Consider the following 72,089-nt stretch of genomic DNA (forward strand, 5'->3'; position numbering starts at 1 on the left):
AAATCGTCAATACTGTTCAAGATGTCATTGCAGAACTCGTTAGGTGGGAGCTGAGGTTTCCTTGTCAAGCTGAGCTTTTTGGCACTTGGGGGCTCCTGCCAGTCAGTGGGGCTGCCTGGGGTCCTGATGTGGAGGGGGAAGCCATCTTTGAGGGCTCCCCTCAGATGCATCCCCTGCCCTTCCCTCTGTGAGAAGTCCCCACAGGGCAGAATGTTGGGGAGCCTACACGTTCCTCTTTGATGATATGTTACTAAATAGGCAAGAGCTCTCCACTGTGGAGTGATAAGGGAACACAACAGCCAGAAAGCTTTTGTCTCAGCATGTCTGTCTGCTGCTCTGAGATGCCAGGTGCATATTTTCCAGGACACGAGACCTTAGGGAAACATTTCCTTTCCTTCTTCTTGCTCCCTATCATCTACCTCAAGTGAACTAAATTTGTGGGAGTGATGCTCCCAGACCAAGTGGGGGTTAGGCAGGGGAGAAGGCTATGTTGGGAGACCTTGTTGGGAGATCCTGAAGGATGTTTCCTGATAGACAATGAGCAGATAGAGGATGCTAGGAGAGTAGATAATGTTTACACTGGGAAAATGCCTTTGTTATTCTTTTGGAATCTGTAGCACTGTTGGAACATACTTATATGGGCCTGCAGCAAAAGCAGCTGTTAATGTGAGTATTGTCTATAGAGAACAGAATGGACCTAGGCAACAGCTGGGCTTTCAAATTCATTAACGCCTTAAAGGCTTCAGGGTGAGCTTGCCTACGACTTGGATGGGAGAGCAGGCAGCTAGCCAGGGGTGTCTCAGTCAAGTTCTCATCTCCAGAATGGAGGCAAAGGCTTTCTGTTCCCATGAATCAGGAGAGGATAATCCATAGTTTTAGCCACTCATTCAATTCAATTCAGTTCAACTCAACTCAAGTTACATTCAGCAAGCAATTATTAAGCACCTACTGTCTACTATCCTAAATTCTAGGAATGCAAAAACAAAATAAAAAAAAATTTCTGCCCCAAAGAGCCTACATTTTGTTGGACATTTATTAAGATAGTTCAGTGAAAAATTGTTGTTGTGTTTACCCTTCATTTTTGAAGAGGACCATGACATTAGGGAATGGAATATGATATGACTTGAAGCCAACTTTGATTTGAGTGAGGGGGGGCTGTGCAATGTCACCAGGAAGAGAACATTAATAATTAGAATGATCAGGAAAGGCACCTGAGGTGCCACCTATATTGAGCCTTAAAGGATGTCAAGGATTCTGATGGAAAAGTGATCGTTTTCCAGGCATACAAGAGGTGGGAGATGGAAGCCTGTCTAGGAAAAACAGTCTCCAGTTTGGCTGGAATATAGAATATGTGAAGTGGAGTAATAAGAAATAAATCTGGGAAGGTAGGCTGGAGCTGGACTGTGAAGAGCTTTAAAAGACAGGTTCAACAATTTGGAACAATGCTCAAAGGGCCAGAAAACTATGTATAACCTTTGACCCAGCAATAGCACTGGTAGATCTGTAACACAAAGAGATTTAACAGAAAGAAAGAGAAAGGAAGGAAAGAAGAGAAAGAAAGAAAGGGAAGGAGGGAGGGAGAAAGGAAGGAAGGAAGGAAGAAAAAAGGGAAAAGAACCTGTTTGTACAAAAATATTTATAACAGCTCTTTATGGTGGCAAAGAATTGGAAAGCAAAGGAATGCTCATCAACTGGGGAATGGCTGAACAAGTTGTGGTATATGATTGTGGTGGAATATTATTGTGCTGTAAGAAATGACAAGGAGGATGATTTCAGAAAAACCTGGAAAGGTTTACTTGAACTGATGCAAAGAGAAGTGAGCAGAACCAGGGGAACACTGTACACAGTAACAGCAATATTGTACACTGAACAACTGTGAAAGACTTAGCTATTCTCAGGAATACAATGATCTGAGGCAATTCCAAAGGACACACGATGAAAAATGCTATCCACCTCCAGAGAAAGAGCTGATATTGTCTGAATACAGACTGAAGCATACTATTTTCACTTCCTTCCTTCCTTCCTTCCTTCCTTCCTTCCTTCCTTCCTTCCTTCCTTCCTTCCTTCCTTCCTTCCTTCTTTCCTTCCTTCCTTCCTCTTCTTCTTTCTTTTTCTTTCATTCTTTCTTTCCTTCTTTCTTTTTTTCTTTCTCTCTCTCTCTCTCTTTCTCTCTTTCTTTCATTCTCTCCTTTTTCTTTCTTTCTTTTCTTCTTGTACAAAATTACTAATATGGAAATATTTTACATGGCTGCACATGTATAACTTACATTGGATTGCTTACCATCTTAGGGAGGGAAAGAGGGAAGGATAGAATTTGGAAATCAAAACTTTTTAAAAAATAAATATAAAAATTGTTTTTACATGTAGTTGGGGAAAAATAAAATATTATTTTAAAAAGGTCAGGCTCATGAGTCTGCTTTATCTAGAGGCAATCAGAGAGTAGCTTGAATTGTTTCCTTCTCTGCTAGCTGCCTGTGGAAAGGGCATTAAGGTCTCCACGATGTCAAGGCCCTCAGTCTGGTTATTTTAACTATCTTAAGCAAACTAAATCAATAGTACAGCAATTCAGTTTGTGTAAGGCACAGAGCCTTACATGTTGTAGACTCTTTGCTTGTGTATGATTAAAATGACCAACCGTTCTAATGGCCAGAAACCCCAAACCTATTGTCTTAAAATCTCTTCTATACAATATGGAGAGATAGAGAGATAATGTGATAGCATGGAAAAATTAGTGGTCTTGGACTCATAAGATATGAATTTGAGTCATGACTCTGATGCTTATTAGCTTTGTGACCTTGGGCAATTCACAACCTCTCTGTACCTCAATTTTCTCATATATAAAATGAGAATAATTATATTACATCACTTACATCACAGGGCTGATGTGAGAAAAGCACTTTGTAAGCCTTAATGTGCCATAGAAATGTGAGTTGTTATAAACAGTCAGCCTTCTATTTTTCCTAACTCTTCTCTGATAGCTCCATACCTGCTCTGATAGCTCTGTACCTGTATTTGAAGAAGGGCTTATAGAGACCCAGGAACACTCCCACAGAGGCTGCTGTGACTGAGTGGATAGAGAGAAGGCTTCAGAATCAGGTGGACCTCGGTTCACAGTCCCACCTTAGACATAGACTGGCTGTGTGACCTGGCTGAAGTACTTAACATTTTTGTCCCAAACAATTCTCTAAGATTATGAATTGCTCAGTAGGTGCTGATTTCTATTGGCTTAAGTCCCTATATCAAAGAACTTGCAGGTCCAGTCTAAGCAAAATGGACCTCCAGACAGCCCATTTGGGGTTTTCTTAGCAAAGATACTGTAGTGACTTGCCATTTTCTTCTCTAGCTCATTTTACAGATAAGAAAACTGAGGCAAACAGGGTTAAGTGGGTTGCCCAGGGTCACACAGCTAGTAAGTCCCTGAGGCTGGATTCATGTCAGGTCTTCCTAACTCCGAGTGGCATGCTCTATCCATTGCCACCCTGCCTAGCTGCCCAGTTATTTTCTAGGGATCTTTAAGAGACGGAAGAGACGTTGCATGGGTGGGGAACCTGCAGCCTCGAGGCCACATGTGGCCTTCTAGGTCCTCAGGTGCGGCCTTTTGACTGAGTCCAAGTTTTACAGAACAAATCCTTTTATTAAGGGGATTTGTTCTGTGAAGTTTGGATTCAGTCAAAGGGCCGCACTCCAGGACCTAGAGGACCACATGTGGCCTTGAGGCCGCAGGTTCCCCATCCCTGCTTTAGAGGTTTACCCAAGGTCATGAAGCTAATTAATAGCAGAATCTGAGCATTGTTTAGTATTTTCTTACTCAGAGAAACAATAATAATTAATAGACATTTATATGGTGCTTTAAGGTTCGCAAAGCATTTTACAGGTTACCTTCGTATGATTCTCACAACTCTGAAATAGTTGCTATTTTTATCCCTGTTTTATAGAAAGGAAATTGAACCTCAGAGACATCAAGTGACTTGCCCAGGATCACACAGAGAATATGTGTATGCAACTGAGTCAAGATTTGAACTCACGTCTTCCTGATTCTAAATCCGACATTTATCCACCATATTACCTAGTAGTTGCTCACGGGAAAGCCGAATCTCCCAGTTCTTTTACTGTCTTATATTTTAAAGAGTATATAATCCCCACCATCATCCCCTGAGCTCTTTGAGGGCAAGAACCACCTTGTTTGCTTGTATTTGTTTCCCTAGGGCTTAACACTGTCAGATTTAATAAATGCTTTTTCATTCATTCATTCATTCATATAGCATTTTATAGAACTAGTTTGGGATAATGGATAGAGCATTGGTGTAACATAGTAGATAAAGCACTGGGCCTGGAGTCAGGAAGTCCTGGGTTCAAATGTGGCCTCAGACACTTACTAGCTGTGTGACCCTGGGCAAGTCACTTAACTCTGTTTGACTCAGTCTTTCATCTGTAAAATGAGCTGGAGTAGGAAATGGCAAACCACTCCAGTGTCTTTGCCCAGAAAACCCCAAATGGGGTCACAGAGAGTCTGACATGACTGAAACAACTGAACAACATAGAGTCTTGGACTAAGATCAGGACTATCTGGTCCAAATACTGTTTTTGACACTTAAAAGATGTGTGACCTTGGGCAAGACAACTTGAAATCAGGAAAACTCAAGATTGAATCCTGACTCAAATCCTTACTAGCTGTGTGAGCCTAGGCAAGTCACTTAATAGCACCCAGCCTCACTTTTTCCTTCTATAAAATGGGGATAATAACAGCACTTGACTCCCAGGATTGTTGCTAGGATCCAATGAGATAATACATGCAGTGACTGTGCAAATTCGAAAGTGCTAATTAAAGGTTAGCAATTATTTCACCTCTGTGTGCCCCAGGTAAGTAGGTGGAAATTTTCAAGTTCTGTTCTGCTTTGGTAGAAGAAATTCCCACACTGGGAGAGCTCCCATGGTAAACCAGTCTTAGATCCTTCTTCATCCATAGGATTTAAGGTTTGCAAAATGTTTTACGCTTATAACTTCCTCTCAAAGCTGGTACCGCTTGTAATCTCATTTCCATCTTGCAGATGGAGAAAAGGAGGTCCGTAAATGTTTAGTGATTTGGCCCCCGTCACACAGTTAGAAAATGTAAGAGTTAAGATCTGAACCCAGTTTTTTTGGCTCTGTGTCCAGAACTTTTCTCAGTCTGCCTCTCAACATGAAGCCTTGGGGCTTTGGGTCTCAGCTGAGCCCCAGATATACAACCACATGTGATTTTTTTACTGCTCCAACAGCTCTAACTGTTAAAACTTGCCGGCAGTAAGGCAAAACAATAGAAATCTGCTAGTGGGAAATGACTTAGTTTTAAAACCAGCAAAGGGGTTCTTTTCAACAGCTGCAGAAAATGAGATCCTAGCTGGAAAATGTTTTTAAGACCTATATTGGTTTTATGCCATAAAATCTCAAGTTATTGCTTTTAAGTTGGGAAACAAAAAAAATACTTTTGTTATCAGGTATATTCTGGTGAATAGTGGGAGTCAGGAGAATTGGAGTTTCAGCTCTGCCCCTAAGTTGCTCTTAGACATACCGTGTAACTGTTCTGGTCCTTGATGTACCCATTTTACTTATTTTTTGGTCTAGGCTTCTGATGTCGTTAGTGTAGGAACCTTATCAATGTAGTTCCTTCCAACATAGAAAGTGGCAACTGCTTATAATTTAACCTCTTCAGCTGAGAGGTTGAATGACTTGTCCATTGCCACATAGATAGTATGTGTCAGAGGTTAGACTTGAATGCAGGTCTTTCTGACCCTACCCTACCCTACTCTGCCCATTTTAGAAAGAGGTAAATACCACCTCCCTACCTCACAGGGACAGGGTGAAGTGCTCTTCTAGAGATGAAAGACACAAGATATAGTCCTACCTTGGGTGACATAGTAAATGAACCCTGAAGACTTGCTGGTCCATTAAATCACTTAAAATGCACTAGGGATGCCACTCATTAAAGGGCAGCCACAGTACACCTTTTTTAGAAAAGCAAAGAAACTTTCTGTAGTGTGAACAATCAGCCTGTAATTTATGAATTTGGTTCATTTTTTCCATGTATCTTTAAAGCATGCTATACATACTATAATAAGAATGCACATTTATATGTAATTAAAGTGCTATATTAATGCTCACTGAGTAGTTCAACATCCCTATGAGACAATTATTTCATGGATTGTTATTGTTTTTCAGACGAGGATATTAAGGTTAAAGGAATTTCATAGATCATAGATACAGAATTGGAAGGGGCCGTTGAAAGCCATGTATCCCAGCCCCCTCATTTGACAGATGAGGAAAGTTCATTTCAGGGCATTTAAGTGACTTGCCCAGGGGACCCACAGGTGATATATAGCAGAACTGTGTCCGCCATCAAATAACGAGAAATGACACAGCTAGGATTCAGACCCAGGTCTCTTGATTCCATGTCAAATATTTTTTTTTTCACTATCACGCTGTCTCTATTTTGTGTTGTTGTCATTGAGTCGTTTTCAGTCATGTCTGACTCTTCATGACCCCATTTGGGGTTTTCTAGGCAAAGATACCAGAGTGGTCTGCCATTTTCTCCTCCAGTTCATTTTACAGATGAGGAAAATAAGGCAAACAGGGTTAAAGTGACTTGCATAGAGTCACCCAGCTAGTAAGTTGTCAGAGGCCAGATTTGAATTCAGGAACGTGAGTCTTCCTGACTTCAAGCCCAGCACTCTGTCTGCTGAGCCACATAGCTTCCCCAGGTTTCTGTCGAAAGAGTTCTACAATAATACTGTTTTTTCAAAATATGATATAAAATTCTAAGAAACACTAGACCCCAAAGTGAATGCTGCCAGGTGTAACTTTTATGTAAATGGCACTTCCCTGCCATTGTTTTATAGCATGTATTTAGCTTTAAAAAAACAAATGAACAACTAGAAATCAAGATAGCTGTGAAGAGTGCTATAATTTTGGGCCCAAGACTCAGTGGCTCAGTGATGGCTATAGTGGAGACTAGGACTTTAGCACACAAGTTTTCTATCCTTGGAACATGCTAGATCCAGAGACAGAATGAAACAAGTGGTATAGATGTTTTGTTACTTGGGAGTAAATGCTTCCATTTTTATTAACTTTCGTGTAATGTGATTAAATTATTTTTAGTGACTGTCCTTGGGAAGGTGACTTATTGAGTCACACAGCAAGTGGCGTAATGAATAGAATGCCTAGTAGGTGGGGATGATGATCTCACTATATGGCTGGGGACCATCACAAGACTCTTAAATCTCAACTCTCTTATTTTACTTTGGTCTTCCATCTTGATTCTTTTAGACCTAGAATAGCCATACTTGGCCCTGGTTTGGGTTTTGTTGATGGTGACAGTCACATCTTAACCATAAAGAATAGAAGCAAGATGAAAGATTTTTATTTCATTGGTTGGTTGCGGGGAGAGGGTGTGGTGGTTATTAAACCATCTCTGTTGCATGGGGAAGTTCCAAGGGATGACTCTGCTTTCTACTATATGATCATGAACAAAACTGACCATAAAAGCTAACAAGGAGCAACTGTTTTTGAAAGCAGATACGAGTGCTAATCTTGGAATCAGGAAGGCCTGGATTCAAATCGTACCTCAGGTTATTTGTTGTTGTCCCGTCGTGTTTGACTCTCTGTGACCTCATTTGGAGTTATCTTGGCAAAGATACTGGAGTAGTTTGCCATTTCCCTCTCTGGTTCATTTTACAGATGGGGAAACTGAGGAAGAGTAAAATGACTTGCCCAGAGTCACCCAGCTAGTAAGTGTCTGAAGCCAGATTTGAACTCACAAGGATGAGCTTTCCTGACTTCAGGCCTGGCACTCTATCCATTCTACCACCTAGCTGCCCTCAGGTTCTAATTGGTTTTGTGAATCTGGGTAAGTCACTGAACTCTGTTTCCTCTTCTGTTAAAAGAAGAAAGCAATAGCACCTACCTAATAGGGTAGTTGTGAGAACTAAACAGAATAATATCCAGGCCTTGCAAACTTTAAAGCTTAATAAAAATGAGTTATTATTATTCTTGATCATGACAAGCATGTTCTAGGGAAAACCAATTGTGGGTTTAATTTTAAAACCATCTGTTTCAAATAGCCCACAAATTCTTTGTCCTTTGAATTTCTGAAATTCATTGTTTGTGTGGCTTATTCGACACATATACCGGCATTGTTAGCTGTCTTTTTATGTGCCTGTTTTTTTATCTCCCTAACCAAAGGCTAGGCTTCTGAAGACAGGGACTTTCTGGAGCCTTCATTGTATTCTCTTTAATGCCCAGAGAAGAGTATTGCACAAAGTAGGCACTCAACACATAATTGACAACTGCTTGCTTGATGTATTTGTACGTGAGAGTTGAAATGCACTTAAAATCTTTATTTCATCCATTTACAAAATGTACAGTATTTACAAAATTTAGATATCCATCACATTCATTTTAAAATGAGAATGTTGTGGAGAATCTAAAAATAAATATATGGCATATAGGGATTAAATACACATGACTGCTCTTTGTACTTCATGCAGCTGCTGATGGTTGCATTTTCTAGGAGAATTAATGTGGTGGAAAGGCCAGACTAGCAATGTGCCTTTCATGTGGATGACCTGTCCCTTGGTTGGCTACTCTAGGTTGTAGGGAAGGCCTGGAATGTATAGCTTACTGCATTCTTTTGTACAGGGTAAAAAAAGCAACCCACAATCCATCCCAATAGATGCATGCAATATCAGGTTTTCAGATCTGTCAATAAACCCTGGCTTAAAGATTTTGTTGAAGCCTGTGGATTTGGCCACCCAGACTAATGCATTTTGTACAATACACAGCCAGGTAGGCCTTTGTGTAATCACTTTGGTGGGGACCAACATTTGTGTTTTGTCTCTTACTCAAAGAGCCATGCATTACTTTAAAAGCAATCAATGGAGAGAGACCTATGCATGCAAATCTATTTGTAGACATGAAGGACATCAACACCTCCATTATATTTTATAGCATCTTTAGTAGCAACATCAAAATGTCACCTCTTTCAGCAAGAGGAATGAGGCAGATGTACAGAAAGAAGCAAATGGTCAGGCCACAGTTCTGGATTAATGGCTGCCTGCCTGAGCAGGGTTAGAAGACTTCCACAAAGCAGGTTGGCAAAAGTCCATGATGTCAGGCCACCGGGCAGAATTTCCAAGAGCTGGATAGTTCATCCCTGTTTCCTTCCACATCCTTATACATCAACAGGATCTGTGATTTCATTAGTACCCCCTCTACCAATGTAGATCACACCCCCTCCAAGACTTAATAGATAGTCTTATCCCAAACATACACACCTAAAACTTCAAAGAATATAGGTTGCCCCATAGCCTGCTGGGCAAATGCTTAATTATACTCTGAGGTAGTTTGATGTTGTGAATAAACTTCTGTGACCTTTAGAGATGAGTTCCAGGAGCCGTCCCCATTGCTCTGATGGGGGCTCCATTGGAAGCTGGATTAAATCAAACCACATTTAATGTGAACAGGAGAGACCTTGCTGTAGGTCCCTATAGCAAATCCACTAACACTGAACATGAAGTGCTCTATTTCTCCAGTATCCATCACGATCTTTAGGGTACTTTTCATTGTAAACATGCTATGGTTCTTTTCCATAATTCATCTGAATGACTTGCTCACTTGCCTCAACTATATGTTAAGATACACAAGCAGTGTCTCTCTTAAAGAGAATGTTGAGAGGCAGTGTCCAAAAGCCTTATGTTTTGAATAGTCAGCCCCATGTTAGATCACATCATAGGATTATAGAGCTAGAGCTAGGAGGAATTTCAGAGGCCATCAAGTTCAACTTCTTAATTTTACAGATGAGGAGATTGAGGTCTAGGGAAGTTATGTGACTTGCCCAAGGTCACGCAGGTAAAAATCACTAAAGGCAGGTTTTGAACCCAGGTCCTCTGACTCCAAAGTCAATGTTCTTTCCACTGTACCATATTGCCTCCTTATCCTTGATTAAGATTCCATGTGATACTGTTTGGGACTTCACAGCCAAGAAATTCCCACTGTGCAGACTTGGATGCAGCACTTTTAAGTTATTTTCAGAGACACCTCCCTGACTGTGGCACTTGGACCCCAGTGCCATTTTCCTCTTTATTGGCAATGGTTCCATTCTGTTTCATCGTGTACTCTCAGTGGGAATCTACGCAGAAACTCAGGACAATAATGATTATCATGTGCAAATGCTCCTAGAGCAATCCTGCTGAGGAAACCATACTGCAATTATCTTTTGAGATAAAACACGTTTAGCTCATGCAACACAAGGCAACTTTTTTCTCAGCATTGGTGCAAAGGATAATTGATGACTTTCAACAAAAATATATTACAAGTTTTACTGCTCTTTAAAAATAACTTCTCTCTGAACATGGTCTGAACAATGGATTTTTTTATAATACATTATCATTTTTAGTTATGTCATAGAAAAATAAATATTGTATAAATGATTTACAAGAAAAAAGAAAAATAGCAACATAGAATGTCCAAAATATAGCTAACGATGGTGAAAACTTCACCCTCTACCTCAGTAGCAAACATCCCCCCAAAATGAGAGTTTGCGATTGCTAAGGCCCCTTTACCTACTCTCACATAGCACCATTTTTTCCTACCCATACCCAATATTTCTTCCCCGCCTCCCAGTGCCCAGATATCAACCAATGATTCTTTCCCAATGCTACAATCATTTTACTTAGAAATTCTCTGTAAGGATAATGGGAATTCAGTGGTAGAAGAACTACAGGTGGAAGAGTGACTCCACTGATATTTAATTGGCTCTAGTCTCCCCTGGAGACTAGAGGAGGAGAGGGATGACTGAGCCCCTCCCTAGGCTCAGAGGGAATGGTGCTATCCCCCAAGCTCTTCCTTCCATCAGCCTCTGCTCTACTGGGATCAGGAACAGGGAAAAATTTCAGTGGCTTTTCATTCCTGTTGAGGGGAACCCTACATGGGGACTTCAATTGAAGTATAGCTTATAAGCTCATTACAAGTAGGGATTGTTTCATTATTTGTATCCCCAGTGCCTGTCTAGTGCCTGGCACATAGTAGGCATTTAATAAATACTTGATTGATCCTGATGTGATAAAAACGAACAGAAGCTAGAATTCCCATCAATTCTAGAAAGAGCCCTATACATCGGGTCAAGCGTAGTCATAACATAAATATTTGACCCAGATATACTGGGGCAGAGCTTTTCTCTCAAATCCTCTTCATATACACCAATATCTTTTTAATTTTTGCTACCTCTCACAAGGCTGGGCAAGAGAATTAAAAATTAACAGAGAGATAAATCATCTCTGTGGAGTTTGCGTTTGTTTTTATATAATTCTCACTTGTATAAGGTAACTTAACTCTTCCAGACACCCAATCAAAAGGCTTCTAGGAAAACCAAATCCTTTCCATTAAGACTAAAAAGAAAATTCTAAACATGAACTTGTGGTTTCAGTTAAACAAACATAGAGCCAGATCAGAGAGTAAAAAAGCTTTTGTGATAACAGAAATCATATGTGCATGCTGGGAGCAGTCTGGTTTGGAAGAGGGCTTGGTGTATTCAAGGTGATCACAATGGAGTAATTTTTGTTTACTAACTTGAAGCAGTAATACTTGGCTGGCATGTCCCCAGATACCTAAAGGTCTTAGTAATGGGAACATCCTTAAATATTATAATTTTAAATATGTGCTATAGTTAGGCCAATAGCATGTGTAGGGAAATATCTTCTTTCCATATTTTCCTGGTTCACTAAACAAATGGCACCTCAGAGTCATTAGGAGGTTAATCCCAATAACACACACAAACATGACATCATTACTGACACATGATGGTAGTGGCCACTTGTCTGATTGATGGGGGATGTTGTGGCAAATATTGCATCTGTTTCATTTCGGGGCAGCGGCAAGTTACATATATTTCCTTCACAGCAAGAAGTACAGACCTAAAAGAAAGAAAGAAGACTAGTGGTGAGAAGACATCAGGATGAAGTGAGAGGCAGAGATTTCTAGGGAGAACAGTCCGACTCACAGAAAGGATCATTTAAATCCAAAAATGAGCAAGGGAAAAGTTCTGGGAGGAAAGTGGCCAGCCCTCCTCTGGTTGCATATAACATCATCAAAGAGAAAGAACTTTAGCTATAGACTTTGTGGGATCCAGGTTCTAGCATGGATTATGATATAGCTTTTATGTTGTTTGTTATAAGCTCATTGTCTCTATCAGTACAATGGAGATGTATAAGCTTTGACTTTACTTCCCTCAGAGAGGTGTTACACAAACTAGTTACTCTCAAATTGTCTTGAGAAGTTATAGGGTGAAATGCTATTGGCCAAAGAACAATTTTGCCCAGATTTTTCAGGCCTCCAAATTAAACCCTTATTAGAATTAACCAGCTAATTACCTCCATCCCATTCTCTGGGTTCAAGTTGGAAGGAAAGATGTCACTTGACTATTGCTTAATTCCTGCTTTGTTTTATTTTCTCTTTGTCCAGGCATGAGGAATCACCCTCATTGAAGGATGTATTAGGGATGTGCCTGAGATTTTGAATGTCAGACTCAGTTAATGTGTTGGTTAATTTTTATTGAACTTCTTCCTTCCTTCCTTCCTTCCTTCCTTCCTTCCTTCCTTCCTTCCTTCCTTCCTTCCTTCTTTCCTTTTTCCTTTCTCTTTCTCTCTCTCTTTCTTTCTTTCTTTCTTTCTTTCTTTCTTTCTTTCTTTCTTTCTTCCTTTCTTTCAGTCAGCCTTAGAGCCTGGAAGATGAGTTTCAGTCTAGTCTCTGATATGTACAGATTGTGTGACCCTAAGCAAGTCACTCAACCTCTGAGTGCTCTAGGCAACTCTTTGCCTGAATTGGTAGAAGGAGTTTCCTCCTCTGGGAGTTCCCTATAGTAATAAAAGCACAAGTCTAATCCCTATGCCTATTACAAAGGGAGAGAGAAATATTTGGTCATGATGATAAAAACCAAAACAAAATATCTCGATAATATTTTCAAAGGCTTTCCTTAAAATGGCCCTGTGAGATGTAAGACTATATTATTAGTTCCACTTTACAAATAAAAAAGTTGCAGCTCATAAAACCCAAGTGACTTGTCTACAATTACAATGTAGGAGTCAGGATTAGGGTTGATCAGAGACTTAGAAAAGTAATTGTTAGAGGGAGAAGTATGTGATTGCTTTTTTTTTAAGATCTGAGGCTTCTTTGCATATGGATAACAAATCCAGACACCCTACTACCAAGACTGCCCCTTCACCTTCTTTAAATACCCACAAAACTGTGACTTTTCCACCTTCCTCTTGCCTTCAAGGCTACATTGGATGTTGATTTTAACTTAAATTTGAGTAAAAAAGTAGTGGTCGGAGACTTGGCTAAGTAGAAATAGTGTGATATGTCCTGGACCCCATTACCTTCCTTAGGGATAGCTCCAACTACAAACCTATCTACCCAGGATGAATCCATGCAGCAGCACTAACCAAACTCAAGAGGTAGTGGGTACCTTCTCAAATGAACATTTCAAAGAGAAAAATGGGCCTCTCTTTTATCCAAAGCAACCAAGGTCAAATAGAGTCTGTACTGACTGTAAAGCCATCATAAGTTACACTGGCCAGGAATTTTTGCGAAGTTTTCCCTTTGCTCTTTTTTACTCCCTGGAAACTTAATTATATTCCTCCTCAGAAAGAAGAGCTGCCAACCTAATAAGCATATTTATTTACTAGGTCAGTATTTTCAAGAATCTGAAGACACTGTTTGACAGCCCCTTGGCTTCCCTGGCTTTCTTCAAATCCCAACTAAAGTCTCACCTTCTGTAGGAAGGCTTTCTAATGCTAGTGCCTTCCCTCTGTTAATCATTTCCTATTTATCCTGTATATAGCTTGTTTGTACAAATTTATTTACTTGGTGTCTTCCCCATTTGATTGTAAGCACCTTGAGGACAGGGGACAGCCTTTTGCCTCTTTTTGTATTCCCAGTGCCTATCACAGTTCCTGGAACATATTAGGTGATTAATTAATGTTTACTGACTGCCTGACTGACGTTAGTGCTCATCCTGGGCTCCCTTTTAGTATATGAGGGTAAAGCTAGAGAAGCAAATGGCAAATCACTCCAGTATCTTTGCCGAGAAAACCCCAAAATGGTGTCACAAGGAGTCAGATAAGATTGGGGAAAAAAAAGAAAAAGACTGGCCATATGAGGGTAAACAGGAGAATATATTTCCTTGAAGAGGGAGAATAAAGATAGCTTAAGAAAGCAGTAACTCAGTGGGTTCTAGGGAGTGAACTGTGGCCAAAGGCAGATGTATGACTTATTAGCATTCCATCCGATTTGTACCAATCATGTTCATTTAGTCCCTGACCTTGTATCCTTCTTGTTCTACGTCTACACAGCCAGTAGACAAGCATTCTTCCAGAGGCACGCAACGTTTGGTGACTGATATGCTGTTTCCAGTGGTTTCCATGATGTGTTGAGTGTAGCAGTATCTGGTCTCTGTCAAACAAAGAAGACATTTTTTATTTGAGAGAGGAAAAGCCAGCTCAACATACCTGAGTCAAAAGTCTTATGCACACAAGACAATGTGGAGTCATACTTCCACCTCAATGAAAAGGACATTAATCACAATATGCATTTACCGATACAAATATTATTTTATCTTTTAATTTTCAACATCCCAAAATTTTTATTCAATCCCACTCACTTTCTACTTTTGTCAGCTTCCCCTTGGGTACATGATGATACTCTAAACAACATGGATCTGGGTCTCTTTCATAACCATAATCGAAGAAAGGTATTATTCTCCCTCTGTCAGGAGTAGCAACATCCTTCCTCTATTTTTTTTTTACTTTCAGTGGAGAGATAAAGTAAGAGTGTCTAGGGATATGGATTTTCAAGGGAGTTGAAAATTCAGTTCAAACAAACATTTATTAAGAGCTTACTATGTTCAAGGTATGAGTCAGCTCTGTATAACAGATAAAGAAACTTACAGATTCATAGAGACCTGGATTTAAATCCCACTTTTAACACATACTGGCTGCACAACTTTGTTACATAGCCTTTGTTATATAGCCAACAATCTAAGATAGGGGCTCTTAATTTTGTGTCATGGACACAGTTAGCAGTTTGGTGAATTCCATGAACCCCTTCTCAAAGCAATGTATGTTAATGCATAAAATAAAATACATATTATTACAAAGGAAACCAATAATATTGAATTATAGTGGTCAATATGCTAAAAAAAATTCATGGCCCCCTCGAAATCTATCCACAGACTCCTTGAGGAGGTATTGGTAAATCTGTATTGGTAAAAAGGAGTTTCTTCCTTCGAGGAGTTTGCTATACCAATGAAATCATAGGACCAGTCCCCACTGAAATGTTCAAGGCATTCTTTGAGAGCTAGGGAGTTCCAGTCGTGTAATTTCATCAGGATAAAAATGAGCAGTCTGCAAGCTCCTAGCACTGAGGAGTCTTTGACTATCATCTTAAGAGAAGTGCCTGGAGCACTGAAAGGTTAATAGCAAAGCATTACAGGCAGGATGGCAGGATAGATAACTCTCCTAAGTGGATAGTTATCCTCTATACCAGGCTGGGGACACATAGACAAAAACGAGATATAGCCCCTAGCCTCAAGAAGCTGATGTTCTACTGGGAGATATGGAAAAAAGTCAGCAGATAAACAAATACAAGATAATTTAAGAAGGGAGACAATTCTAATAACTAGTATTTTGACACATATTTGAGAAATACAGGGCTAATGGAACAGGAATAACAGCCTGGGAAACTAAGTAACTATTGTCTTCCAGTACATGGAGTTCATAGAAGTTGGAGACAGACTAAATTAACACTGTATTAGGAGGAATTTTCCTTAGGTACAAGGAAAACTTTCTTAACAATAAAATTGCCCAGATAGAAAACTGAAAAAAAAATCAGTTTAGGTGTTTATTAAAAGATAAGGGAACATCTCAGTCTAAGATGGGTCCAGTTCCATGATGCATAGCTCCCACTCAGACCTTGGCAGGTTAAACTGTGTTTTGTATCAGTTCCTCTGGTCCTCCTCTAACCCTAAGAAAGATGTATATTTTTTTCCATTTTCCAGATAAACAAAATGAAACTGAGAGATACTAACTCAATTGCCCCAGTCCCCAGAGCTAATATGTGCTAGAGACAGGACTAGACCTCAAGTCTTCCGGATCCAGCAGACCTTCCTTTTAAACCATGGGCCTCTCTGCATGAAGGCAGCAAGATAAATTAGATAATCTTTTAATGTCCCTCCTGGGCCTGCAAGTCTGAGAAAACTCCAGGCATTGTGAAACATCATGGAGATGTTTAAAAGTATTTTAAAAACTAAAGATGACTGTTTCCTGGTATAATTCTAGAAGGCCTCCAGGCAGCATGCAACATTCTAGGTCTCAGTCTTCAATTCTAAAAAATAGTAAATAATTCTTAAGAGGTGTTGTGCCATTTCTCCACTCTACCTTGGATACACCTATGCATACTTTATACACTTTAGGCATTCAATGGCTAATACAGGATTATGACCTACTATGATGTTATTTATTGGGCAATAAAAAATCCCACCAGACTTTGTCATCATTTTGGCATCCTGTAACTCAAGAAGTAATAATATCTAGGGCAAAAGGGCTTGAGAATTTCAGATGCTGGTTAGGAGCCAACATAGACCATTTCTATGCATTTTTTTGAAACCATGAAAATATAGGGATCTTAATAAACTTTCTAGACATTATCAGTGAAGAAGTTCATGAAAGTTCTCTGGCTGAGTCAAACTGCTGATAGGCATTTGTCAAAATATACCACAATGCACATTTATAGTTACTCTGTATCTAGGGTAACCCCATTTTTCAGAAACAGTTTAATGAGAACCAGTTCTAAGTAGCCTTATTTTCCCAGGCTTACTGTATCATGGGCTAAGAGCTAGAAGGGGTCATCTAGTAATGACAACACAATAATAATAGCTTTGTTAATATAATACTATAAATGCAAAAATATATCATAAATAGTGCTTGTGATATATTATGATTAAATGTGTAAATTTATATGTGAATAATAAAATAATTTATAATAATAATAATTGGTAGTAGTAGTAGTAATAACTAACATTTATATAGTACTGTAATTTACAGAAGAGGACCTGAAACCTAAAGAGCTAAAGTGACTTGCTTAAGTGGCAGAGCCGGGATTCAAACTGAGGTCCTCTGACTTAAAATCCCAGACCGTTTTCCACTACACAAATGAAGTTTTTTTTTGAAGGAAGATGAATGAACAGAGTTGCTACCAAAAGAAACTGGAAATTTAGTGACTGAATATTCTTGGCCCAAAGCCTTTGCAGTACTTTATAAACACTTCCATGACCTGATCCCTTTCTGAAGAGGAGGGAAGCATCAGTTCCCTTTGAGACAGGGGGAGGGCATTCTTTCTCTTAAGCTATTATTTAGTGCACTGGGAATGATTTTATTGAACAGGCCCCACTGACCTGTAAGCATTAATATGTCTGCCAGAGGGGTCTGTGGACTATTCACTAGGACGGGTCCAAATCAAGGTACTCCTCACAGAAGCTCTTGGCAATGACATAAACCTCCCATTCCTTTACTTTCAAATGCTCCATCAAGCCAATAAAAAAGGAATGCTCTTATCTCCTATGCTCACCTCATCAGGCCAAGTAAGGGGCCAGAAAACTAAAAGCAGCTGCCTAGGGTTTTACTCCTCCAAAGGTAAATATAAACTACTGTGATAAGATCTCATTCAGCATGCAGGTAAAACACTTTATGACTTTAAATTTATAAATCAGATATGTTCTCCAAACAATGAATTATCTCAGTTTTAAAGCAGCTTTATGGTGACAATGATTTGTTCAATCCAGCCGTAACTTTCCCCTTACGCCTTTCCCCTCAGCAATAAGCTATTTAATTATCTTCTTGGTAAAATTATTCTATTGAATAAGATTCAAGGAGGAATAAAAATGCCTGCCGAGTTTACCCTTTGTAAAAGCAAAGACCCTGTTCAAAGAATAAAAAGGAACAGGTAGGTCTCTGTTGTTCAAATCCCCATCTGGGGAGGTTCACTTATGAGTTTTGCAAGGATATATATTTTTTAGTCAGGCTGTGCAAATTCAATCAGCACAAATATGATGAAAAACAAACCAACAAAAATCTACATTGGTACTGCTATTATCAGAGCATTAGAGAGTGCTCACTCTTATAGCATCAGAGCCCCTGTGTTCATTCCACTTCTTCTCTCACCCAAATACTAGGCTTGGAAACACATTCCTTCCTGCTATGTTCCCAGTGTGAAAGGAATTAACCAACCCTAACTCTGTGACAAAATGATTTCCTTGCAAAACTCATTCAGACGCTTGGTCTCAAAATTGTAGGTGGACTCTAATGTTGGTGAATGCTGAACATTGGCTGCAGAACATGATTAACTATGTATTTTGATAGCCCTTGAGTTAGTCTTGAGGTTATGTAAGAAATGGGCTCCCTGATAACTCCAGGTAAAAGGATTTCAAAGGCTTTGTTCTAAAGATAACAGGTGGATTTGAATTTCTACTTGGTTAGTTTTTGGCCACTAAAATCCCATATTCTTGTAAATACATACTATTCCCACAGGTTGTGAAACAAAAATCGTTTGCTATGAGCTTCACAGAAATTGTACCAAAAGCAAATCCAGGAAAGATTGTTCAATGAATTATTTATGGAGAAAAACAGAAACGTGATTTTCATCGAGCCTCTACACACATGTACAGAGACATCATATCCTTGTTAATGTTCATATCCAAGTTCTGAAATGGAAAACCATTTAAGGCCATGATGTAGAGTCATTATCTGGCAGGGTAGTGATATAGGTTTCTTTTGACCATTAACATTCAGCTCCTCATAATGAGTATCTTTGTTTTTATGCTACTTCGCTTATGCAGTATGGACAACATTATTCTAAAAAATGAACAAATCACATTCAAAAAGGTTTCTTGAGAATCGGTTGAGTATGTAGATTGCTTTTCCTCACAGAACTGTGGTATTTGAATTCTTTAGGAATATATTCATTAACTGAAGAGATGTTGGGGGGAAAATGGCATTTGAAAGATAAGAGATAAAAGGGAGATATGTTTTGAAAGTGTTACAGTGAGTGACAAAAAAAAATAAATGAACAATGAAACAGTCTTTCCTTGGTACATCTACAATCAATTTATGTAGCACAAAGTGGAAAATAAATAATACATTTTACATTACTATTTGTTCTTCCTCTCCCTTCTCCTCCTTCTATATACGATTTCTTTCATTTATGGGACACAGCCATGTTAGGTGACTTGCCTGATGGTCACATAGCATGTACGTATCACAAATGGAATTAAAGCCAGTCTTCCTGACTTCCAAGCTAGTCCTCTATCTGTTACCTCATACAATCTCCCCTCTTTTGTTATTTTAAATGGTCTCATTATCACATTTTAAAAGCAAAGAGAAGTTCAAGGTAACAGAAAACTGATTTAGGAAAAGGAGGAACCTAAATCAGCTGTCAGATGAACTGCTTCATTTGAAAACTACTAAGTACACTGTCTTGCATACAATAGGTGCTTAATAAATACCCCTTGATTATTTGTTTCTGGGAATTATCACAAATTCTCTCATCACATACTCTCTTGTTCTTTGAAAGGCAAGAATTTGTTCTTCTCCTTTCTTGACCTCAGGTCCTTCTTACTGTCACTTTTTGAGCTTTGTCCAGAGCCCAACCTCTCTACTCCTTTCCCCCTCCAAGCCACAGCTAAGCACCCCCCACACCCACACACTATGCTGGAAATGCTCTTGCTCCCTGAGAACCCTCCAGTGGCTATTACCTTCAGTTCTCCCCTCTGGCCTAGAACCAAGTCCAAGATCTCAGCTCTCCTGTAAGTGCCTATGGCCAGCAGCAGCCCCACCCCATAGCTTCTGCACTCACTGGGCCTATGCTGGTTCCTTCTCACCCAGGACCACATCTCAGCAGCACAGCTGGGCCTGGCATCCCTTATCAGCAGAGGCTTCCACAATCTTCTCTAGCTAAGACCCCCAACTCCTCCCTTTTTCTGGGAGGTGAAGATTTCTGTGGCTGAGGTTAAGGGCCCCAGGGCTCACCGCTTGCTACTTCAGCTGAGCCAGCCTGGAGGTGTTTATACTTCATTCTGGATGAACCTCCATCCAGGGATCTTTCTTGGGACCTTCTCCAGTTGTCCAAGGAGAACCTCTGTTCTACCCCAACTCTAGTTTATTTTTGACGCTCTACATTCATTCCGAGGTGCTACTGTGTCTTGTTTGTGGAGGAAATCTGGAGAGCTTGGAATTTTCTGACCTACTCCGCCATCTTCTCAGAATCCGCTCTCTACTAGTTGTAATCTTATCTCATCCAATGAAATAATCTTACCAAGAAGTTAATTAAGTAGTTTACTTAAGTAATTCAGCAATCTGAATTCTTGGTAATTTCAGTTACTAATGAGGAAACGTCTAGCAAGACACCTTTCCATCTCTTTCTTCATAGTTGATTTCTTTTTTTAAAAATAATCTAAAATAGGTATCTTTTAAAATCCTATTTTAAATCCTCTCACAAAGGCTAACAGAAGATGAATCTAAAGGGTTTCCCCCCCCACCACTGGTGCATGGGTTCCCAAAGAAATTGTTAAAAATTTGACTTTCAAATCAATAAGATTAACTTGCTGAGGCAGTCATAGATTGCTCACTCATGTAAGTAAGAAATTCTCCATGGCAGATATTAAAAAGTAAAAATTAACCGTTATGGGACTTGACTAAATAACAACTGCTTTATTATTTATTGCTATTCTCAGCCTCTCCTAAGAGAGCTGCAAAATAGACATTTTATTTTTTCACTGACTTGTAAAAAAAAAAAACACAACCCACAAACTTCAATCAAGGAAAGAGTCTACAAGCATTTACTAAGCACTTGCTATGTGCTGGGTGCTGTGCTAAGACTTTGACATACAAAGAAAGAAAATTACCACCCCAGCCCTTAAGAAGTAATCATTCTAAAGGGCAGACAGTGTGCAAAAAACTATATACATATACAATATATGCAATGCAAATGGGATGTAATCTCAGAGGGAAGGAACTGTAAGTAGAGGATGGGAAGAGAGACTGGGAAAGACCTTCTCACTTAAGGAAATTATTTTGAAAATAAAAGGATTAAAATCATAAAGCAAAAATAGGCTTGTCACTAAGAACTCTGTGTGTGTGTGTGTGTGTGCGCGTGTGCGTGCGTGCGTGCGTGTGTGTGTGTGTGTGTGTGTGTGTGTGTGTGTGTGTGAGACCTGGGTTAAGTTGGCAAAAGAGGCATTGTGAGGTGGTGAGTGGAAAGCACACAGGCCTGGTAGTCATGAGACTGGGTTTCTACTAGCTGTAGCTTTGATCAAGTCACTTAATCTCTCTAGTTATCTCCAGTTTCCTCATCTATAAAATGTTTGCAGAGAAGAGAAAAGTCCAAACTAGATGAACTCTCCCTTTAAACCTATATAGTCCTAGGGAACGCGGAGGTAGGGGATAGAGTGTGACTCCTATTGAAAAGAATAGACAAGTGTATAATTGGAAAAGCCAGTTCAAGAAAGTGGCATCCAATGGAGATAGTCAAGCTAATGGAAAGTGCAAAACATTTCAGAATAAGTGAGGTGAAGTGAAATGGAATCTAAACCCTGACAGCCTGAAGGTCTATTAGAAAAAATAATACCCCAATTAGTAAAAACTTAAAATTTTAGCCACAAATAAATTGCTGGAAAATGTCTTACTGAAAAGTATTTCCAAGCATGAGATACTTCAGGCCCTGTCTTTTGACCACGACAGATTAAAATGCAGTCCAAAGAATGGGTCACTTTGCATTGCCGCAATCTGTCATCACGTCCCTGAAGTACCAGGTGTGTAGTCACATCCAATTCTTCCATGGCTGCATGAACACACCCACAGTGAAAGCTTTTGTAGTTAATCATTCTGCACTTAGGGTTTGGGGATTTTTCCCCCCTGGAGGTAATTAGCCATTAGACTTACTAAAAGACATTTTTCATGTCAAGGGGTCAATGGCTTCCAGGAAGGGAGGAGGGTGGGGCAGTAAGGGAATGAGAGAAAGAGACTAATTTGGCTCAACAAAGAATGAGAGAAATGGCAGATCTTGGATTATCAGTTATTGAAAACAAGTCAAACATCAGGCCATTTCTGAACTGCAAAATGACTGAATACAGGCCATTTAAATCTGGGAGTCAAGATTACTGTTCTACATGTCTATTTATTCTTGCCTCTCTTACACACAAAATAAGGCAAGAGCAAAAACACTGAATGAGAAAAGAAATTTGTTTATGACAAAAAGAAAAGTTTGTCCCTTTAGAATATATTCTTGTTTGTAATTTTTGGTACTCTAAATTAAACTATATGTAATATAATTTAAAATTTATATTTAAATTATAATATATAGATAAATTATATATAATATATAATATGCATATTATGTATATTATATATTATATAATATTTAAATTAAATTATATTAAAATTTAATATAATTTAAAATTTATATAAACTATATATAATATAATTTAAAATGTAATTTTAAATTATAGATTCTCTTTCTAATGGTATATATGAATTTCATCATAAATAGGGAAACCAATGCCTCTGACAATTTGTCTTCACAGAAGAAGGGACTTTGCATGGTGTTGATGAAGTGTTGGACTTGGAATCTGGAAGACTGGGTTCAAATCCTGTCTCAGGTACTTAATAGCTGCATGACCTTCAGCAGGTCCTTGAACCCCTCTGTGCCCCAGTTTCTTCATCTATAACATGAGCAGATTGATCTGATAGCCTTAAGGTCCCTTCCAGCACTAAATCTATGATGCCACTATTTGTGCTTATATTTTCATTTTTCATTATTTTAAACATATTGTGAAGGCACAGTTCTTGTAAACTTTTCTTAGACAACTGGGGCAAGAAGAGTTAGTTTTGTTTTGTTTTTTTTTAAACCACATTGATTTGGGAGCATGAAACAGAGCTCTGCATTCGCAATCTGGGTCACTAAGTTAAAAAGCAGGAGCAGGACTGATGGCTGCTAGTCCAGCAAACTGGCCAACCACAAATGTAAACAATGAAAGTGAACTATGAGCTGACCGGTTATAACCAGGCTAGGGCCACACTGGGGCATCTGATGGCCAATGAGAGATTCACTAGGGTTCCTGCTGCCACTGCTGGGAGCTTCAGGCTACAAGCTAATTATTCTTATCCACTTACTTCTTTGGAGCTTATTACAATCATACTGAGGCTCTCCAACAAAGATAAGACAGTGAAAGAGGACAATTTCACACCAGAGGGAAATATTCTCTCAAACTTTCAGCACCTATTTAAAAATAAAAGATTACCCTACAACTAAATCTGATAGAATAATTATTGATTAAATCTTAACCACATCCTCCCTACATTAATGAGAATTTGTTCATTAATACGGAACAAAGTCTTATCAGCATGTGAGGGGGTAGAGTGTGTTTAGATGGGAAACAAATGAAAATCTGGCTGCTAAGGATGGTTTTTTTCCTGCTGTCTTTGAATCTTTAGAAAATGTGAGTGCATCTCATGACAAATAGGTATCTGATTCAAGAGCCCACAGGAATACAAAGTAATCCCTGATTATCCAGGTACTAATATACAGTATGTACATCTTCTAGGCTTGAGTTCTTCCTCCCCTTTCTTTGCTCTGTGTGTCTAAATCTCTAACTGAAAGTGAATAGGGGGTATTGAAAGATGGACTTCATTTCATGAATGATGAAATATACATATCTTGTTTTCAGCACTGGTAAAAGATTTGCAGGGGAAAGATAATACAAGTATCCACTAAAATAAGGTTTTGTGGCTTTCCCTTTATTACAATTATCACATTCTCCCTACCTCCACCACTATATGTAATTAAGAATTAATTGACAATTGTGAGGATTTTGGTACTGTCTATGTGACGGAAAATATTAGAATGAAAAACTGGTGGAACTTAGCTCAGTGTAGTGATGCATACCAGTAATCCAGTTACCAGAAAGGCTAAGGTGGGTGGCACTCTTGAGCCTAGGGGGTTCTGAGCTGCAGTGGGTGATGCCCATCAGGTGTCCACCTGATAAAAATAAAGTAAGCCACCAAGATCAGCAGGCCACCAGCTTGCCAAAGGAAAGGGGAGAACAAGCCCAGGTCAAAAACAGACAAGGTCAAAGCTTCTATGATAAGGCTATGCTCGTGCGTAGCCCCTGTATTTCCAAGGAGACCCAGTCTTAAAAAAATAAAAATAAAAAATGGTGGATCTGATATATTTAGTTATTTCAATTACCAAATCCAACCAATAGAAAAGCTAATATAAATAGAATGGGAGTAGACCAATTATTTCATTGGTAGACAGAGCTTCCAATGAGAAAACTCCATCTTCCAATGCAGATCAGCACTTTCTCTGAAACTTAATAGTTTTACAGTTACCTGAAGCAATGAGAGATTAAATACCTTATTCAGGACCACAGTCACAGAGGCAAAACTTGACCCCTGAATTCCTGAATCTAAGGATGACTTCTTATCCACTCTGCCTGAAAAATCAGTCATTAAAATGTCCCTTCCATTATTATTCTTCCACCCCTCTTCTTCTACCCTCCCCAAAAGAATCAACCAATTATTGGCTGAATGGTTTACTCAGTAGCCAGCTGCTTTTTCTAGTTGAAGAAAGGAGATGTAAATGAGGTCATCTTCTTCCCAGTTGGGGTATCTAGGTCAACCCTTAATGTACCAAACTGGCATCTATCCCTCACTCTTTAAAACAGCTTTAAATTTAGAGCTTCAATGCATCAAGCATATTAAAAATCCCAGCATCCTCATGAAATCACAGGACAGAAATGCCCAGCTACATCACTGATGAATGGAACTTTTATATGAACATCAATGCACAATTTGCATGGAGGCATTTGCTACGCAATGATTAATGCTGTAAATATTAGAGTGACAGATAGCAACCAATAGCTAGTCATTCTATTTTTCGCTCTGCCTTAGCCTTGATCTAAAACTTTAGGAACATCATCACTTAACCCCTTCTGTGCCTCACTGGCTATTTGTAAAATGTAGGTAGCCCTGTTTCCAATGCTTGTGGTTCAACTTACGCCTCTGAAAGTCACAGATGAAAGGTACAATAAATGAGTGATGGCATTAAAACTCCTTCTAATAGTTGCAAGAAGGAAGGGCAGATAAGAAGTCTAAGCATATCTCTTTAACATTCTTTCTGTACATACACTGAATACTAGTCAGAGCCCTTGTCTGCAAGAAACCAGCCCTTATGAACCCATTTTCCTGCTGGGAGCTTTACCTTGAGGACAGTAGATATCTGGAGCCCATCGGTTGCATTCATAATTGTCTGCTGCCTTTTCACAGGTGAAGCACTTAAATCCACCGGGATATGGGGTGGCTACAACAAAGACCAAAAAAATAAATTAATGTTTTAGTATGGGTGTGGAATCAAGCTTTATCCAGTTAGTAATGCTTTCTTTTTCAAAGGGCATGTCTAGCTTTTCAGTATTTGCCATTTTTGTGTAAGTTTTTAATGGATTCTTATCTCTAAGTGGGGAAGAACATTCATTGTTGACCAATCCTTGCCCTCACTGGGGAATCTTATTTGTGTGGCCTTCAAAGGCATTCTGGGTATTCAGATTTGGCCTATCCTGGTGAGCATTCAGGAACATACTTAGGGGCCTTTAGGGAGACCTACATTTTTCTGAAGAGTAATAAGAAAGTGAAGCAGAATATGAGACTTGCTAGACCCACCTAATGACCCGCTTTATTCATCCCAAGAGATCACAGAGAACATCACTAATCCCAGGAAGTCTTCTTCAGTCTATGCTGCAGATTTCCTCACCCCATATACCTCCATCTGGCTTCCTGAAGGGAGCTTTTAATTGTATCACATAGCTTTTAAACACAAGCTTCTAGAGGGCAGGTATTATATTGTAGCCTCAGCATTCCAGGGCTTTCAATAATCTTTCATCAGTAAAGTTTTGCAATAGGACTGCCTACCACAAGGTTCCTTTCTTTTTCACAAAAGCACCTTTATTTACTGCTGAGATTGCTAATGGCCACTAGGTCATGACTAAAGAGCTTTGAATTCCATAAAACTGAACTCCACCATTTTTCCCCCTCTTGCAATTTTGGAAGGTATTCTTAACCTTTGTGTGTATAAGTCATAGATCCCTTTGGCAGCCTAGTGAAGCCAATAGACTCCTTAGAATAATGCTTTAAAATGCATAAAATAAAATACATAGGATTGCAAAGGGGGTCAATTATTTTGTAATATAGTTATCTATATCTATCTATGCCTATAACTATACCTCTATATACCTATAGATATAGATTTATCTATCTCTATATGCATATAGGGATAGATATCTATGGATACAGTTTTATATATATATATATACATATATATATACATATATATATATATATATATATATATATATATATATATAGTGTATGTGTGTGTGTGTGTGTGTGTGTGTGTATGTCTATTTGGCTATATACAGATCTATATCTCTCTAAATATGAACAAGTTCCCCTGGTAGTTAGAACTCTACATTTAGTGTCAGAGAGGCCTGATTTCAAGTCTCAACTTCAGTTGTTGGACCTTGGGCGAGATATTTAACTCTCAGGCTCAGCTTCCTCATCTTTCAAATGGAGATGGCATTATTTATACTTCCAAACCCACAGGACTGTTTAGAGATCAAAGGGGATGATGTGAAAATTCTCGGTCATGTTAAAGCACCATATAAATGTAATTTCCCCCACAGATTCCCCAGAGTAATTGAAAGTTGCAAAGTCTAGAAATACTGCAGCTATAGCAACCTATTGTCCTCCTTTGCAGATGGCCGAGTCATACTTCTGAAATAATCAGCCTCCTGTAAATTACTTTGCCCACATGGAACCAATTAAGAACGTTATTGACCATAAATGAAGGAGGAGGCGGGTGCTAAAAGCCAATGTTATGAGCCAGATATAACAGATTTTCACCTTGCCCAGAGTAACTATCCATTCAAGCACAGAATTGACTGTGAAGACATCTGATATGATTAAAAAGCATAGAAAGGAATAACACAACACTCTTGGAAGAGTTTCATGCAAACCTCCTGGCTAGTACTTTGCTCAGTGTACCACTCACCATTTGGTAACTCTCTTACTAATTTTTTTTGATCTAGTGTCCTTCACTGGGCTTTTTCCAAGCACAAGCTGGATATCGCTTGTTGAATTGGTTTTATTCAGATTCATGTTGGACTTGATAGCCTCTGAACTCCAAAATTCTGTGAACTTTGAAAGATCCATGGTTTTATCGCATTCATGCTCCCTCCACAAAGAGAGACTGCAATTTCTCCTTAAGTCAGTTGGCCTTCTGGCTGTAGTTGAAAAATTCATCACCTGGAGGCCAAGCTTCTGGTGATGTGCACCTCTGAACTCTGAGGTGGGTTCTCAGACAACAGACATAGATTTCATTGCCAGGCCTGAACTTGAAGCCTTGCCAGCTTGGGAGGACAGGTCAGAGCTTGTGATGCATTTGCATAGTCTTCAAGAACTCCCTGTTACCTGGAGCCATGATGAAGCCTTAGAGGGGGATATTAGGACTTTGAAAACTACAGTTTCAAGGTGATGATAGTAAGAAAAGATAGTAACTCTCCACAAGGGCAGGTGATTTCAACTAATTTGATAAAGAAAAGACTATTTTGTGTATCTGTGCATATACAATTTATATTTTTTCTATCAGTCTCTTATTTAAGAGGTGGATAACGCCTTAAAAATAGAAGAAACCATTCCATGTGGACAAGTCCACACCGGAAAAATTTACAACATACAGGTTTTCAAATTCACATAATACATAGGCTTTTGAAATTCACAGAGGACCTTCTGTTTTATGTACTATCTGAAAAGTGCAAAGCACAGCACCTCTTACAGAATAATCATTCTATAAATATGCGTTGGGTTTAATTGAATCAAAAGAAAAATGAAACAAAGAATCTCAGGAATGTGCCCTAATTTTAGAAACTTAAAAAAATAGTTCTGCTGTCCAAGCTTAAATAACAACCACAAAATATAAATGATCCTAAAGGACATAGGATCTTTAACATTCTGCTTATGTAATCTAAAGAGGAACTAAGAAAGAATTTTGAAAAATACGTAAATGACATGTCAAGGGACAGGATTCCTCTCCAAGTGATCATCATGTCTGGCAAGCTTTATGACTGCAACCTAGCCATACCACTTCAATCGACATGATAAATTCACTGGGGCATCCAATTTTATCTGTCTGTCACTGCAGCCAGTGAAAGGCTGGCTACAATGTTGGATTAGGTGCTCCTGGACCCTTTCCCACTCAAGAGATAAATTGAGAACTTTGAATGAAGATTGAAGATCCAAGTGCACTGAGAATAAACGTATTGAATACCTGGCCATTAATAAAGCGCAGTACTTGTGCATGTGGGTTATTTAATGGAATCTTAACCTCTAGATTCTCTCAGCAAAACTCTGGTAACACATTAGATTAAATTAAATGGATTTTTCCAGATGCTGTCATCTTTTGCCTCAGCAGGCATAAGCTCTGAAAGTAATACAACCTCAGCAGAAATTCAAAGATGAAAGTGAACTGAGAAACTCTATAGGGGAAGGGATCTATGCACCGAGCTCTTATCTCTGATTGTATTAAATTAAGCCATAGATGTGTATATCATGAATATGACATGGCGATTGACCAGATGAGCTCTTTTCAGATATTTTTATATTATAGCTTTACATTATAATATTATAAATTTCCACGAGTCACATTGGATTTTCCATAGCTATAATTCAAAACCTACTTGTTGGTACAATTGCTTGTGATAGTACCAATTATCAAAATAAAGAGATAATTAAGCCTTTATGACTACTTCATCCTCTCCAGTAACCTCTCTCCTATGCTTCGTGATGGATTTGTAGGCATCATAAGTCACCAATTCTAGCCCAGTACAGAGAAAATGGCTAAATCCTTCCCTTAGAAAGGATTTTGATGAAAACAAATTCTACCTTTGGTCCTGTATGTGAACAACTGTCTCCTGTAATGTGCTAACTGATACTACATCTGATAAAGAAGGGAAAAAAGGAGAGGGAAAGAGGCTGCTAAGAGATATACCCTATTTTCTCTTTTGTTACTTCAAAGCAACAGCAGAGCAAGGAGAGTTTCAAATCATTGTTACCACAGCTGTGAATGAATCTAATTTGGCTCTTGATCACAGAGTTCATAAGCTTAGTACTCAGTATTTCAGGGCAGGAGTCCTTGGTCCCTCAAGAGAAGGTGATTATAAAGCAAGAAAAGAAACTCCAGAGTGCCCAGTTACTTCCTGTAACATTATCTTCCCATTAACTCCTGTGGTCAGCAATGGTTCAACCTGCCATAATTCATTTGTAAAGCTTTGGAAAAGATTCAGGCTTTGTTTTGAATCTCTTGGAATTTCTAACTGGGCAGTGGACAAAGGACTTTAGTTACTGAAAACTGCTGAAAAAAGGAAACCTCATTTTTAAACATGCTGATGTGGAAAGCATATACACTCCAAAAAAATTCTTACAAAAATTCATTTCCATATTTCTCAGAACCAGGATGTAAACATCAAAATGGAAGAAATCTAATCTCTGCCTCTTCATATACTTGCCAAAAGGAAAAGAAATATTCAACCTAATTTTAACAATATCCACGTGTCTGATAGAATGAAGGCTACTGATAACTTTAGTAAAAAACCTTCACTCTAGAAGCCTTATATAGGTTTGTGAATACATTCCATTGGCCCTGTGCCTAGTGATGATGATGACATAAAAGTAAGTATCATGCTAGAGCCAATTCTGTTATGTGCATTCTCAAAAGAGAGGTTTTCAACATTCATCCAGAGAAAAATTAGGCATTCTGAAAAAAAGATTTCTCTTCCAAGGAAAGAAACAGCACCACAGAAATAGCTATGGTCATTTAACATATCAAAATCATCTATCCTTTATTCAATCAATCAATAAACATATATTAAGTGCCTATGATGTGCCGGGCACTATACTAAGTGCCATTGAATTTGACAACCAAGTAAGTAGTTTCTTGGGCCGCTAGGTGGCACAGTAGATAGAGTGCTGGGCCTGGTGTCAGGAAGCTTCATCTTTGGAAGTTCAAATCTGGCCTCAGACACTTAGTAGATGTGTGACCCTGGGCAAGTCTCTTAACCCTTGTCTGCCTCAGTTTCCTCAGCTGTAAAATGAGCTAGAGAAAGAAGTGGTAAATCAATCCAGTATCTTTGCCAAGAAAATCCCAAATGTAGTCAGAAAGAGTCGGACATGACTGAAACTACTAAATAAGTAGTTTCTTTGCTCTTAACAAGCTCTTCTTTTGAAATATTTCATTAGACTAAGCTTTGCCATATTGAACAAGAAAATACCAAAAACAAACAATCCAACAAATTATATATTAGAATGCTATTTTATAATAGTACCAAAACTCTGAAAGCTACACCATTTGCTTGTTTATTTATAAAGCCTCAGAAGACCTGGAAATCAGAGAATTAAGAGCTATGAAGATAACAATAATTTAGAGGTAACATTTAGAAAGCACGATGAGATTTAGGAAGCCATGATTCTCACAACCCATCTATGAGCTCAGTGCTATAATTAGCCCTTCTTTATTTGGGCCTTAAAGAGCTTAAGTGATTTGCCCAGAGTCACACAGCTAGCAAGCATTTTAGGTGGGATTTGAACTTAGACCTTCCTGACTCAGATTCCAGATTCCAGCCACCTAGCCCCATGGGAGAAACTTTGGGATAGTAAAATTTCAAGTCTTTTCTTTCCAAAACAGCACAATCTTTGAAGAATTAAAATCCAAAGTGAACTAAAAGACAATGAAGAGCCTCATGCTGGGCATAAGTGGGCCTTAGCACATTACCGATGATGCCTTATAGGCAAAGAAGTATTGCAAAAAACATTAGGGTCCAGTGTGACTGGATAAGGAGATGGGCTGGTGATGTAGTGAGAAAAGGGAATAGCATGTGGACAATGCAAGTGGTACCCTGGCATCCATGGAATATTAAAAGATCTATTGGGGGCCTCCAGTATATTGAGTAGATCATCTATATAGGACTTATGAAAGGAAATGGAGAAGAATGCCCCAAGAGGAGAACATGAGGATGATTGCCTCTGCCTCAGTGGAGAGAACCTCACATCAATAGGATCAGGGAGTCATCAAAGCATTGAAGTCTCTTTCCAATATTGATCTCAGTTATTAATATCTGGCAACTGTGCAGTGCTTGTGAAAAATAGATCTATACCAAATTAACTCTGACCCAGTTCTCAGCAAAACCAAGTAATCTCCACGCTGACATCAACGTTGTTCCTCTTGATCAAATACATGGTTAACATATCATGCTATGGAATTCTGGCTGAGTAGTTGTCCCCATGGGATAACTTCACTTGCTGAGTGAATCTATACCTACAAAATGGAGAACTAGGGAAATTTAAAAAAATAACTAAAAATCAAAATGAAAGGCAGTATGGTGTAATTGATAGATCGTGGGATTTGAAGTCAAGAAGGCCTGGATTCAAATCACCCCCCCCCAGACACTTCACTAGCTTTGTGAACTTGGGTAAATCACTTAACCTTTCTGTGCCTTGTTTCCTTCATCTGTAAAATGAGAGAATCGGATTTAATGGCCTCCAGAACTTAGCACCCTGACGGGAGCATAGTAGGTGCTTAGAAAACGCTCATTGACTCTACTCTAGAGTTCCGTTTACTTCTGATGATCCTATGAAAATAATCTATCTTTTGCATGAAACACATCTGTTAGAGTTAATATGTAGAAAGATGTCTATTTACAGATAAAAGTACCAATCTAAAAATGGTTAAATGCGCCTCTATCAAGTACAGGAATACATCGAAGACCATTCAGAAACCAAAGGGTAAAGATATCTTCAAAAAGGGACCTCTATTAATGCCACCGTCATTGTCTTTAATTAATCATTGACCAGGTGGGAAAGATCCTTTTGTCTTTCTCTGGATTTCAAAATCGTATTGGAGAAATTTTCAAGGTCATCACATCCCACAAGCACCTTGCACCAGGTTCACCATTTTATTTATTTATTTGTTTTTGCCTTGGGTTATTGTTGTTGTCCAGTCTTTCAGTTGTCTGACACTTGGTGACCCCACTTGGGGTTTTCTTGGCAGAGATACTGGAGTGGTTTGCCTTTTCCTTCTCCAGCTCACTTTACAGATGAAGAAACTGAGGCAAACAAGGTAAAGTGACTTGCCCAGAGTCACACAGCTAATAAGTATCTGAGGTCAGATTTGAGCTCAGGGAGATAAGTCTTCTCGACTCCATGGCCAGCGCTCTGTGCACTATGCATCGTCTAGCTGCCCCCTTAGTTTAGTTAAGGTAGCTTTATATTTCTACTCACACTCTATAAATCATTCTCCACACTTGGGCAATGTTGCCTATGATAGATCACTGGGTTTGAACTCATAGATCATAGATTTAGAGCTGAAAGGAACCTTAGGGATCAAGTCCAAACCCTCTCATTTTATAGATGAGGAATCTGAGGCATAGACAGGCAAAGTGTCTTGTTCAGGGACACACAGCTAGAAATTGCCTGAGGCAAGATTTGAATCCACATTTTCCTGGCTCCGAGTCTAGCATTTTCTCTCTTATACCACCTAGACCTGGAAGACCTGGGCTCACCTCTGGACCCAAATGCTAGGTATGAGCTTAGGGAAATTACTTAATCTCTTGTACCCTCAGTTTCCACACCTGTAGGATAAGAGACACAATAGAACCTACTTCACAGGGCTACTGTGAGAATCCAATGAAATACGGGGTGTAAAGTGCTTTGCAAAACTTAAAACACCATATCAATAGGAACTCAGTATTTTCATCATTAGCAATTCATTCAAAAATTGATAGGTCAATCAGCAAACGTTCAGGTCTCCTCAGAGAGTCTATAACTTATAAACAATGGAGGCAAAAGTGATTTAGGGCTTAAATTATCAAGATGATTGCTTCCTTCTGCTCTCTACTTTATACGGGCACACACAAGCTTGGAGAAGATTTAGCCTGGGGCCTATGGATTAGAGTAGGCATCACTAAGCATGTCAGGTTGCTACCGAGTCTTACTACTGAATCTGCATGTGCAGGTGTCAAAGTGTCTTTTACAAACACAGACTCAGGGTAAAAAAATGAACTAAATGCTAAAGAAAACCCTGACCCACACCCCTCCTTGTTACAAGGCCCCATTGTACGGGGAACTGACCCTGAGCACTCCAAGGCTGTGCTAGGTAAATACAAGTTCTGACAGGCCCTACTGAGCTGAGGAGTTTTCATGTACAGGCCAAACCCAGGACTATTTGTCTATTGTCTGAGGACCAGTTCGACTAAGTTTAAAGAGGTTCACACTAGAAGGTAATGAATTTCTTTCATACATAGTTTGTGAAAATCATTGTTTAAGGCATAAAATGGTTGTGTCTTGCATAGATGGATTTACTACCATATTGAAATAAATGGGATAGGAAAAACATAATTATTTAGGTGAAAGGACAAAATGCAGTCTGGAAAAGGGAAAGCAAGCTTTTTACCATCTTTCTCTCCTCTCAGTATGCTCCTGAAAAGAAAGTACCAACCCTATAAAGCTAAACAAGGTGGTTGGTATTCCATTCAATTAACTTATATGCCCCAGGCTGAATGAAATAGGATGCAAGAAGACAACATGCTCTAATACTTTTTTGGACATCAATAGTGTACCTGGTACCGTGCAAGATGGAAGTGAAACAATTCCAATTCCCTCAGCTAACCATTTAAAGAAAACCAACAAATTCAGATCTAAATTATATTAAAAATGGGATCATAGAAGTCTCTAAGCATTTGGGATTTCAGAAAGCACTGACAAATAGGTAAAGTGTTTAGAGGCAGGAAAGATAGCAATAGAAACACACACACACACACACACACACACACACACACACACACACAGAGACTCAACTTTCACCATGGGGGCAACAGAGAATAATGGCCACTAAAAACAGAAAGAAACTAAAAATGTAGGCTGAGTGAATAAATGAGAAGGAAGGAAGGAGGGAAGGAAGAAAGGAGGTAGGGAAGAAAGGAGGGAGGGAGGGACAGAGGGATAGAAGGAGGGAGGGAAGGAGAGAAGGAGAGATGGAGGGAAGGAAGGAAGGAGGGAGGGAGGGAGAGAAGGAAGGAAGGAAGGAAGGTAGGAAGGAAGAGAAGGAGGAAAGGAGGGAGGGAAGGAGAGAAGAATGGAAGGAGGGAAGGAAGGAGGGAGGGAAGGAGGGAGGGAAGGAAGGAAGGAAGGAAGGAAGGAAGGAAGAAGCAGATATCAAACCCCTACTGTTAGAAACAGGAATATGCCCTAGGGGATACAAATATAAAAGTGAGACATCCTTGCCCTCACAAGGAGCCTATATTCTAATAGGAATATATATAGGGGAATAGTGGCCAAGGAAGGAAGTTTTCATCTGAGGAATCTTCACAAGGAGGGTAAGTAGAGTCATAGGGCATTTAATTTCTCAGTCGTTTTCTAGTGGCATCGATTTGATTATTGCCCACAGGGCAAGGGGAAGCACTGGAAGAGCAGCAGAAGTATAGCACACATATGGGACAGGAAGGAAGACAAGATGCTCATGCTTGGTATGCCCTGGTTTCCTGATGGATGGCAAATGGAATATTCAGCCTGGTTTGGAACCAGCTAAGTAGAGTGATGTAGTTGAGTTCTCCCTCACCAATCAGAACAGCTCATTCCTAAGGTAAAAGTTGAATATACAGGAATTGAAAGGGTAGGGAAAAGATGGTGACTGGTGTGAAGAATCACTTACCTAAATATAATGAGAAATCGATGAAAACAAAGAAGTCTCCTGGTTTTAAAGGAATCAACTTCTTTAAATAACATGGGCCATAGCAGTCCATTTTGGCTAAATGACTAAAGTCTAGGGTAAAAACCAAGGGTATTTGAAAGCAGACTGATTATAGAGGAGAGAGAGAGAATTAACTTAATAGTTTGCTTTAAAAACAACCATCACCACCATCTCAAAATGAGTTTGCCTCGTGGAAAAGTAGACCTAAAAATAAAGCCACTACTGTATCAGCAACTTAAGTAAAGTTTGCCTCACATTGAAGGTGGTCTTGTCCTGGCCACTTTTCAACATATTTGCTACTTGAAAACAAGTGACATCCTCTCTCAAATGTAGGAAATGTGATCTTACTTGAAGGGTGGAGGTAGATAATGTCTTTCACCGTAAAGTCTCTGGACTGGGCAGCTTTCAGACAGTCAGCCAGAAGGCTTAGGAGGAGTGCCCAGGCCAGTGCAGGCCAAGGTTCCATTGCAGACTGGGGCCTCACTCATGCAGAGATTCTGGGATCAGGCGCTCCTTATTAGTGGAGAGAAATTGCAACTGAAATATGAAGAAAGACATCCCATGAGCACACGGCCGCCAACACATCTCAATATCCAGTATGAAAAAACCTCTAGAGACTTGGCTAAGTTCCTGGCACTGGGTACAGCGAAAGAGGTTAGGAAGAGAAAAGGGGCAAAGGGCACATGGGGGTGGGACGGAGAGAGGGAGAGGCCTTATAAGACGTAATTTTAGAGCACTTATAAAATTCCAACCCAAAATGTCTACTTAATCAGGACTACTAAGGTTCCCTTAGTATCTGTCACCTTTAAAATCCCACTGAGATTGTATCAGGAGAGATTGAATTTTCACGAAACCCAGCAATTTCTATCATGGAGGCCAGAAAACAGTTGCCAGAGCGAGACAACAATTAAGCAGGTAACTAAAGTTCAGAACAGTTTTCTGGCTAATGGCATGGCCCTAGTACTCCAAGCACATTTTTACTGAGTAATCTCAGCAAAAGACTTTTAGATTTGGGAGAAAATAAGCATGTTACACATTGGTATTCAAACCATGAATGTGCCATTAATCACAAGATTATTCTATTATTAGAACTCCTTTTCATTTTTAGAAAGTAGATCTAATAAAAATAGGTCAAAGTAGAGTGGAAAATTTAGGCAATTGCCCATATGACATTCTACAAACATTTTCATATAAAATGAGGACTTGAAGCAAGAGTATCTTTTCATGGGCTTGACTGCACTCAGATTTTCTTATGTAACAGTCCTATTGTCCCTTCATCCCTTTCTGTTCCAGTACAACCTATTCCATTTGTTTGCCAATTGTCTAACCCATTAGATTGGGACCTACTTGAAGGGAGGGAATGTCTTTTGCCCCATTTTTGTATCCCTAGCACTTAGCACAGTGCCTGGCACTTAGTACGTGCTTACTGACTTACTGCATGACTTTCTAACAGTTCCTTTTACCTTTAATTTTCTCCCATTTTTTCGGAGTCATTTTTGCTACTGTGCCTATCTATATCTTCCTAACTACAGCTTTGCTTCAAAAATGATGTCCTAGCTTTCTGCTTCTACCTTACTGAAACGGTCTCCTAACCATCAGTCTCTCTGAACGTCACTTACCAACATGACATTCCCTGTTTAAAGACCTTCCATAGCTCCCCAGCGCTCATGGGACAATGTCCAAACTCCTAGCCCTTGTCAACATTATCTCTGGCCCTCTGTTCTAGCCAAGCTAGCATCCTTACTGTCCAACAAATAGTAGATAACTACTTAAAAGAGCTACTTTTGAAGATAAAAAATACAATAACCCAAAATATTGTTGATCAGAAGCATCCTTTAGGAATAACCAATCATGGCAGACTCCTAGAGCCCCAGGCTTTGAGGATCCCCTAGGTTAGGAACTGGATTGAAATTGAGCAAAATAACCAATTAAGTACAAAAGAAGATGCCTCAGTTAACTGATGACTAGAAGCCACCTGAGGCTCATATGCATGCAAAAAAACCAGCTTGCAAACTTCTGACCATCACAAAGGCAAAGAAGAAAGGACTATACTACTTCTATGCCTTCTTCTTAGGTGCTCTTTTAATGATTTCTTTTCCTCTCCAAGCCAATCCTGGCTATTCATTTTAATCAACAGGTATAAAAATTTAGGTGAAAGAATCTACAATAAGATTTGCCCTGGGGTCTTGTACCTTCAAGCAGAAAGATAGGTCCTATCCATATCTCCTTGTCCCTCCCACGAAAAAACAAGGCTACCACTAATGCATTTGCAAGCACAGGCCTTAAGTTTTATTTAATTTCAGAGGCAAAGTACAGAGCCAGTTTCTCTAGGATGACATTTTTCTGACATGAATTTTTCAAATGCCTTGGGTTCAACAGGAATCTAGGTCTTTTATTGGCCATGAATTCTGTCTTTTAATTTTAAATATGTGTGATTTGTTGAAAGAAATTGAATCTCTAGGAGCCAAACTCGTTTTACTCATAAAGTTATTGCTTTTAAGAGAATGATTTTTATGCTTGAGTTCTTTTTCACCTTTTTCTGGGCAAATAGGGAGTCATATTTTCCCCCAATGAAATGGTGAAATAAACTTTCCCAAACCTTAAAAGTTCTTTGAAACTGAATAGATTCAATGCTTAGCAAAGGTGTATTTTCCTACTCTTTTAAATGTTTTCTTCTCATCTGCTTCTCATCATCTACTTGACAAATGGTAGTTTGGGTAGGTCTTATATGGCAAACCTCTGTTACAAAATTGTTCTAGAGAGAATGGATAGATAAGAGATCTCTCCCATATTATTACCTGGGCTGAATTTTCCATCTCCCCTTTCCATGGGGAAAACAGGATGGGTGAGGCAATTTATTCGTTAGATCCAAATAGGGTTATACACACTTTCACAATGCTTATAAAATGCCATTTAGGTATATACAACACAATCTATCAGGATATTGCTAGTGAAGGCAAAACAAATGATGAGCAGCAATAAAAGTATTTGGAATGAGTCTAAATATAGTCATTAAAAATGTGCTCTGCAAAGAAGTATGCTGTCTATGGATTTTTAGTGTCACCAGAAAACTATGCTAACTCCCAAATCTCACACCTGGGATTCTAGGGAAATTCAAATTATATAAAGGATTTTTTGAGGGGTGCTTTGATATTTTCCCTCAAGGGACACTATATCTTTCGGGTGTTCTAGACATTTTGAAACTTCTATTCAATTTCTGCTCTCGAATGCATATATTATTTGAGCTTATGTCACAAATCTTTTGTACCTCCTCACAAGCAGAACTGGAGATGGGGACTCTGATTTCCACAGTTCTCTGACTTTTCATTTGTTATTTATGAGCTTTTGCAAATCGAATGCTGTTCTGATAGATTTAATTTGTGCTTCAAATTACCTTTGCATGACTTACCCAACTGCTGACTTCATTCCTATTGTGACTTGCTACATTCTGAAGCAGTGCCTCCCTTTTCCACCCCATTCCCTCCCCCGCACCCCCCCCAAAAAGTTCAAGGTCTATTGGACTTCATTTTCATAGATGACTTCAAAATCAGAACGCAGAATGAATTTATTCCAGATGTCATTTCACTTAATAAATGGTAAGGGCAAATCTCTTATGATTTCTTTTTTTAATGACAAGTTTTTAATTAATTTATTTTTAGTTTTCAGCTTTCATTTCCACAAGATTTTGAGTTCCAAATTTTCACCCCATCTCTCCCCTCCCCACACCCCAAAATGGCATGCATTCTGATTAGCCCTCCCCCCAGTCTGTCATCCCTTCTATCAGTCCCACCTTATCCCTTTCCCCCTTACTTTCTTGTAGGGAAAGATAGATTTCTATCCCCCATTGCCTGTATATCTTATTTCTCAGTTGCATGTAAAAACAATTTTTAACATTCATTTTTAAAACTTTGTGTTCCAAATTCTCTCCCTTCTTCCTTCCCCACCCACCCTCATTGAGAGGCAAGCAATTCAATATAGGTTATACATGTGTAGTTATGCGAAACACTTCCATAATAGCCATGTTGTGAAAGACTAACTACATTTTCTTCTATCCTATCGTGCCACCCATTTATTCTATTTTCTCCTTTGACTTCATCCCTTTACAAAAGTGTTTGCTTCTGACTACCCCCACCCCAATTTGCCCTCCCTTCTATCATACCCCCTCCCCTCTTATACCCTTCACCCCTACTTTCCTGTAGGATAAGATGGATTTCCATACCCAATTGAGTATGTACGCTATTCCCTCCTTAAGTCAAATCCAATGAGAGTTAGGTTCATTCATTCCCTCTCACCACCCCCCTCTTCCCCTCCACTGTAAAAGTTTTTTTTTTTTTTTTGGAGGAGGGAAGGCAGGACGATTGGGATTAAGTAACTTGCCCAAGGTCACACAGCTAGTAAGTGTGTCAAGTGTCTGAGGTCAAATTTGAACTCAGGTCCTCCTGACTCCAGGGCTGGTGCTCTACTCACTGCGTCACCTAGTTATCCCCTGTAAAAGCTTTTTCTTGCCTCTTTTATGTGAGATAATTTACTGCATTTTACCTCTCCCTTTCTCCTTCAATTTCTTTTTTTTTAAATCTAGCTTCTTATGGAAGCTATGCAGCACAGTGGATAGAGTACTGGGCCTGGAGTCAGAAAGCCTAGAGTTCAAATTTATCCTCAGACATTACTAGCTATGCAAACCTGGGCATGTCACGGAAACACTGCATACCTCAGTTTCCTCATGTGTAAAAAATCAAAATAATAATAGTCCTTGTCAGAGTGATCATGAGGATATAATGAGAAGATATTTGTAAAATGCTTTGCAAATCCTAAAGCATATAAATGCTAATGATTAGTAGTTGTTGCTGTTATTATGATATTAGTATTATTATGGTTATTACGCTGATATTATTATATTATGTTATTATGATAATATGTTATTCTGATATATTATGTATATCAGGGGAAATCCAACAAATTCAATGCCACAAACATCAGCTAAGCACATAACAATGTGGAAGGCACTAAACTGGTCACTGGGAATTCAAAGACAATAATGAAAGAGTCCAGGTCCTCAAGGAACTTACATTCTACTGGAGTGATTTACTTACATGTATACAACGAGTATACATGTAAGGAAATACAAGGTGTAAGAACATGAACAATCATGTTAAAATGTGATCGAGGTAGAAACCAGAGCGCTAAGTCCCGAGAACAGTGAGCTGCGCAGTTTGACAGCAATAGATAATGCATAAGGTAGAAAATATGAAATAACACTAGAAATATAGGGAGGAGTCATATTGTGGAGGGATTCAGGTAGTAGGCTTAGAATATATTATTTTATTCTAGAGGCAAATGGGAGCCACTGAAGGTTTTTGAATAGAGGAGTGAGGTTTTAGGATATAAATTTGGCAGTTGCATCAAGTCATTAACATCTATTAAACCGGCACTTACTATGTGCCAGTCAGGCAGCTGAGTGGCACCATAGGGCCCAGAGTATTGGGCCTGAAGTCAGGAAGATTCTTCTACCCTCAGACACTTAGTAGCTGTGTGACCCTGGGCAAGTCACTTAATCTTATCTGTAAAATGAGCTGGAGAAGGAAATGGTAAACTGCTCCAGTATCTCTGCCAAGAAAACTCCAAATGGTCACAGTCAGGCAGGACTGAACAACAATAGAAAAATGTACTAGGCACTGTCCTAAGCAGTGGAGATGAAAAGAAAGGTCATTGAACTCAAGGAACTCTCATTCTAAAGGGTGAAATGACATGTGAGTAAGTACCTGGGCTCAGCAAGAAATATTCAGAGTTGACTGAAAGTAGCATGAGAGGGAAAGACACCCACTGGGGAGAGAAGGAAAGGCTTCCCATAGGATGTAGCTCTGGAGCTGAGTCGAAAGAAGCCAAGGATCTAAGAGGTGAAGAGCAGGCATGGGGCACATCCTGAGCAAAGGGATAGAGAATGGAGGTAGGGGATTCAGTGCAAGGAAGAGCATGTAGAAGAACCCTGTCAGTGGATTGTACAGAGTGGTGACGGTAGGGGGTAGGGGGTGGGGAGAAAACTGTAGAAATGACAAGCAGGATCATTTCAGAAAAACCTAGAAAGACTTGCATGAACTGATGCAAGGTGAAGTGAGCAGAACCAGGAGAACATCATATATAGTAACAGCAACACTGTGAGATGATCAACTACGAATGACTTAGCTATTCTCAGCGATCCAATGATCCAAGACAATCACAAAGGACTCATGACGAAGCATACCATCCACTTCCAGAGAAAGAACTCATATTGATTGAATACAGACTGAAGCATGCTATTTTTCACTTTTTGTCTTTTATTCATTTTCTTTTATTTGATCTTCTTGTACAAAATGACTAATATATAGAAATGTTTTACATGACTGCACATGTATAACCTATATCTGATTGCTTACCCTCTCCAGGAGGGGGGAAGGGAAGGAGAGAAGGAAGGACAGAATTTGGAACTAAAAACTTAGAAAAAAAACAAATGTGAAAAAATTGTTTTAAAAAATGTTTAAAAATAGTTTTAAAATGTAATTTGGGGAAAATATTATACATATGTGTATGTATATACATATGTACATACATATTCATACATACATACCTACATACACATATGTGTGTATATGTATATACATATACACATGTGCATACATATATATATACGCACACATGTGTATATATGTGTGTATGTGTATGTGTGTGTATAGAAACAGGAAAAGAAGTAAGGGTCTATGTGGTAAAGAGCTTTAAATGCCAAAGAGAGGATGCTATATTTGATCCTGGAGGTCACTGGAAGCCACTCAAGTTTATTGAGTGGAGTGTTACATGGTCAGACCAATGTTTTTACAAAAACTATTTTGATGTGAGGTTGTATTATTGCAAGGAAAGAATGGCAGCAAGGAAACCAGTTAGGAGGTTACTGAAATAGTGCAGACAGTAAGTAACGAAGGATTGAAAGCCTGATTCAGGGTGGTAGCTGTTTGAGTGAAGAGAAGGGGAGGGGTATGAGAGATATTGTAAAGATGGAAATGATAAGCTATGGCAGTGGAGTGGATATATATGAAGTGAAAGAAAGTGAGAATAAGGTTGTGAGCCTGGGAGGATGATGTGCCCTTCAGGGAAGTTGGAAAGAGGGATGGGGGTGGAGTGGAAAGTGGAATATTGTGAGTTCTGTTTTGGACATGTTGAATTTGAGATGCCTATGGGACATCCAAACAGAGCATTGGCAATGTAGGATTAAAGTTCAGGAGAGATATTGGAGATGAATAGATGCAAATTTTTTAATTATCTTCCCAGAAATGATCATTGAACCCACCAGATTATCAAAGAAGAGAATACAGAAATGGAAGAGGACCTAGCTTAGGGGTGGGGACCCTGCAACCTCAAGACCACATGTGGCCTTCTGGGTCCTTGGGCACAGCCTTTTGACTGAACAAATCCTTTTATAAAGGGGATTTGTTCTGTGAAATTTGGATTCAGTCAAAGGGCCAAAGGGCACATGTGGCTTTGAGACCACAGGTTCCCCACTAGCTGAAGGGCCCCTACTTGGCACAGTGTATCCCCTAAGAAAAGGTACAAGGGCCAGGCATCTTCCATCTTCCCCAAAGCAACAACTTCTATCTGTGGCAGCACAGGGCATCTTCACCTTCTGCTGCCTACTTGATCTCCCAACCAGGATGTAGAGAACCTTCAGATCAAAGAGAAGCAACCTTCCCTTTGACCTCAGGCCTTTCATATCCTGTTCTGCCTGTCCCTTTAGGGAAGAGGAAAGTTGGATGGGTGGGGAGGGGATGGCTCTGTTAACCTCATTCTTTCACTTATTTTTAATCTCTCCCTGTCTCTGGCTCAGGCCCTACTGTCTACAAACGTGTCCACATCCCCTCCATCCTAACAAAACAAAACAAAACAAAAAATTCCTCACTTCATCCTTTTTTCCCCACTAACTACTGTTCTGTATCTCTTCTACATTTTGTGGCCCAGCTCCTTAAAAAGTTGATCTCTAATAGAACCTCCACTTTCTCTCCTCTCATTCTCTTCATAAGCCCATTACAATCTGGCTTCTGACCTTGTTATTCCACCCAAACCGCTCTTTCCAAAGATACCAAGAATCCCTTAGTTGCCAAATCCAAAAGCCTTTCCTCAATCCTCATTCTCACCAAACTCTCTCCAGCCTTAGACACTGTTGATCAACCCCTTCTCCTTGTTGTTCTTTTCTTTCTAGGACTTCAGGATACCACTTTCTCCTGGTTCTCCTCTTAGCTATCTGACCACGACTTCTCATAGTTTCATTTGCTGGATCCTCTTTCTGCTCATGCCCTCTAACTGTAAGTGTCCCCAAAGGGGCATTCTGCAGCCCCCTTCTCCTTCTATACTCTATACTCCCCCTATGCTTCAACTTGGTGATCGCATCAACTCTTTTGGACTTAATTACCATTTCTATGCTGATAACTATCAAATCTATCTTTACTGTGCCAAACTTCCTGCTGACCTCCAATCTCTCATCTCCACCTGCCTTTCAGACATCTCAAACTAGATGTCCAGGAGACACCTTTAACTCAGCATGTCCAAAACAGAACTCATTATCTTTCCCTCTCAACCCTCTCTCTCTCTGTTTGATCTGCCCTATTACTATGGAGGGCAACATCATCCTCCCAGCCCCTCATTCTCACAGCCTAGGAGGCATCCTCAACACCTCATTATCTGTCAACCCCCATATCCAATCTGTTGCCAAGGCCAGTTGATTTCACATTTGCAAAATAGCTTAAATATGCCCTTTTTTCTCCTCTGACACAGCCACAACTCTACTATAGGCCTTCATTATCTCACACCTGGATCATTGCAATAGCTGTTGGTGGGTCCACCTGCCTGAAGTCTCTCCCTACTCCAATCTATCCTCCATTCAACCACTAAAGTTCAATCATATCACACACACACACACACACACACACACACACACACACACTCCCTACTCAATAAACTCCAGTGGCTCCCTATCACTTCCTGGATCAAATATAAAATGTTCTGTTTAACATTCAAAGCCCTTCATCACATAGCCCCCTACTCCCTTTCCAGTCTTCTTACACCTTACTCCCTGACATGTAGTCTTTGATCCAGTAATATAAAGCCTTCTTGCTGTACCATGAACAAGACACTCCACCTCTTGGCTCCAGTAATTTTCCCAGGCTGTCTCCCATGCCAAAAATACTCATTCTTCCTCATTTCTGCCTGCTAACTTCCCTGGCTTCCTTTAAGTCCTTCCAAAATCCCGTCTTTTACACGAAGTCTTTTCCAAACCTTTCCCCTCTTAATTTGATTGCCATCCCTGTACTAATTATATTCTATTTATCCTGTGCACAGCTTGTTTGTATTATTTGCTAGTTTGTTATCTCCCCCATTAGAATATAAGCCCAGAGATTTCAGACTCTCCCACATATTTTAGGACAAAATAATAACTAAAACAAACAAGTGATAACTAAAACTAAAAACTAACTAAACCAAAACAGTGATAACTAAAACAAACAATAAGAATCTGGAGCATTGTCTGAGACCTTCATTTTCATTTGTCTAGGAAGCCTTAGTAGACTGAAAAATTAATGCTGATTACAAAAGTATAAATTAACATGCTGTCAAAAAGCAAACCTCCCAAATACAACATTTGGCCCCAGACTCTTATTTCTATTTCCTTTGTCCATATTGTGCATAATGAATTGGGGTCAAAGAGAGAGATTCTTTGTGAATGGTGAGGTCCTCTAGATGCTTCTAATTTCAGATGACATTAAACTGATTACATCAAGCCCTGAAAGATTACAAGCCTCCTGGGAAAGATCTGCAATCCTTCAAGATCCTGGCACATCCATCCACACAGGGATGACCAAACAGATAAAGAATGTACATTGCTCGGATTTCAACAACAATTTGAAGGGCACCGCACACAGCTTGTCCCACAATAAATATGTCTGGGACACACAGTATAGATTGACAACAGGTTAGACCCAGAGTTATACAGGAAAAGAGGAACCAGCTGGATTACTTTTCAGAAATTGCAAAGTTCAATTGTTTCCCCCAATTTCTTTTCCAAACAAAGTCTCATCTTTTCTATACTAACATTTTTTTTTTACCAAAGTTACTAGGCAGCAGCATATATGGAACATAATTGCTGCCAAAGGTTTTGAAATGGGTGTCTTACAGAAGGTAATGGGGAGAGAGGCACATGATGGGGGTGAGAAGGCTGCAACATATGATCAATGAGGAATTCCAAAGAACGGGAGTAAAAGACAGCATTAAGAAATTGATCGATTGGGGCAGCTAGGTGGTGCAGTGAGCAGTGAATTCAAATTTGGCCTCAGACACTTGACATACTTACTAGCTGTATGACCCTGGGCAAGTCACTTAACCCCAATTGCCCTGCCTTCCCCCCTAAAAAAAAGAAATTGACCATAAGAGAACACGAGCTAGTCAAGTGGCAAAAATGAGGGATGTGAGGTATCCAGCCAGTGATCCACTGGTAACTTGGCAATGTCAAGGGAAAAAGAAGACCACCTCTGGCACTTTGGGTCAGTGCCCTGTGGTGAAGTTTTTGGAGAACAGAAGCAAGAATCACAAAGGATGGGAAAGCATGGATGGGCTTTGCGTTGTATTTTTAGACAGAACACCCAGTTGATGAGATCACAGGTCTATTTCAATATTTGAGCAGATAATGAAATAGAGCAAAAAGAATTAATTAAAATTTAAATTAGCCAGGAGTTGAGTGAAAATACAAACATTTTCAGTGCCTGTGTGCTCTGTGTTAACCATAACTATTGGCGCAAAAAAAAAAAAAAGGATTCAAGCTTAAGATGAAAAGACAATTTCTAAAAATGTCTTAAGATGAAAAATTGTTTGCTTTGGTAATCCTATGTAATCCTTTGATTTTATACATTTAAAACATTATTTTGGGAAGGGGCTCATAAACTTCACCAGAAGGCCAAAGGGGTTCATGACTTCATAAAAGGTTGAGAATTCCAGTATCAGGTGATCTCATAATGCTCAGCCATTTATTTGCAAATCTGCCTATAAGGAATGTCTGAGATAAGGTCCCCAGTGAGGATGCTCCAAGAGTGGAACTAAGGCTTCACAGAACTGGCGATCCTTCAGGGATTTCTGGGGATCCTTGATGGAAGCGTATGTATTCCTGACACATATGTAGGAAGATTTCTATAAGTACAGGTAGAACCAGCTGTCCCATATCCTAACTTCACAGGCAGTCTGTAAAATTCTTTCACTGGGTGTAGTAAAAATATTTCTTTTTATGATCCTTTGGTGTTTCTTAAACTGGATGGTTTTCTAATATTTCCCAAACTGTATCTCATTATTTGGGACCTAACTTGTAGCTTTGGCTGGTGATGCAGTTTTAATTTGCTAAGGGAAATTTTACTAGCTATTCTGCTAAAAAACAAACAAACCAAAAAAACCAAAAACCCCATGCTCCTTTAACTCCTTTAACAGTATACCCTGAGTAGCTGTCATCCTAGGTATAGGCCAGCACTGCCAAGGTGGCCACAAGGCTGAGACAGGCCCCTCAAGACCCTGCATCTGGAGATAAGGCCTATGAGGGCCAAGATGTTCAGCAGTAAACACCCCATCCTCACTTCCAGGCCAAAGAGAAATGCTCCCCTCCTCGCTCTGAGGCAAGGAAGAATGCCTCCTCTGCCACCCAGATGGTCAAAGTGGGAATGCCCTGAGGGCAGAGCCAAGATGATGGCTGGTAAGCAGGGACTAGAATGAGCTCCGTACCGAGTCCCTCCAAAAACCTATAAAAAATGGCTCTGAACCAATTCTAGAACGGCAGAACCCACAGAACAGCAGAGGGAAGCAGGGCTCCAGCCCAGGACAGCCTGGATGGTCTCTGGGTGAGGTCTATTCCACATGGAGCTGGGAGCTGGGAGCTGGGAGCTGGGAACGGAGTGGAGCTGAGCCCAGCCTGAGCGGCGTGGAACAACCAAACTTGGAGTCGGGCGGATGGGGCCCCTAGCGCCCTGAATATGTGAGCTGTGGAAGTTACCAGACCCCTTGACCCACAAACACCAAAGACTGCGGGGAAGGTTAGTGGGAAAAGCTGCGAGAGTGGAAGGAGTTTGCGGTTCGGCTTCCAGCCCTGGGGGCAGCGGAGGTAGGGCAGCTACAGCTGTTGTTACTTCCGGCTCCAGGCCCACCTGGTGGGAGGAATTAAGTGGCGGATCAGAGCAGGAGTGCACAGCCTGCCAAAGATCTAAGTCCAGTTCGGGTTGGGGGATGGGGAAGGAGCAGTGCTGGTGTGGCAGAGCTGGCACCTCCCCCCCAAATGTGGAACATAGAACTCGTTAGTCTACAAGCAGTAATACCCCACTGAAAAACTCAAGGGTCAAGTTAGTTGGTTGGGAATATGGCCAGGCAGCGAAAGCACACCCAAAGTCAGTCTCAGACTTTGGATTCTTTCTTTGGTGACAAAGAAGACCAAAACATACAGCCTAAAGAAGACAACAAAGTCATAGAGCCCACAACAAAAGCCTCCAAGAAAAACACGAACTGGCCCCAGGCCATAGAAGAACTCAAAAAGGAGTTGGAAAAGCAAGTTAGAGAAGTAGAGGAAAAATTGGGAAGAGAAATGAGAAGGATGCGAGAAAACCATGAGAAACAAGTCAATGACTTGCTAAAGGAGACCCAAAAAAATACTGAAAAATACACTGAAGAAAACAACACCTTAAAAAACAGACTAACTCAAATGGCAAAAGAGCTCCAAAAAGCCAATGAGGAGAAGAATGCCTTGAAAGGCAGAATTAGCCAAATGGAAAAGGAGGTCCAAAAGACCACTGAAGAAAATACTACTTTAAAAATTAGATTGGAGCAAGTGGAAGCTAGTGACTTTATGAGAAATCAGGATATTATAAAACAGAACCAAAGGAATGAAAAAATGGAAGACAATGTCAAATATCTCCTTGGAAAAACCACTGACCTGGAAAATAGATCCAGAAGAGATAATTTAAAAATTAATGGACTACCTGAAAGCCATGATCAAAAAAAGAGCCTAGATATCATCTTTCAAGAAATTATCAAGGAGAACTGCCCTGATATTCTAGAGCCACAGGGCAAAATAGAAATTGAAAGAATCCATCGATCGCCTCCTCAAATAGATCCCAAAAAGAAATCTCCTAGGAATATTGTCGCCAAATTCCAGAGCTCCCAGATCAAGGAGAAAATACTGCAAGCAGCCAGAAAGAAACAATTTGAGTATTATGGAAACCCAATCAGAATAACCCAAGATCTGGCAGCTTCTACATTAAGAGATCAAAGGGCTTGGAATGCGATATTCCGGAGGTCAATGGAGCTAGGATTAAAACCTAGAATCACCTACTCAGCAAAACTGAGTCTCATGTTCCAAGGCAAAATATGGATTTTCAATAAAATAGAGGACTTTCAAGCTTTCTCAGTGAAAAGACCAGATCTGAATAGAAAATTTGACTTTCAAACACAAGAATCAAGAGAAGCATGAAAAGGTAATCAAGAAACGGAAATTGCAAGGGACTTACTAAAGTTGAACTGTTTTGTTTACATTCCTACATGGAAAGATGATGTGTATGATTCATGAGACCTCAGTATTAGGGTAGTTGAAGGGAATATGCATATATATATATATGTTTATGTATATATATATATATATAAGTGAATGTGTATGTATGTATATATCTATGTGTATATGTATGTATGTGTATGTATGTATATATATATATGTGTGTGTTTTTATATATATATGTAAAAGAGACAGAGCAGACACAGGGTGATATCTAAAAGAAATAAAATGAAATTAAGGGATGAGAGAGCAACATATTGAGAGAGGGAGATGGGGAGAGATGGAATGGGGTGGATTGTCTCGCATGAAGGTGGCGGGAGGAAGCAGTTCTGTGGGAGGAGGCAGGAGGGCAGGTGAGGGGGGAATGAGTGAACCTTGCTCTCATCGGATTTGGCCTGAGGAGGGAATACCATACATACTCAGTTGGGTGTCTTACCCCACAGGAAAGAAGAGGGAGGACGATAAAAAAAGGGGGGGATGATGGAGGGGAGGGCAGATAGGGGTGGAGGTAATCAAAACAAACACTTTGGAAGGGAGACAGGGTCAAGGGAGAAAATTCAATAAAGCGGGATGGGTTGGGAGGGAGCAAAATGTAGTTAGCCTTTCACAACATGAGTATTGTGGAAGGGTTATACATAATGATACATGTGTGGCCTAGGTTGAATTGCTTGACTTCTTGGGGAGGGTGGGTGGGAAGGGAAGAGGGGAGAGAATTTGGAACTCAAAGTTTTAAAAACAGATCTTCAAAAACAACAAAAAAAAGTTTTTGCATGCAACTAAAAAATAAGATACACAGGCAATGGGGCGTAGAAATTTATCTTGCCCTACAAGAAAGGAAGGGAAAAGGGGATGAGAGGGGAGGGAGGTGATAGAGGGGAGGGCTGACTGGGGAACAGGGCAACCAGAATATATGCCATCTTGGAGTGGGGGGGGGTAGAAATGGGGAGAAAATTTGTAATTCAAACTGTTGTGAAAATCAATGCTGAAAACCAAATATGTTAAATTAATAAATTTAAATAAAAAAAATTTAAAAAAAAAGAAAAAAAGTGGGAATGCCCTAGAAAAACCCTATGTAAACACACACTGAAACCCCCAGCCAGCAGAGACAGTTCCTGGATGGCATGATTGTCTCCCACTGTCAGCTGATACCCAGAGATCTCCCTCCCCATCCTTGAAGGATCACTTAAACCCCTGTATGAAGCTCCTCTGGGTTGTGCTCTTCTTCCTCCTCTTCCTTATTCCCAATTAGGTTTTGCTATTGCTGTGCTATGGCCTTTTTTTTTTTTTAAACTGCTGCTTTCCCATCAATGACTGCTATTGCCTTAAGTGTCAATGTACCACTAATAGAGCTTCCTGCAACCACTCTTGGGGTTGTCCCTTCTTGCCAGACTCCAGATGAATAGACAGCAGGTCAAGCTGGGGCCACAAGTACCTTCCTTTAGTCCATGAACCACTGACCAGAGCTGTGACTAAAGCACCCTGACCGCTGCACCTCCACAGATGGAGAACAGGCAGCTTCGCTGCTCCCTCCCATTCATCCTGGAGTAGGCAAGAGTCAGGCCTCTGAACCATGAGCTCCCCTGGAAGGAACCCCACCATCACTTCTCCTTAGCCCATGAATAGGGATCACTCAGCCAAGTAACCACACCAATATCTTGATGAATGTGGCACTATGATTCAGGACTTGAAATGGCAGAGGGACCTTGAGGTTCAATGGGAGGGCCTCCTCTATCCCACTATATCCATAAATTGCTGAGCAAAGCTGGAACTAGGTCCTCAGCATCCAAATCAATACTATGGTGAGCATGGTGCTATGATTCAAAAGCAAGGGCGACATCAGCAATAGGGAATTTCTTTTGCTCTTAGACCTATGAGAGCTGACAAGGCTGTATCCAGGACCTCCAGCTGCTGTCATCAGGGCCAGAGTGTGAACCATGTACCACAGCAAAAGAAAATCCCTCTCCTATGATCGAGGGAAGGCCAGTGCCTTCTAGGCAATCACTGGGTAGACAGAGGATATCCCAGAGTTTAATGGCAACTTTTTAAGGACTCCTATCTCCAGAGGATCCCCACAGCCTGGGTCAATGTCACCTGCCTCCCCCCATTCCTTTGCCTTTCAATGGAATTCCCAAACAAGCTCTTCTCCATATCCCGACTCTGACCTGTGTATAAGCCTTGTCTTTATAACCTGATTCCCCAGATGAAAACAATCCTTTTTTCTCTGCTTTTCTCAGAATGTTCTACTCTGCTACCTTCAGGCTATATGCCCCGACTCTTCATTCCTATCTTTTCCCTTTTTTAAATGATTTTGAGGATTCTCTAGCTTTAAATTCGATACAATGAGCCCCAGAAGCTGTCTTTCACCCTCTAAGCTGGCCTTTCGGCACTGATGGGTTTGAAGGCAATCATTCCTGCAACTCCTAGTATAGCTATCACTAACACTCTCTTGTTTGTGAAGTCGGCTTCTTTACTTGACGGCTTTCCAGGCATCTGAGTTTCCTCATTTCTGTAGGCTCGGTGCCCCTCTTCATAGCATGGGGGTTAAAGGTTCTGAAGACCAAGACTTAGAGCTCATTAGAACAAAGAGGAACCTTTTGGTCCAATAGACCTATTGAACAACTGGCACTCTACTCCTCCCAATCAAATGAGCTTCTTTTTTTATCCTCCAGTTTGGCCCAGTGACACTAAAAATGGATAGTCTCATAAAAATATTCAGGAACAAAACTTCTGGCATAAATGAACCGATTCCACAAGTTTGAATTCATGCTCAAAATTACACATGGAGGATAGTGAGCACAGACTTTCCTCCTCTGGGTCAAGAAGATTTATTCTGAACCCATGCAAGGGCTACCCCCTCTGGTTTACTGATAATCCATCCCTTTTATTTGGCCTCACCTACTTTAAAATGATTACAAGATGCTTTTCACAGTATGTCCGAAATTTGGAATATATGTTAGAAATAAGCTGATTTACAAACAAGACACTTCTTGTCATGTATCTATGAAGATATTCTACAAGAAATTGCAGCAGGAACTGGGAGTTAAGGAAAGGGAAGAGAATAAGCATTTAGATAGCATCTACTGTGTGAGGCATTATGTTAAGCACTTTTACAAATTTAACTCATTGGGCTCTCACCACAAATCTGCAAGGTAGGGCCTATTACTCTCATTTTACAAGCAAACAGAGGTTAAGCGGTTTGTGTCCAGGTCACATAACTAGTAAGTGTCTGAGGCCAGATTTGAACTCAGGTCTTCCTGACTCTAGGCTCAGTGTTCTATCCACTGAGCCACCTAGGCACCTAAAGGGAGATACCTAACTAGGGGAGCAGTTTAGAGGATAGAAACTAAGAACACAAGTACTGACCATCAAAGGAAGACTGTGGCCAAAAGTCTGAGAAAATAGTCAGGAACTAGAAAATAAATGGAAATTGATGGGTAAAACAAAGTGGAGGTGAGTATGGAGTCCAGGCAGCAAATGTACCTGTCAGCATCAGGCAAACAGTAATAAGTGACTGAGATATGACCTAGCCAGGAAGCTTCATGAATATTTCCTGCTAAGGTAGGAAGCAATGTTAGCTTATGGGAGGCCTAGAACCTACAGATCAGAGCACATAAGTAGTTGCCTCTGGGTGAAATAGGGATTGAGAGGGATTTTGAGATAGTAAAAGAATTGAGAACCTAACACAGCTAAGAGAACCACATCAAAAATCCCATTGCCTGTTCTTTGTATAGACACAGTGTGGTGGAATGAGCAAGACTGGAATGAATCAGGAAGCAAATAATTATTGGCCCATGAGATCTCCCCTAGAGGAGAATTTCTAGAACAGATGTATACATTTTTCAGGCCCAGAGGCCTTCATTCTTTACAGAGGTGGACTCTTACTAGCTTGATGTCTGTCTGGACCTTTTCTCTCCTGACTCCTATATACTAACCCAGAAGAAATAAGTCACTGGATGAATGACATGGGTTCTAGACTGTGAACCTAAATAACCTTTTTTAAAGGACTGAACAAGAGGAGATTGACTCCATGTAAAGTATGAGTGACTTAGGTCGGAGAACCATTGCTTCCTAGGGACAGTTATAAAATACTAGTGACATTCTCAGGAGACTCTGTAATCTCCTTATCCAGAGGCATTTCACAGCAGAACATTTTCTTATCTGGCTAGGTCAGTGTGGCATTTATCATCACTTGGATTTGCAAGGCTTAATTCTCCAGAACTATTATTTCTTCCTACATGCTATGCCTATAATTTGGATAAGTTGCTACCAGTACAAAGTGGCACCCAAGCTAATGAAGAGGTATAGTGATTCCATATACCTAGTTCATTAAGACAAAAATAATATCACATGCTTTTCTGATCAATTATGGTCATTTAAATAGCAAACCAAACTTTATGTTGAAACAGAAAACCACGAATAATTAGTAATTAATTTTTTTTAAAGATATGCCTAATTTAGAACAGGAGTTCTTAACTTTTTATTTGTCATGTATCCTTCCTTCTTTGGCAGCCTATCGACTCTTTCTCAGAATAATGTTTTTAAATAACAAAATAAAATACATAGGATTACAAAAGAAACCAATTATAACAAAATACAGTAATTAATATTTTTAACTCAGAGACCTCGGGTTAAGAACTTCTGATTCAAGATGAAAGAATATAAACACTTGAGTCCAGTTAGGTGCCTCTCTTACTAATCTCCAGTTTGTATCAATAAGTTAGAGAAATAGTCCCACTCTCCTTGGCTGCCACTCAGCTCAACAATAGCTTGATCTACTTATGCCAGGTTCTGTTAGTAACAGCAGCAAACACACTACAATTTTCACAGTCTGGTCTCTGACAATCTGGTCTGCTTTCTGTGAAAAGGAATTGAAGTTATTGAAATCCCAGCCTTTATTAGAATGTATCTCTTAAAATACAGCTAAACAGAGCATTGCTAGATTTTAAAACAGAAATATAAAATTATTTCTCCACAAATGCTTGGTCCTTCTTAATAGTAGGAGAAGGCCTGGTATAGCAAAAAAACTGTTGTGTTTGGAGCAAGAAGCTCTGGGTTCAAATCACAGCTTGTAGCCTATGTGACCTTGGACAAGTCAATTCACATGTTTGGGGTTTAGTTTCCTCACCCGAAAAATGTCAGGGCTGGACAAAGGTCCTTTTTAGCTCTGCATCTATGATCCTTTGCTCTCTTAAGATCCAATCCAGCCCTAAGCATCTAAATTCTTGAGCTATTTGTATAATAGGTCAGATGTATCTTGTATCACTGGAACAAAGACTCTAAAGACTTGTCCAATTTATTTATAAGCATCTATAAATAACAGTTATTAAAGAGAGAAATTGTTATCCTATAACATTATTCAGACAAAACCAGCTGCTATATCTAAGAGGGATGTCCTTGATAATAAAGTGCATTCTTTGTTTCTCATCTATGTTAACTCCCTTCCTAGAAAAACACTTTACTATCTGTTTGTGGGTAATGAAGTACAAGCTTTGTAACTGGGTTTTCTAGCTAACTACTGATAGTGGAAATGGGCATCTGATGGTTCAATCCCTTCTTTCTTCTAAGCCTCTGTTTTGTTGTAATTGTTCCCCTTCCTTGTTTTGACAACCCTACATCCTGTTTTTAACTTTGTAATACTAATGTAACAAGTTTATAATTGCATATACAGCTTTTTAAATGAAGTAAAGGTGCCATGTAGATGTATCAAATACATAAGGTCCATTTACCAAAGGACCTGGCACAGTGTCCAGGATGATGCCTTGAACACAATAGGTACTTAGTAAATGTTGAGTAAATGAATGGATGGTCCAAGAAGAAGATCTGGCCATTTATAGAAAGGAAAGCTTATTAATGACATTAAGTATGGCACTATGTTAAATATTCTTTCAAGAATGCTTACCCACCTACCTTTGGGTCATATTTACCAGACGGCTGGCCGAGAATGGCCATAGAACTTAGCAAGACTATCTTAAGCAGCTCATGTGGGGAATAAACTCATGACCGTAGCCTGCTTGTTATGGTGCCACATTGGCCAATCAGCCACAATCTTAATAAATAGACATTATAAGATCGTATTACTAAAATCCGAAGGACTCCACATTTCTTCCTGGCAAACGTAAACCATAGATTAAGATCTATAAGGGGACTTTACTCCCCCTTGGCTTGACTTCCTATTTTACAGATGAAGAGACTTTGGCCCGAAGAAATTATGGACCTTGTCCAAGGTACTAAGTGACAGAGGCAGGATTTGAAACCAACTCAGCTCATCTGGTTTATAATCTGGTGCTTTTTCCACTGTACTATTCATGACACCATGTTGATAGCAAACAACAAAAAAAATAGCCAAACAAAAACCAAACAAAAAAGAAACTTCAAAGGAGAGAAGGTTATTTATTTACTTTTTTGATTTTCTCCCTCACTAGACAGAACTGATGGGCATGTGGGCTGCTAGATGCCCATGACTCATAATATCAAGTAGTAGACAGAATCCCCTAGATTAGTGGTCTCCAAAGTGGAGGGTAGAGCTTCCTGGGGGAATGACTCCAAATGGACAGACCCCAAAGGAAATTCAATCAACCAATAAAAGGGTGGAAAGATGAGTCACATATCACCCCACCCCAACCCCTTTAGCCAAACGTGGGCTTCCTCCAATAACTACATCACTTCCAGCAATAATCCTCTCTTGCTCTTTCCTTTCCTACCTCTGCCTATAAGTGCCCCTGCCCTGGCTGTGGGGCTCTTAGGGAGGTAATAAACTAGTCCAACCATAACTATAGCCACTACTAGGCAGAATTCCCAATACAATCCATTCTCTACACAGCTGCTAAAGTGATTTCCCCAAAGTACAGGTCTGACCATATCACTCTCCTACCTCAGTACACTCCAGTGGCTCCCTAATGAGCAGGATCAACTATAATTTCATCTTTACCTTCACCTTGTTGATTTCCATTTTTGTAGAATTATAACACAGATAATTACTTATAGATATTACATGTGTATGAATTATAAATAAGTGCATGCCCAAAAAGTTTGGAAACCACTATAGATTCCAGGGATTCTTGGACTGATAAGTCCTCCTGGGGACAATGATCCAAACTGAAAAGTTCTTAGATTAAACCAGGACTCATCTTGGATTTACCCTTACTAGATTAGGTCCATTAAAGCCATAGCCAGCCTTGGTTCTCTAGTAGCCCTTGGTCTTCAAAATCACTCCCAAGATACAAACCTAGTGATACTGAATTCTCCCCACACATACGATGTTTTAACTGGGGTTGGCACCAGGTGGAGTAGGGTATACAGTGGCCTGACATCTTTTCATTATGGTGAATGCTGCAATAAATACTGAATCCTTGAGGAAGAAGAAAGGAGCAGGGCCAGTTGCCCCAAGGGACTATGGTCTTAGAGCACAGGAAGAGACTAGCAAAATACAAATCATTCTTACGTTTTTCTACAACTTGGGGCTAAAATTACAGATTCTTATGGCTTGGAAGAAATATCAGTTCTAACCTTGTTTGAATAAAAATCTCCTCTGCACCACAACCAGCAAGTAATTCAGTCTTCACCTGAAAATCTCAGGTGAGAGGGAATCTACTGTCCTTCCTAAAACATGACTTCCAAAGCTGAACACAATATTCCAGATGTGATTTGACAGGGGTAGAGTAAAGCAGTTGAGCCACTTTCTTATTTTACCAAAGAGGATACTGAGCCTCAGAGTGGTCAATTACCTACTTCAGGTCATATAGGTAGGAAGCAGAAGAGTCAGAATTCAAACCCAGGTACCTTGATCCAATATTCTTTCTCCTATATCATTCTATCCTTATATGAGGTACAATACCACACTCAGTGAGTCTTGAATTGAGCACAAAGCTTATGACTGCCTTTAAGTAGGTGTATACTCTATGGTTAAATGGAATTTGGACTCAAATGCTTCCTTCCTATCTCAAGTCATTCCACATGTAGCACCCAACAACAGCCCAGAACACTCAGTGTCTGTAATGGGTTATGGCCAATTCTGGTGAGATGAGGACAGAACAGCCCACCTTCACTGATCAAACATTATTTGAGTGAGTGCCTAGTCTGGCAATGATAAATAGATATGATACTTTCCCTCATGGAGCTGATAGTCCAGAAGGGGAGCTAAAACATGTATATGATAATTACTTGAAAATATGAACTAATTTATCTCTTTTTTCTTACATAATGGCCTCAGTAAGAATATTAGGAATCATAAGAAAGCAATAATAGATTGGTTTCTTCCTAATAACCAGTTGAGCTTAGTCTCACTGGAATAATGTTTTTATGAAAAATCATAATTTTAAAACACTAGGGAAATGGGCTTGGATGAGGCTTCATAGGGTGGAGAATGCAGCAGGGGAGCAGGCATTTTGGGTAGCATGAAGAATATTGAATCCCTGGGATATGGGAAAGAGGATGCTTAGAAAGGGATGCAGGATGGCAGCCAAAGGGAAACTTCACTTGCTTCAAAATTTTGCATAAGTCCAGGAAATGACCTCTAAGACCCTTTCTAACTCTGGAATTCTATAAAACTTTGCCTACGTCTATCCCTCTTCAGAGGAGAATAATAAAAGTGATCATACTTTGGCCTTCTCATCACCAGTTTTGAGATATGCTTGGGAATACGAGATAATTTGTTAGACCTGAGCCCTCTCCCTACCCTGAGAAACTACTTCGTATATATTTTGTATTTAATTTTAGAGTACCCCCTCTCCCTCCTTTCTACACACAGTAGTAAGCTTTGTGAGGGCAGGGGTGATTTTGTTTTGCCTTTTCTTATATACCCTGTGCTTAGCATAATAGTTGGGACATAGTAGGTGCTTTTAAAAATGTTGTTGAATGAATGTTATTGAAAACAGCTTACACTTATTTTATTTCTTTACAGTTATAAAACACCTTAAATAAACTATCTAATTTCGGCTTAATTCAACAAAGATTTAACAAGTCCCTCTTATGCTTAATAAGGTAGCGTGCAAGTATTATTATTTCTATATTCTAAATGAAGAAATTGAGGTTAAGAGAAGAAAACATAATTTGTCCAAGGTAGGTAGTAAAGACTTAAATTTAGGTCTTCGTGACTCTCGAATCCATATCTCTTTTTACTATTTTACTACTCTGTTTCCTTGAAAGCCACAGTGTTACTAGCTTCGTTGTTCATTTGTTTAGTCACGTCCTACTCTTTGTGACTCCATGGACCATAGCACACCAGGCCTTTCTGTCTCCTACTCTCTCCCAAAGTCTGTCCAAGTTTATGTCCATTGTTTCCATGACGCTCTCTATCCATCTCATCCTCTGCCATCCTCTTCTCCATTTGCCTTAAATCTTTCCCAATATCAGGGTCTTTTCCAATGGGTTTGTGTATACAGTCAAATTCTACCTGTGCTATTTATTACCTGAGTTTTGTACAAAACACTTAACTTTTCTGGGTCAATTTCCTAATCAGTAAAAGCAGGGAGTTTGACTAGATAATGTTTAAGGTAACTTCCAACCATAAATTATGTGATCCTATCATCCTAATTATGAAGCAACTGAAATTCCAGGCCTCTGAGAAAAGGATTAGTAATAAAAACAGCACCCTGGCTTTCAGCCAAACCTAGCCCCCAACTCTAGCTGCCAGGCAAACTGAAGCTATAAACAATAAATCTAGGAGAATTTTAGTATTCAGCTGAATCTCCTCAAGACCTGATCATCAGCAGAAATTTTCTTATGTTGCTTCTTGGGGCTACTGCCATGTGTACACTCTTCTGACATATAGGAAAAGTGCCTGAAAACCAATTGCTACAGTTAATTTGCCTAGAATCAGTGAGGCAGACTCTAGTAAGCCAGTCAGAATAACCCTTGTCAAGAAATCCAAAGGGGCAGCTAGATAGTAGAATAGATAGAGCGCTAGACTTAGAATCAGGAAGACTCATCTTCATCAATTCTAATCTGGCCTCAGACACTCACTAGCTGTGTGACTCTGGGCAAGTCACTTAACCCTGCTTGCCTCAGTTCCTCGTCTGTAAAATGAGCTGGAGAAGGAAATGGCAAACTAGTATCTTTGCCAAAAAAACTCCAAAATGGGATCGTGTAGAGTTGCACACAACTGAAATGACCCAACAACAAGAAGAAATTCACAGACATTGCCAGATATCTCCAAGCTAAAGTCCACACTTCATTTTGAAACATAAGAAAATTTCATTAGTCAAGTAGAAAAAATATACTGGAAATTGTGGAGGATTTCTTTGAAATAATGCACCATCAATCCCCGTCCATTCCTCTGGAGATCATGCCAATGTGACACCCCTCTTCCTGGCTTCCATCTGCCCTAGGCCAACCTAAGTTATATGCTATCTTTCTCCACTATCATGCAAGTATTGGCATTCCTGGTGACTCCAATACTCTCCCTTCTATGGTTAAGGGGATCAAGAGTAAATATTATAATAATTATCACTTATCTGGAACTTTGATTTGCAAAGCCCTTCATATCATTTCATTTGATGCTCATAACAACCCTGGGAGGTAAGGAATATTATTATTCTCTTTACAAATAAAGAAACTGAGATTCTAAAGTGCTGAATGGCATCTTATAGTCACAGAGCAAGCACTGGAGTTCTCGGAGATCTGTATTCAAATCTCACCTTCAAGGCCAACCATACTGACTCACAAGATGGGTGTCATTTGAGCTGGACGGAATGAGAGAATTTCTCTGGGCTGTCCTTTGAGATAATCTCCAGTTGATTTTCTGTCCTATGGGCCTCAAGGAGATAACCTTCTGATTCTTCATAAAAGGGTTTTCTGGATCATAGCACCTTATGCTTCAATCAATAAGCATTTACTAAGCATCCACCATGGGTTGGGCACTGTTCTTTAAGTACTTTGCCTTGACAAATTGTGACAAAAGGGACAATTTCCATGTAATTGGTACAGAGTTAGCCTTGAAGCTAAGAGTCCTGCCCCTGGCACATGCTGGCTGTGTGACCTGGGCAAATCTCTGAGTCCTCCAGGCAGCTCTCTGTAAGTTGGTGAAGCCTCTGGATCCTTTCCCAGAACAACGGTTCTAAATGCATAAAATAAAATAGGATGACAAAAGAAAACAATTATAGTGAAAATAAAGGGACATTTTTTCCCATCAAAGTTCATATAGCCCTTCAGGAAGTTTCTATTCTTGTGAGTTCCCTGTACCAATGAAATCCCCTATGGGCCAGGCATTGTACTAAATGCAGGGGACACGAAAGACAAAAAGGAGATGGTTCTGGCCTTCAAACTTACCTTGTATCAAGTGACAAAGAGATCATAGATACAAAAGTACTTTGAAAGCTGTGTGATTGCAGTGAAATTATTTCTCTGAGAAACTTTAGGGCACATGGACAACAAATGAAAATATGTATAATTATCACACTCTTAGAAAAACAGGAAAAACAAGCAAAATACTAAAGCAGTCAGGACTGCTAGAAGATCCAAAGATAAATAACTTCTCTGGCTAGTCGAAGATTAAGAGGGAACCATAATCGGGAGCCATCTAATTAATCTCCATTTTAAAAAAAGCACACTAAGTGCCTTGAATATGTGTGGAAAGCATACTAAATTCTTTCAGTTATCTATGTCAATGGGAATCCTTTCTGTTCCTACCCTGTGCCCACCCCCCCCGCCCCAGGAACCACCATCCACCTGGCAGCTACTTACTTAAATTACAGGAACTTAGAGGAAATAAATTGCCTCACATGAGTTCAACTTAAGTTCATTTGGGTTCAATATTTATTAAACTCTTACTATATGTCACTAAATGGCTCAGTGGCTAGAGGTCTGCGCCTGGAGTCAGGAAGACCTGAGTTCAAATTTGGTCTTGTGACCCTGGGCACATCAATTAACCTTTGTTTGCCTTATTCCACTGAAGAAGGAAATGACAAACCACTCCAGTATCTTTGTAAAGAAAACCCCATGGACAGTATGGTCTATGGGGTCACAAAAAGTCAGACATGATTGAACAGCAACAAAATATACAGAGCATGTTACTCACTGAACATGTGAGTATAGTCAATGTTTAAATAACACATGGTCCTTGGCTTTATGCAATATGAAAGGAAAGGCGTATGATAATTACACAAATAAATATACATGGCCAGGGGTATGGCAGTACACATCTGTAATCCCTGCTCAGGTTGGATCCCTGGAGTTTGGGAGTTCAGAGGTGGATTAGGGTTGAAGCCAAGTAGGTGTCCATGCTGAATTCTGTGCCAATATGAGTAAGCCCCTAGGAGTGGGTTGGGGAGGGACAGTAGGCTGCCCAAGAAGGGGCAAACCATCCATGGTCAGAAAAAATATCCCAGCTTAATGCTGGCACTGGCCTGTGAATAGCTGCTGCGCTTCCAACCTGGACAAGAGAGAGAGACTCAGTCTCAAAACAAATGTACATGATAAGTATATAGAAGATGTGCAATTCAATTCAACTGAACATTTTTGTTTGCATATGAAAGTATCTGCTTAGGAAGATTTCTCAGAAGAAGCATCTTTTGAGTTGGGCTTTAAAAGATGGACAGGAATTCAACCAGGGGAAAGGTAAAGGGAGAACATTTCATTCAAACGAACAGAGCAAAAACACAGAGGCCAGAAAGTATAGGGTATGTACAGTCTGGATGGCACCTATTGCATCTAGTATAAGATAATGGTGGCATCACATTGTGAAGAGCCTTGAATGCCAAAAAAAGGAATTTGAACTATACTTGGTAGACAATGGGGAGACATTGAAAAACTTTAATTAAGTGGAATGGCATGATCATAAGATAGAAAGCCACATGACAAGGTCTCTGCAAAAGGAAGAAGTATGGCGACAGAGTAGAGGATGGTTTGGAAGATTTTGATAAAGGAGGCTGGAGAACCTATTAGAAGTCTACTGGAATATTCCAGGAAGATGGTCATAAAGGCCTGTGCTAGAATAGCAACAGTTGGAAGAAAAGACTAGAATAAATAAAAGAAATACTGCTGAAATGGAATCATCAGGATTGAAAACTGGTTTGATAACTCAAAGTAAGAAGAAGAAAGAGGTGTAATGGGGGCTGGGCTCCCTGAAGGAAACATATGCTTAATTTCCATTTCATATCACTAGCTACCCCGTGGTGACGGGAAAAAAGGAAGTAGGATGATGATGCTCATGATTAATCTTACCATATACCCCCAATATTAGCACTAGACTCCATCATGTGTTTACTACTTTAAGCTTGATAGGGCAGGACAGGTAGAAGAGATAAAGAGAAAGCCAAGACCGTAAGAGGAGTAAAAAAATGATAATGCGTATATTTGTATAGAAGAGACTTGAAAAAGTCTAGAACCTGAGACACTGCTGAGAGAGGCCTGGGGGACTAAGAAAAACACAAGGACCCTGAATATCAAGAAAAAATCGAAAGGGATGATTCACCAAAAGACAACCTTTACTTACTTAACAATGTTGCCTAAGGCAATTCTTGTGATAAGGTGGGGATACTGGGGAGGAAAGGAGAGAAGAAAAATAAAGCACAAATCAAGGGCTTTCATCCCTCAGGAAAAGTTTAAAATGCTTCTTCTACTGTACATGTCAGTTTTATGAGTAACACCATAACACATCTTGTCAACTGGCCCCACAACAGACACCATTGAGATATTCTCCATACTGCCTTAATTAAGTGAGGACAATTAAGCAGTCAAACTTAATCAGTGTACAAATTACTCAGTTAGGTTTTGACCATCTAATCTTCCAGTTGCTAATTATAAAAGCCAGAGTTTTTGAAGCTCACTGAGGAAAGAGCTGGGCAGGAAGTACACCTAAAAGAATGACTGCATGCAGGCCTCTTTGATCCTCTGGTTCAAAACATTCAAAGAGACTTCCCTTGGCCTTCCCTGGCATCCCTGAACTGGTTTTTATTCTTCAGAAAGGGAATTTTTCATTTCGTGTGTGTGTGTGTGTGTGTGTGTGTGTGTGTGTGTGTGTGAGAGAGAGAGAGAGAGAGAGAGAGAGAGAGAGACAGAGAGAGAGAGAGAGAGAGAGAGAGACAGAGACAGAGACAGAGAGAGAGAGAGAGAGAGAGAGAGAGAGAGAGAGGGAAAGGGAGAATATAACTGTGTTTATGTATATGGCTGGGAGAGACAAAGACAGAGAGAAGAGAGAGAAAAAAAGAAAAAAAAGGCATTGAAGAGAGAGAGGAGAGGAGAAGAGAGGATACTTATGGATTAATAGATTAAGTAATGTGCTGTGCATGGATTAAATTCAATTCCACAAATATTTATTAAGCACCTATAATGTGCTGGTTACTGGGGCTACCAGGATTAAAAAACATCCCAATCTCTTCCCTTAAGGAGAGAGACTCTAATAGAAGGTATAAGGCATATATATAAACAGTTATGATGAAAGAATTAGAAAGTCCTGGTTTAAGCCACCAAATATCACCCCTATAATTAAATTGAAAAGAGAAAATGTCCTGAAGTTGTTCGTTCCAGCGGACAAGACAATTGTGCTCATAATTGTTGTTTTAATTATTTCTTTGGTGGGTTTTTGAGAATTTAAGATCTACTGTTATTATAGGTGGGCAATGTGGTTGAAGGAATGATAGCTGTTGTTGGATTATAACTTTGTTCAATGATTCTCTAATGATTAATATCAAGGGAGACATAAAATTGTGACATACATATGCTCATCAGTGGTGCTTGCTGCCATCACAGGAGATGCCCAGTGCTGGGTTTGAGTGGAAATAGAATTCCCTATAAATAAATTAAACCTTCTAAGATGTTCTTGTTCACAGGTAACATTTTTCATCAAACTGCAGAACATTGTAAAATTTCCTAAATGAGATTCACAATCACACAGAGAAGTTAGGTTTTACTCTCCATCCAGAAAAAATAGAGTTCATGAAAAATCCCTATTTTTCAGACTGCAATGTTCACAATCCCTACAATGGTCCATCAGTGCACATATCTGGGACAGACATTGGAGACAGACAGTGGGCTGGGCCCAAAGTTGAAGAGGAGAAAGAGTGGACTGGTTTGCATTTGGGAGATTTTTCAGGGCTTTCAACAGCTCTTCATTTCTACAGCTAACAAAATCCCTTCTTTTTAATACAAACATTTTTCCTGTTGATACTTGAAAGGGAGACCCAACAGATGGGCAACCTCTACCCTGTGTGGGAACCAGTGCAATGTCAACAGAACTAGAAGAAGGGGCCAGCATATTGAGTGGACTCTTTCTGAAGGACTTATATAAAGACACAAATAAGAACTGCATAGAATGAGCAGGTGTGTATAGGTGTGGTCTGCACTGTTTGTGGGTAGTATCCATGTCAATGAGGGCATGGATCCATTGAAGACAGAAGATGATGCAAATTTGGGGAATGATCAACTAGTTAAGCAGATGGTATCTGAGAAAAGAATTTGGATTTCAGGACCAAATTTTAAAACTAGGAAAGACAGGAACCTGAGCAGGAATGGATAATACCTAAAAAAGGCTAGTAAGACTTTGACCAGAGTTTTACAAGTGTAATCAAGAGAGCTAGAGACTGAAAATGAAGACAGAGAGAGAAAACTGCTTTTCTAAGGCAGATATGAAGAACAGCCACACTATAGTAATCATAGCAATAGAGATACTCAGAAGCTTACTGGGAAACAAAAAAAATATCTAAAAAGCAAACAAACAAAAAACCTAGAGTCGTTAAAAACAAAAACAAAACACCATGGCCTCAAATGTCTAAATAAAATGCAGTTTGGGCAGCATTAGAGAGAAACAGTACGCAGGCCTAGGGAAATAATAATCCTGCTGTTTGCTGCCCTGGTCAAACTACATCTAGAATATTGTGTTCAGTTGTATTTTAGGAAGAACAATGATAAGCTTGAGTGAGAACAAACAGGGTGGCTAACGTTTTGATGATCATGCTATATGAGGAAAATTTGAAGGAACTGAGAATGTTTAGCCTGAAGAAGAAAAGATTTAGAGGCCACACTAGCTGTCTTTTAGTATGTGAAAGGCTGTCTTGTGGAAGAACATTAGACTTTTTCTTCATGGCCCTGGAGGGTACCATTAAGGGTAATAATATGAAGTTGAAAACAAAGCAGATTTAAGCATGACATAAAGGAAAAACTTCCTAAGAAGAGTGGAAAGGGTTGCTACAAAAAGGAATCTTCAAGCAGAAACTGAATTGACCACTGTTCAGATGTTGTAGTGAGAATTCTTCTTCAGAAGACAGTTTGGGCAAGCTAGAGTCACTAAGTATTGTAATTCTGGAATTTTGGGGGTCTCTAATGTATTGAAGCATGTGGTGAACAACTGTTCCTTTCTCATGCTCATTTCCATTCTAAATCCATTGACCGCCTCATCTTGTCGCATTTGAGGGGTAAACTAAATAGCAAAAATGAAAGTGTCAGAGATTCTATGGACAAGATGGCAGCAACATTGAGGGCTGGGATACGGGACTTCATGATTTGCAACGTATTTTACTTCTATAATCTCATTTTAGCTTCACAACAATGCCATGATGTGGGCATTGTTAAATATTATTATTTTTATTTTATAGCTAAGGAAAATGATGATGCTTGGACGATGATGACGATGATAACAATAAGAATAGCCAGCATTTATACAACACCTACTGTATACCAGGCACTGGGCTAAGCACTTTACAGATATTATCCTCATTCGATCCTGGGAGGTAGGGGCTATCATTATCCCCATTTTAGAGCTGAGGAAACTGAGGCAAACAGATTAGCTACCTTGCCCATGGTCACACACTTGGTAAGTCTCTGAGACCAAATTTGAATTCACATCTTCCTAACTCCAAGCACTCCGGCACTCTCTCCACTTCACCACCTAGCTGCCATGTTGCTTGTGCAAGGTCAAGCAGTTAGTGTATGGTTGAGCTAGGACTCCAACCCAGGCCTTCGTAATCCAAGTTCAGCTCTCTGCTTACCATCCTATTCTGCTAAAGCAATCAGTCTCAGACCAAAGTTATGACCTCAGATCATTGACTCCTGTCGGAACCAAAGCTTTTAAAAACACAAAACACAAAACCTGAGGCTGCTAAAAATCAGCCACCAAATCAAACCAAGAAATCTTTACTGAATGCCATGCATGTCAAAATGCCATCAACATTGTGTTAAACAGTACTTTCCATTTTATAGATGGGAAATTTTTGACAGGGGCAAGGTGATAAGGCTGGAGGATAGAATGGGAAGAAATGGGTAAAGGAACCCTGCTTTGCACTGGAATGCATCAACAAAGGAGGCTTGGATAGCTTCAAGAAGAAAATGGAGAAGCCATTCACCAGTAGATAAATGGTCAAAGGACATACACAGTTCTCAAAAAAATTGTGAACTATTAAAAGCAAAATGAAAGAATGCTCCAAATAACAAATAATAAGAGAAATGCAAATCAAAACAACCCTAAGGTTTCACCTCACACCTAGCATATTGGCAAAAATGATAAAAGATGAGAATGCTAATTGTTGGAGAGACTGAGAGAAATACACTAGGGCATTGTTAGTGGAACTGTGAATCAGTAAAAACCTTTTACAAAGCAATTTAAAATTATGCAAATAAAGTGACTAAGATATCTATATAAATGACCCAGACATTCTGCTACTAGATACATACCCCTAGGAGGTCATTGACAAGAAACATCCATAGACACCAAAATATTTATAGCAGTATTTTTTGTGGTAGCAAAGAACTGGAAAGAAGATGCTCATTGACTTCAGACTGGCTAAACAAAAGGTGATATGTGAATGTAATGGAATATTACTATGCTGTAAGAAATGATAAATATGATGACCACAAAGAATCATGGAAAGACTTACATGAAATGATGCAGGGTAAAGTAAGCAGAGCCAAGAAAATTATACACACACTGACTACAACCATGTAATGTGGAAACAATAACCACAAAATAATTAAAAGTGAATGTTGCAAAATTAAAAAGAATAAGCCTAACTCTTAACAAACAGATATGAGGAGATAGCCCCACCCCTCTCTTTTGCAGGGATGGGAGGTCTGTAGCTGTTGAACATTTCAAATATTTTCAGACTTGCACAATATATTGATGGTTTTCACGAGAAGTAAGGAGACTGAGAGAAATTTTTGCAATGAAAAAACGAAGATATTTTAAAAAACTACTTTTAAAGAAAGAAGAAAATGGACAATTGTCTGTCTAAGATGCTTTAGATTTTCAGCTTCTCAAGAAAAAGGCAAGCAAGAAAGAAGTTAATCTTTCATGATCCTTTCCAGTTATAGGATTCCTAGAGGGTCTTAAATCTCAGATAATTTAAGGAATTTCTACAACATGTTTGCATTTCCCATCAAGAACTCATCCTGGGGGCAGCTAGGTGGCACAGTGAGTAGAGCACCAGCCCTGAAGTCAGGAGGACCTGAGTTCAAATCCAGCCTCAGACATTTGACACATACTTACTGGCTGTGTGACCTTGGGCAAGTCACTTAGCCCCAATTGCCCTGCCTTCCCCCCCTCCAAAAAAAAAGAAAAAAGAAGTCATCCTTTGGCATGTGCAGCTTATATCCAAGTGTATGTGTGTGTTTGCATACATGTGTACATGCAATACATGCATACATGAGGTAGCTGGTGGTACAGTGTTGCGCCCAGAGTCAGGAAGACCTGAATTCAAATCTGGCCTCATACACTTATGAGCTGTGTGATCTGGGGCGAGTCACTTAACCTGTTTGCCTCAGCTTCCTCAACTGTAAGATGGAAGTAATAATAGTACCTACTTGTAAGGCTTGTTGTGAGATCAAATGAGATAATATCCATAAAGCACTTAGCACAGTGCCTGGCACATAGTAGACACCATGTGAAGGTTTGTTCCTGCTAATTCTCTTCCCTCCCCCTTTGGCTACTCCCTTTATTCTCTTCATCCTTACTTTATTCTGAGAGTTTGTCATCTTCCGCCGATAACCAGAGCCCTGTCTTGGTTCTGGCCAAGGCAGTCGACTATAGGAAGAGAGAGAGCTAAGAAAGGGTCCTCATCTAGTCTAATCCTTTGGGAAAAAAAAGTAGACGAGGAATTTGAGGCCTAAGAGAGGTCAGTGCCATAAGCAAATCACACAGATAGCCACGGCGCTGAGATTTGAACCTATGTCCTTGGATGCCAGATTCAATACACTTTCCACTACACTGGAAAATACCAAGATCCAAGCTTCTGGTTTACTTTAGGTATTGTGATAGTTTGATGAGAGACTCCAATTTAAATATCGCACAGGTATTTCACAAGAATAAACCCGGCTCTTCCCTTGGTAGATATATTCCTTTGCAAGTCAGATTGTTTCAGTTGTACTGTGTGGTTTTGGGGGAGGGAGGAATGGGGGAGAAGGGGAATGGTTCAGTTCATAGCTCAGCAAAACAATGACTATCTGTGTTCACTTTGAGGTAGAACAAATTAGTGCCGTTTATCGAGTCAGGGGCTCGTGAATCAGTTTGGCTTAAGTCCCTGCGGGTCTTGATATGGTCCTTTTGGGTCTCTTTTTCAAGAAATACATGTTAATTCCACAATGAGAACAATGAAATATCTCCACGCAACAGTACCTCTGGGGCCTCGGAAGAGCTGTACTTAAGAAGCACACAGAGCCACATTACTTTGTGGCAGTGGGAGCTGGGGGGTTTCTTAACAGCTGGATTAAGGGCTTCATCGATCAGGAAATCTCCAGGGGTAGCGCTAGTGCCAGGGAAGAGAGGAATTGTTAACTGTGGAGAGAGAGCGCAAAGGTAGAGCCTTCAGAGAAATAAGATGGAAAAGGAGAGACTGAAGGTGAACAACTGAAGGAAATAGTGATTTTGCTTTTGCAACTACATCTTAAGTATAAATAATATTCATTTTTATTATAAAAAATTTAGACACTTCCCCCACCCCCACAAAAAAACAACCTTTGTGAAGAAATCTTTCCTTTCATAACATACGATGAAAACCAGGAATAGGTTGTTTCATTTATTTTTGTTTTGTTTTCTCCTCCTCCAAGGTAAAAGTCTAGAGAGGTGTGTATGAGCTGAAAGAATGGATGATCCACAATAAGTCACCGATGCTGTCTTTCATGTTCTCCTCCTTCTTCTGTGTCCAGCTTCATTTCCTCTTGGCCAGGAATTTGCTGGTGCCCCTTATACATTTCATGACATTGTTGTCATCTTCATCACCATCATCACTATCACCATCAACATCATCATCACCACCGTAATCATCATAATTATCTTCATCACAGTCATCACCATCATCATCATCACTATCATCACCATCACCATCATCACCATTATCACCATCATCACCACCATCATCACCATCACCATCATCATCATCATCATCGCCATCACAAAATCTAACCTACGGTGAAAAATGCTCTACACAGGATCTCATTTGATCCTCCCAACAACCCTGGGTGGGAACTATTTTAATGATGTGGAAACTGAGGCAGATAGAGGTTAAGTGACTTGCTCAGGGTCACAAAGCTAATAGTTCTGCACTCTATGGACTGTGCCACCTAGCTGCCAGGGAGAGACAGAGACAGAGAGAGACAGCATTTAAAAGTGGTGATGACGTGCCAAGCACTGGGGATTCCAACAGAAGCAAACAAGATGGTTCCCACCACCAAGGAACTTACATTTTAATGGAGGAAGACAATGCATCATGGGAAGCTGGAAGGGGTGGGGAGTTATGTTGTGAAGATGGCCAGGAAGTGGTGTGAAGTTCTGATTCTGGACAGAATAAGGTCACCTACCAGAGACAGAATTCAAGGTTCTGTTGGGAGGAAGATGTGGATGGTGGCCAGTGTGCAGCAATATGGTATAGAGATGGTTTGCTGTTGTTCAGCCATTTGGTCCTGTCTGACTCTTCATGATCCCAGGCTATAGTGTACATGGGGTTACCTTGGCAAAGATATTGGAGTGGTTTATCATTTCCTTCTCTAGTGGATTAAGGCAAACAGAGATTAAGTGGCTTGCCGGAGGTCACACAGCTAGTAAGCATCTGAGATTGGATTTGAATTCAGGTCTTCCTGACTCCAGGCCCAGCACTCACTGAGCTTAAAATGTAGAACTTAATCTGTTCTTCTCTAGATTATTATAATATCTTCCCAACTCATAGTCTTTAATGCTTTAGCATCCTTTTGAGAAGGAGTGGAGGATTATTGCAAGAAGCAATAGGAAGAATTATCTAAAATTAATGTGACATATTGGACTTCAGGCTTCAAGAAAGCAAAATTATATTTAGCCAGTAAATAATCTCCAAAGAAACATTTTTAGTTTTCTTATTTTTATTCTTTTTTAAAAAAAAATTATCAATACTTTGTTTTGATAGAATAGACAGTTCTCAACAAAATATCAAAATAAGACTGAGTCTAAATTTTACAGAACAAATCCTTTCATTAAACAGATTTGTTCTGTGAAGTGTGGACTCAGTCAAAGGGCCACACTTGAGGTACTGGAGGGCCACATGTGGCCTTGAGGCCACAGGTTCCCTACCCTTGCCCCAGAACAAAAAGGTGACTCAGTGAATGGAGTGCCGGGGTGCCTGGAATCAGGAAGATCTGAGTTTAAATCCTGCCTTAGACACTTCCTAGCCGAGTGACCCTGATCAAGTCACATAACAGGAAATCAAGGCAAGCAGGGTTAAGTGACTTTTCCAGGTTCACAAAGCTAGTAAGTGTCTGAAGCCAGATTTGAAGTTAGGAAGATTAGTCTTCCTGACTTCAGACCCAGGACTCTATCCACTGTACCACCTACCTGCCTTGAAACATAATGGGCACTTAATTAAGGCTTGTTCCCTTTCCCCCTTAACCTAGTTAACTGAAAGGAGGGAACGAATCCTTTAAATCTGATATTATGGTACTAACCTGACTTTATTTTTGACCAGAGTTATGTTGCCTTTGAAGATTAACTTTAGGTTATCATGTATGTAAGTATAACTTTTTCCCCTAGAATTATTCTTTTAGCTCTCCTTTTTTCATTTGGCATCACTTTGTACCAATCTTCCCATGTTTCTCCAAATTATTCATATCCCTCACTCCTTGTGATGTAGTAATATCCCATTATGTTCTATATTGTTATTATATGTATAACCCCTCCCGAGTCACTGAGTACACATTTCTTCCAGTGTTTCATTATCTCTAGTAATGCTAGTAGCATGAACATTTTTGTGCAATAGATTCATTCCTTGCTGTCTGTAACCTTCTTGAAACCTTCCACTCCCAGTAGTGGAATCTCTGGGTCAAAGGGTTTGAAATATTTAGTAACTTTCCCACAAGATAATAGTCTGCTAAATGCAATAATTCCTTATCTTCTACCTCCACACCTTAAATAATCTGAAATAGCTTTGCAACTAAGTGAATTTATCACATCTATAATTCTTTACATGAGGGGAAAAACGTTAATGGGTATTTTCAGTTCCCCATAATAGAGATGGATTCTCAATTCAATGTTTTTTGCATGTATCATGACAAAGAATTCTAACAAAGTCATTTGGACTGTGAAAATTTCTTCAAAAACACCATGGCTTATGAAAAACACTACCTGGATATCCTGTCTCTAGGAGTCTAGAACACAGCTTATTCCCCCTTCTAACTATGCTTCTGACTCTCTGGATATCGTCCCCTTAATTCAGCTGCCTTTTAAATCTTGAATTTCGCTCAGTGCCTGGGGTAGTCTCACCCTGGAGCATCCCTCTGCCATGCTGGCCCCTTTCTTCGATTGGTGAGTTCCTTCCAGGGGCCTCCATTTTGAGGATGGGCCTAGGGCCTAAGCCATCCATGTTTCATTCCCCTCCCAATTATGCTTTTAACTCTCCAGACTTTGCCAACCAGGTGCTTACAGAGGTACCTTCTCTCCCCATCCCTTCCCCTTTCAGCTCTCTTTTATAGGTATTATCCTCACCCCCACATTAGAATATAAGCTCTTTGAGGGCAGGGATTGTCTCTCTTTTTGCTTGTGTTTGTGTCCCAAGCACTTACCACAGTGCTTGGCAAATAGTAGATAATATATAATTGCTTAATCGCTTCCTTCCTCCCTTGTTGCCTGCCTGGGCACGTACAAAATCAAATGCTCATTCTCTTTAAAATAACTCTGGAAAATGTTCTTCTATGGAGTGTGAAATGTTTTAATGACAGCTCGTCAGATGGCTTTATAGGTCAGAAATCTCTTGTGGGATCTTAGAAATTAGTCAGTCCAAATCATTCATCTTGCGGGTGAGGAAACTGAGGGAAAGGAACTTTCTGAAGATCAGACAGTTAGTAAAGAATCAACCAGAGAATCTGGAGTTTGATGGGACTTCAGAAGCCAGCCAGTCCATCCTAAACTGGAATAAGGACCGCCCCCCCCCCCCCGCCTCCTTAGCTCTCCAACAAAAATCCATCTAGTCCTTGCTTGAGGAAGAACCCACTACCTCCCAAGACAGCCCAATTCTGACTTGGAATAGTTACAATAGTTAGGAAGTTTCCTCATACATGGAGTCTGACTCTGGACCTCCCTGCAACAGCCTTCCTTTGTACCTAGTTCTATTCTCCGAAGCCAAGTAGAACAGGGATACTCCATCTTCCATGAGACAACACTTTACCTACTTGAAGGCAGGCATCCCTTACTCTTTTTTCA

At 39.8% G+C, this 72,089-nt stretch overlaps 1 protein-coding gene across 1 annotated transcript; it reads right to left on the minus strand.

Moving 5' to 3' along the window:
* Nucleotides 1–11,774: 11,774 nt before the first annotated feature.
* Nucleotides 11,775–35,389, minus strand: LYPD6 (LY6/PLAUR domain containing 6). The gene is made up of 4 exons (XM_036745933.1): nucleotides 35,272–35,389; nucleotides 25,336–25,434; nucleotides 14,348–14,478; nucleotides 11,775–11,942 (listed from the first exon to the last, which is right to left on the minus strand). Exons 1-4 carry the CDS (start codon nucleotides 35,387–35,389, stop codon nucleotides 11,775–11,777), a joined length of 516 nt encoding a protein of 171 aa, XP_036601828.1.
* Between the last annotated feature and the right edge of the window lie 36,700 nt (nucleotides 35,390–72,089).

This window comes from Trichosurus vulpecula, chromosome 2 (assembly GCF_011100635.1).
Source record: "Trichosurus vulpecula isolate mTriVul1 chromosome 2, mTriVul1.pri, whole genome shotgun sequence".
Lineage (NCBI taxonomy): Eukaryota > Metazoa > Chordata > Mammalia > Diprotodontia > Phalangeridae > Trichosurus > Trichosurus vulpecula.

Coding starts and splice junctions, on each gene's coding strand:
- LYPD6 (XM_036745933.1), bottom strand. CDS start 35,389: ATGGAACCTTGGCCTGCACTGGCCTGGGCACTCCTCCTAAGCCTTCTG. Junction 14,479..25,335: donor AGATATCTACTGTCCTCAAG/GTAAAGCTCCCA, acceptor TTTGTTTGACAG/AGACCAGATACTGCTACACT. Junction 11,943..14,347: donor TAGAACAAGAAGGATACAAG/GTCAGGGACTAA, acceptor TCTTTCTTTTAG/GTCTGTACTTCTTGCTGTGA.